Genomic DNA, 72,089 nt, shown 5'->3' on the forward strand with positions numbered 1-72,089 from the left:
AAAAAGAGAACTACAGGCCAATATCCCTGATGAATATGGATGCAAAAATTCTTAATAAGATACTAGCAAATCGAATCCAACAGCATATAAAAAGAATTATTCACCATGATCAAGTGGGATTCATTCCTGGGATGCAGGGCTGGTTCAACATTCGCAAATCGATCAACGTGATACATCACATTAACAAAAAAAAAGAGAAGAACCATATGATCCTGTCAATCGATGCAGAAAAGGCCTTTGACAAAATCCAGCACCCTTTCTTAATAAAAACCCTTGAGAAAGTCGGGATAGAAGGAACATACTTAAAGATCATAAAGGCCATTTATGAAAAGCCCACAGCTAACATCATCCTCAACGGGGAAAAACTGAGAGCTTTTTCCCTGAGATCAGGAACACGACAGGGATGCCCACTGTCACCGCTGTTGTTTAATATAGTGCTGGAAGTTCTAGCATCAGCAATCAGACAACAAAAGGAAATCAAAGGCATCAAAATTGGCAAAGATGAAGTCAAGCTTTCGCTTTTTGCAGATGACATGATATTATACATGGAAAATCCGATAGACTCCACCAAAAGTCTGCTAGAACTGATACATGAATTCAGCAAAGTTGCAGGATACAAAATCAATGTGCAGAAATCAGTTGCATTCTTATACACTAACAATGAAGCAACAGAAAGACAAATGAAGAAACTGATCCCATTCACAATTGCACCAGGAAGCATAAAATACCTAGGAATAAATCTAACCAAAGATGTAAAAGATCTGTATGCTGAAAACTATAGAAAGCTTATGCAGGTAATTGAAGAAGATATAAAGAGATGGAAAGACATTCCCTGCTCATGGATTGGAAGAATAAATATTGTCAAAATGTCAATACTACCCAAAGCTATCTACACATTCAATGCAATCCCAATCAAAATTGCACCAGCATTCTTCTCGAAACTAGAACAAGCAATCCTAAAATTCATATGGAACCACAAAAGGCCCCGAATAGCCAAAGTAATTTTGAAGAAGAAGACCAAAGCAGGAGGCATCACAATCCCAGACTTTAGCCTCTACTACAAAGCTGTCATCATCAAGACAGCATGGTATTGGCATAAAAACAGACACATAGACCAATGGAATAGAATAGAAACCCCAGAACTAGACCCACAAACGTATGGCCAACTCATCTTTGACAAAGCAGGAAAGAACATCCAATGGAAAAAAGACAGTCTCTTTAACAAATGGTGCTGGGAGAACTGGACAGCAACATGCAGAAGGTTGAAACTAGACCACTTTCTCACACCATTCACAAAAATAAACTCAAAATGGATAAAGGACCTGAATGTGAGACAGGAAACCATCAAAACCTTAGAGGAGAAAGCAGGAAAAGACCTCTCTGACCTCAGCCGTAGCAATCTCTTACTCGGCACATCCCCAAAGGCAAGGGAATTAAAAGCAAAAGTGAATTACTGGGACCTTATGAAGATAAAAAGCTTCTGCACAGCAAAGGAAACAACCAACAAAACTAAAAGGCAACCAACGGAATGGGAAAAGATATTTGCAAATGACACATCAGACAAAGGGCTAGTATCCAAAATCTATAAAGAGCTCATCAAACTCCACACCCGAAAAACAAATAACCCAGTGAAGAAATGGGCAGAAAACATGAATAGACACTTCTCTAAAGAAGACATCCGGATGGCCAACAGGCACATGAAAAGATGTTCAACGTCGCTCCTTATCAGGGAAATACAAATCAAAACCACACTCAGATATCACCTCACGCCAGTCAGAGTGGCCAAAATGAAGAAATCAGGAGACTATAGATGCTGGAGAGGATGTGGAGAAACAGGAACCCTCTTGCACTGTTGGTGGGAATGCAAATTGGTGCAGCCGCTCTGGAAAGCAGTGTGGAGGTTCCTCAGAAAATTAAAAATAGACCTACCCTATGACCCAGCAATAGCACTGCTAGGAATTTATCCAAGGGATACAGGAGTACTGATGCATAGGGGCACCTGTACCCCAATGTTTATAGCGGCACTCTCAACAATAGCCAAATTATGGAAAGAGCCTAAATGTCCATCAACGGATGAATGGATAAAGAAATTGTGGTTTATATACACAATGGAATACTACGTGGCAATGAGAAAAAATGAAATATGGCCTTTTGTAGCAACATGGATGGAACTGGAGAGTGTGATGCTAAGTGAAATAAGCCATACAGAGAAAGACAGATACCATATGGTTTCACTCTTATGTGGATCCTGAGAAACATAACAGAAACCCATGGGGGAGGGGAAGGAAAAAAAAAAAAAAAAGAGGTTAGAGTGGGAGAGAGCCAAAGCATAAGAGACTGTTAAAAACTGAGAACAAACTGAGGGTTGATGGGGGGTGGGAGGGAGGGCAGGGTGGGTGATGGGTATTGAGGAGGGCACCTTTTGGGATGAGCACTGGGTGTTGTATGGAAACCAATTTGACAGTAAATTTCATATATTAAAAAATAAAAAAAATTAAAAAAAAAAGAATTGTAAAATAAATAAATATTAAATAAATAAATAAAAGATAAAAAAAAAAAAAAAAAAAGAATGGGCAGAAGACATGAACAAATGTTTTTCCCAAGAAGACATACAGATGGGCAATAGACACATGAGAAGATGCTCAACATCACTGATCATCAGAGAGAAATACAAATCAAAACTACAGTGAGAGATCACCCCACACCTGTCAGAATGGCTAAAATTAACAACACAAGAAGAAACAGGTTTTGGCAAGGATGTGGAGAAAGAGGAACCCTCTTGCCTTGTTGGTGGGAATGCAAATTGGTACAGCCACTCTGGAAAACAATATGTAGGTTCCTCAAAAAGCTAAAAATAGAACTACTCTATGATCCATCAATTGAACCACTAGATGTTTACCAAAAGAATAAATACTAGTTCAAAGCGATAAATGCACCCTGATATTTATACCAGCATTATCAACAATAGCCAAATTATGGAACAGTCCAAGTGTTCATCAACTACTAGAATGGATAAAGAAGAAGTAATGTATATACATACACATACACACACATCTCTATATCTATATATCTATATCTATATCTATATCTATATCTATATCTATATCTATATATATAATGTCATTGCCAATGGCAAGATTTCATTCTTTATATCAAAAAGATATATAAAATTCTTTATATCAAAAAGAATGAAATCTTGCCACTGGCAATGACATGGATGGAGTTAGAGACTATCATGCTGAGTGAAATAAGTCAGTCAGAGAAAAACAAATACCATATAATTTCACTCGCGTGCATAATTTAAGAAATAAAACAAATGAACAAAGAAACAAAAAAGACAGAGAGAGGCAAACCGAGAAATAGACTCCTAACTATAGAGAACAAACTAACGGTTACCAGAAGGGGGGTGGCGAGGGTGGATTAACTAAGTGATGGGGATTAAAGAGTGCACTTGTTTTGATGAGCACTGGGTGATGTATGGAAGTGGTGAATCACTATAATGCGATTCTAATATTACACCTGAATCTAATATTACACTGTATGTTAACTATCCTGGAATTTAGATAAAAACTTAAAAAAAATTGTTACAAGGTCGATCTCATGTTGTGTTCTTACCACAGTGAGATAAAATTTTTAAAAAAGAAGAAAACAGAACTATAGATTAACATTACAGTTTTTTTTGCTGTTTGATGGCATTCAGGAAATAAATACCTAAAAGGCACTCAGATAAATGTTTTGGAAAAAAATCCTGAGATATCAGGATAGAAGTTAATTTTTTTAGTGAACTAAGTCAAATATAGAAATGTCTAACTTCCAAGATATTTAGTCCATATGGGGCCCTAAGACTATTTTTTCCCTTATCTAATCTCAGTGAACACTGGAGAATGCTGTAGAATTGGAATGGGCTGTCTGCAGCTATCATACATACTATTGTATCTTTTCCACAAAGAGCCTGATGCGTCTGTTGACTGATACAACTTTCATCTGCACGGAAAAACCTTGTCAGAATCCAGTAAATACCAGTACTTGGCACATCTCTTTTACACATGTTCTAAAACATAGGATCAGTGGGGCACCTGGGTGGCTCGGTTGATTAAGTCTTCGACTTCAGCTCAGACCATGATCTCGGGGTCTGTGAGTTTGAACCCCGTGTAAGGCTCTGTGCTGACCGCTCAGAGCCTGGAGCCTGTTTTGGATTCTGTGTCTCCCTCTCTCGACCCTTCCCCTGCTCTCTCTCTGTCTCTCTCTCTCTCAAAAATAACTAAACGTTAAAAAAAATTTCTTTTAACATAGGATCAGTATTTATATACAGCTGCAAGTAAATTAATTTCAAAGTGTAATGAATAAAATATGTCTTCCATTTTCATTTTAATTCTCGGTCTTGCGGAAATTCAAAATTGCAAACTCTAGGGGAGAAATAACTGGGACTGTGACTCAGGTACCAATCTCAGGAAAATAAAGTTCCTTCTCTTGAGTTAAAGAAGAGTTCTTAAAATATGCTTCAGCATTTCCAGCTCAAACGTAGCCAAGAAGAAAATGTCTCCCAGTAGGTGCGGAAGTGACAGGTGTGGTGGACAGATCTGGAACCGGAGTTTGGCTGCCTTCTTCCCTCATCATGGGAGACGGATTCTTTTCCATAGTGGAAATGTACTCGATGAGAGTCAGCCAGAACCTTAGAAATACTCAGTAAGTGCAGGCACATACTTTCAACGACTCTGTGGTTTATCGTAAGAATTAAGGGCATAAGAGTTTAGTTTCTCAACACGCAAACATAAATTTTAGTTGAGGAACTTTCTTAAACTTAGTTTTCAGAATGTGAACAGTGACGGGAAACATGCCTAAACCACCACCGCTCTTTTTTTTTTTTTTTTTTTTTTGGCATTCTCCTTATTAGAGAGGTTTTAATTGTAACCATGTGGTTCATATTGAATCTGACAAGTCATGTAGCGATTAAAAATTGGAATGCTTTGACAGCAGGGTGAACATGAGGATCAGTTGCCGTGTAACTCCCCGTGATGGGGAGAGCCTGGCAAATGACTAGGCTCTGGTCAGGGGGGAGTCTTCAGCATCAGTGCACAAGGCGGAGAGGACTGACAGATCTCACCAGGACAGCACCTGGGGGTGGCGGACGCACTGACCAGATCCACTGCTTGCTGGCTTTCCCTTGCGCTGCTTCTCTGTAACAACAAAACGGAAACAAATTTTTCACAACCTTGTGGTCTAGATTTTAGGATTGACTCTGTAAGTCAAATGGGAGCCTTAAATGCAGACTCACATGGAAAAAAAATATATATGTATATATACATATATGTATGTATATATACATATACAAACATGTATATACACATGCTTTCTTGCAAAAAGATAATACATTGTGAAAGCTATTATGTCTGTGAGCAACATTTAAGGGTGAGAGGATTCTAATTTCTGTTCATTTTTATTCGATGTCAAGCGATCATCAAGATTACTGTTTTATCAATTTTTTTCTCATTTGACTATAAGTTGAAATCTTTGCTTTCATCTAATGTATGCCCTTGTTAATGACATGATAATCTTTGGCTGGTGCTGATTGATTTTCAGAACCCATAGGAAGCATCTTGCTAAATAAACACTTTAGGTTTCAACTTAATGCCGTTTACAAAGAGAAGGAACTGAGCCACAAGCTGTATCCAGGTATGTGCGAAAAAATTTGTTTCCAGGTAGCACTCAAAGTTTCGTTGTTATTGTTGTTGTTATTGTTTTCAGTAGGAGTAGTATTTCCTAAGAGTGGTTGAACCATGGAGTACGAAGCAAAGAAACAAAAGCAGAAAGTTCAGAAAAAGAAAAAAAAAATAAACTTATGAAGGAAAAAAAGTAAAAGTTATTTTCAATCTTAGCAATGTAATTGTCAAATTTATAACCTACAGGTTTTTATATTTTAGATTTAGTATAAAATATCTTTAGGGGCGCCTGGGTGGCTCATCCGTTGAGCATCTGACTTTGGCTCAGGTCATGATCTCACAGTTCATGGGTTCGAGCCCCGCATCAGGCTCTGTGCTGACTGCTCACTCAGAGCCTGGAGCCTGCCTCGGATTCTGTGTCTCCTTCTCTCTCTGCCCCTCCCCTGCTCATGCTGTGTCTCACTCTGTTTCTCAAAAATTAATAAATGTAAAAAAAAATTTAGATATCTTTAAGTCGCATCTGATTGGAATAGTATTATAAATAAATATTGTTAAGCTAAATCGACAATTTGAAAAATGGTATTTTTATCTATTTGTTTCATCAATTTTTAGAATGGTAAGATAGTAACTACCAGGGCTAACTAATTGTGCATGTTTGTGTATGTATGTTAGGTACCATTATGAGCCCATAGTTATATTTTTAAAGTATACTTCATTCCTTTTTATTGCTGAATAATTTTCCATTGTGTGGGTATACCACATTTTGTTTACCCATTCATATGTTGATAGCCATTCAAATGCCTTTGGCTATTATGAATAATGCTGCTATGAATGTCCATATACTAGTTATTGTGTGAACTTATATCTATCTAGAGTACAGAACTAGTTGTGGAATCCCTATTTCATATAACTCTATGTTCAACATTTTGAACAACTGCCAAATGGTTTTCCAAAATGGCTGCCCATTTTACATTCCCACTAGCAACGAATTATGTTTCCAATTTCTCCACATTCTTGCCAATACTGGTAATTGTCTGCCTTTTTTATCAAAGCCACTTTCTTTGTAAGTGATATCTCTGTGGCTTTGATTTGTCTTTCCTCACTGATTAATGATGTTCAGAGGTGTGTGTGTGTGTGTGTGTGTGTGTGTGTGTGTGTGCTTATTACCAATTCATATATCTTCCCTGAAGAGATGTCTGTTCAAATCTTTGGCCCAGTTTTATAATTGGGTTGTTGGGTTGTCTTTATATTATTAAGGTTTGAGAGTTTGTTTACATTCTGGACTCCAGTTCCTTATCAGAGGTATGATTTTCAAATATTTTCTCCCAGGCTGAGGCTGTCTTTTTACTTTCTTGATGATGAAATCCAACTTACTGATCTTCCTCTTATTGCTTGTGTATTTTTGGTGTTGAATCTAAGAAATTATTACCTAACTCACGATCATAAAGATTCACTCCTATATTTTCTTCTAAGAATTTTATAATTTTGGCTTTTACATTTAGGTATAGAATCAGTGAATTCCCAGAGGAACCCTAGACCCTGGTTCCTTTCAGTGGCAAATGATGTTTACATACTGCAAGCTGGGTTCTAAGGGTGCACATTGCTACAGAATTCTCAGGACTTGTTTTCCAGTGGACATTAGTGAAATAAATGATGCGTGCGCACACACTGACACACACACACACACACACACACACACACACAGTGAGTTTGAGTCAATATTGATATTTTCAGTTTAATATTATATAGATTTCATATAGATTTACTTAGCTTTCATATCTTATGATTTTATCTTTTTTCTCTACCTCAAAAAATTATGGTTTCCAAAGATACTAATATAATTTTTTTTATTTTAAAGTACACCTAAAATAATTTCAAAATTATGTTGATATTACCATTGAAACTAAGATTATTGAATAAAGTTTAAGATTTTTTTTAATCATTTGAATATACTACACTCAGGATATCCAATCAAGTATTGTGTTTCAAGGTAATTCTCTTTTCTCTAAGTGTGGTCACTCCCCCAACTGATAGAAAGTTAGGTTCACTTGCTTCAGTTATAAGTACTTAGCTATTTGTGATGAGTGAAACAGAGAGACATTAAAGGTCTGGAACAGAGTGATGATAGAATCTGAGTTAAGTTTTAACAGGATCACCCTGAAATGTGTTAATAGAATGTGGGGGAGGGGAGGGGCAAAGACAGAAGTTAGGAGAACAATATTTAGGCACATTTAAATTTGTGTCTGCATACAAATCAATTGTGTTGACTGTTTTTAACTAGACTGTTTAGCAATTGTTTTCAATCCTGTTAAACAGTTACACAGTTCCCTAACAAGATGCACCACAAAAATCTTGCTTCCATCCCTGTCCCATTCATTCTGTTCTTTTGCTCCCCCTGAAACTAACCACTTTTATTAATTTTGAGGTAATTTTCCTTTTATATATTTTTGAAAATATAAGCAAGTAATACATGTTAATATTTGTATTTCCATCACTTTCTTAGACAAAAATTAGCATACTTGCTTTTTTCACTTAACAATAGAACTCAGATAAAACAATCAGTAGAAAGATATCACCCTCATTCAATTTGTAATTAAGGTTCTTCAATATATGAATGTACCAAGTAGTCTCCTACCGACTGATATGTGGATTAATTCCATTCTTTGGTATAATAAGTAGCACCCCTCTAAACAGCCTGTGGAGTCCTCACTGTATTTTTGCCAGTACATGTTTGGAATATCTTCTTAGAGATGGGGTTGCTGAATATAGCAGACACGGTCTTTGCTCCCTCGAGATCCCCGTTCTTCCCATTTCTGTGTGCTCCTCCCCCAGCTTCTGGGAGTCTTTGCTCTTCATGGCCCTCAGCTGCAACTAAAGGACTGCCCTCAAGATACTGGAGCAGGCACCACTGAACTTACCTCCTTCCTGGGAGGCTTTTAACAAAGGATGAATTGGTGTCAGAGTGTGAAAGCCCAGGTACTCCTGTGAAATCAGGCAGACGCTTCTTTCTGAAAACTGCCTCAAAGTGAAATCTTGCAAGACATCTTTGTCTTTCTTGCCCTCACTCCCTCCGCAGTTTCCTGGGAGCACTTCCCTAATTACCCATTTTGTACACGAATCTTCATTTCAGAGCCCGCTCTTGGAGAACTGGACTCAAGATTTTGAATCTATGTCATTTTGCCAGATGTTACCAAATTTCCCTCCACATGGGATGTATTGTTTTGCCTTCTTATCAGCAGTGCACAAGAGGGCCTTTTTCTGAAGATCCTCGCCAACAGAATGTGTTGCCAAATTTAATTTGAAACTTTCAAAATAGGTAAGCCATTTCACATTAGAAGTTGTGATCTTAAAAAAAACCCCGAGATTTATTTACATCTCCTATTAGATGCTACGTTATCTCAGTAAAATATAATGGTAAGGCCCAATGGTTCAAGGCACTGTCAATAACCAGACAGTCACATTTTTCCAGATGATCTCTCTCAACATATTAAATGAATTAATTAGTAGCAAAAGAGAAATGGACTTTAAAGTCAGTGAATTAATCCACAGCATTTATTAAGCACCTATAAAGTATTTAAATGTAAAGAATAGTAATTTATTAATTAAAATAAGGAGCACAATGGTTAAAGCATACTTTGGGAAGAAGATGTTACGATAAATTTTTTAAAATACTTCCGGTTTCTCATCGTATATCTTGAACAAATAGGCAGTTTGGATTTATACATAAGAGATTGTTGAATAGCTTACACTTCAGAACTATTTGCAAATGAGACAAATTGCAGCAGCTATCACTAAACAAACAAAGCAAAAGATTTAGAAACAGAGCTAACTGGGGACGCGTGGGTGGCTCAGTCAGTTAAGCAGCTCTTGACTTAGCTCAGGTCGGGATCTCGCAGTTTGTGAGTTCTAGCCCTGCATTGGGCTCTGCGCTGACAGCGAGCAGGCTGGTTGGGATTCTGTCGCCCTCTCTCTCTGCTCCTCCCTGTCTTGCTCTCTATCTCTCTCTCAAAATAAATAAAAATAAACTTTAAAAAATTAAAAAAAAAGAAACAGAGCTCACTGAGTTTGCAGCCACAAATCAAGAAATCAAGGCACCAACAGAAAAACTAGTGAGATAAATATATTAGCCCTTGGTTCATACATCATGGCCAATGTAGACATCTGTAGAATCAAATATCGATGCTTTAGAAGGAAATCCATTATTATATCTTTAGAAATAAAATGGGAAACTAAATACTAAGGTAATAATGCAACATAAGAACATAATACAAGGTGGCCACACTCTTAAAAAGAGAGATTTTATACTCAAATCACAATCTAGTAGAAGTGTTAACTCTTCTTTTAGTCAATAAATATTTATTGAATATTACTATATACCAGGCATTAACTTAACAATTCAGAGTATCATCAGCACACAAAACAGAGATTCTAGGGAGACAAATAAAACTAGCCATAATAAATAAGTCCAACTATGTAGAACGTCAGAAATTGGTAAGTGCCGAGAAAAAAAAAAAATATAGTGGGGCAAGGGAGATTTGGACTGCAGGTGAAAGTTTGTGATTTTAAATATGGTCGTCATGGCAGGCCTCATTGAGAATGAGACATTAGAGCAGCCTGGAAGGAGGTGGCAAGTGTTAACCGTGTGGCTGTCTGGACGAGGAGGCTCACAGGCAGGGGAAAACAGCTGGTGCCCAAGCTCTAAGGCAGCAGTGTGAGTGGGGTGCTTGAGGAACAGCTAGGAAGGCAATGTAACTGTAACAGAATGAGAGGAAAAGGAGGAGATGAGGTCATAGAAATAAGAGAGGGAAAGTTCTTTAAGGACCTCATAAGTCATTATAAGTACTTAGCTATTTGTGATGAGTGAAATAGAGAGACGTTAAAGGTTTGGAACAGAGAGATGATAGGATCTGAGTTAAGTTTTAACAGGATGAGCCTGAAATGTGTTAATACAATGTGGGCGAGGGGAGGGGCAAAGACAGAAGTTAGGAGAACAATCAGAAGTTATACAATATCTGAGAGAGGGATGGAAGCTCTGGAGGAGGTGAAACACTTTGATTCTGGATAAAGTTTAAGATAGAGGCAACAGTATTTCCTACCAAATTAAGTGTGGAGTGAGAAGGAATGAGAGGAATTAAAAACCAAAGGATTTTGGTTTGGTCAACGGGAGGAACAGAGTTACTGCAAGTCAGATGGGAAAATGCAGTGGTGGCACAGTTTTTAGGAAGGAGCTAAGGGTATCAGTTTTGCACAACGTGTAAACCCTACTTCCGTGTTAAAATAATGCATAGCCTCTGACATTAAAATACCAATTAAAATTTCCTTTAAGTTAGGAATGGCATCTGACAGCCTTTGAATTCCCACAAAATGTCTAGTACAGGCTATTACACATGGAAGGTGTAAGAGGAATATTTGCTGAATGAAGTAACGTTTGCACTCAGTCCTTCCAAATTTCGCACCACAGTGTGTGTGAAATACATGAACACAGCCTGTCTCAAACTTATTGCTAATGCTTTGTTTATGCTCTATTTTAAGTGATGCAACAAGTTTTGAGAAATTGGTAAACTAGCCAAACTGATAATACTCAAAAAGAATCTAAAATAGTACATAGGGGTGCCTAGCTGGCTCGGTCAGAAGATCATGCAATTCCTGATCTCAAGTTCTTGAGCTTGAACCCCACATTGGGTGTAGAGATTACTTAAATAGGTAACAAGTTAAAACATAAAATAGAACTATAGAATCTAAAAATAGTAGTATAGAGGGGCACCTGGGTGGCTCAGCCTGTTGACTATGAGACCCTTGATTTCGGCTCAGGTCATGATCCCAGGGTTATGAGATTGAGCCTCATGTCATCCCAGGGTCATGAGATTGAGCCTGCACTGAGCATGGAACCTGCTTAAGATTCTCTCTCTCTCTCTCTCTCTCTCTCTCTCTCTCTCTCTCTGTCTCCCTCCCTCTCTCTCTCTCCCCATCCCTTTCCCCCACTCATGCATGCTTTCTCCCTCTCTCTCTCAAATAAATGAATAATAAATAAATAAATAAACAAAATTATAGAAGTGTATATAAATGTATATAATGCTTTTTGATATTTCCATTAATAGCTTTTCTTTTAACATAAGCAGATGTAATTCATTTAAGAACACAATGTTTAATGTATTTATGTAAAACCTCAATAAGTTTGAAATATATCTTTAAGTTTTATAGCCATCCATTTTACACAAAATTTCCATCTTCTTTGTTTTCTGAATCAAAATGTACATGCCCACTCGGTAACTACCAATATACGTAAAATAACAATAAGGCAGCCATATACTTACAATATCTCATTTCCATATCTTTTAACAAAATCTTATATTCACACAATACTTCCTGGGTTTCTTTCTCTTACTATTCTACAACACCATGAGTAAATGCTCATACAATTCCAGTCATTTAAAAGGGAGGCTCAGGCCCAAACTAGTATTGAGCTTCTTTTCATTTTAATAGATGACAGTTAAATTTATGAAGGGTTTGGGTTCCCCAAATAGGGCTGTTATCAATGCACAATTGATAGATACGTTGCTGTGCGAAGAGTTGAAGTTCAGATATTTCTTCCTTTCTATTCTCCAAATTATAACACTTAAAGCAAAACATTCCTTGAAAAAAATTAAAGGATTTAGTCTCTAGAAAGTTTTCTGCAATATTAGCTGATAAAGAAAGAGTTAAATCGAACTTTGGATATATGTTAGTCATAACATAATCTCTTGATATATTAGTAGGTCAATAGTTCAGCCCAGAAAGGGACTCTAACTTGAGCAGACACTAATTAAAAGAATCAATTCTTATCCTACTACATACGTCCAATCATATTAACACATTTCTAGATTTCTTACTCAGTGGACTAGTCAAGATTAAAGGATTTGCTAATATGAAGGAACAGAGTATGCTTCCAAACTGACTGAGCAGATTTGTGAACAAATTAGTTCATTTAAAATTGACAGTGAAAGATTGATTTTGCAGAGAATGAGTTACCTAAGGTATTCATCATTTCCTCTGCCTCTGCACACAAGACAGAGATCCGTTTCCTTCACTTTCTGATTGTAATAGGGCTGCTTACTGAGCACCTTTATTTTACAGTCCTGATTGCAGCCTGTCATTCTTTTTAATTCAGACATATTTTAGCCTCTTAGACAGACCTTCAGAAATAACTTCCTTAAAAGCCTCAGTAAAATGACTCATTACATGTTGCTCGACTATGCTATAAATTATAATACAGCAGAAAGTTCTAATTGCACAAAAGATCCAATTACTCATAAGGCTATTGGACTCATTATTCAAATGCAGGAGTGAGCAGGAAAGCCAGATGCAGAAACATTTTTCCAGAGTTGAAGGCCACTACTCTACAACTCTGATAAAATCTAAGATGTTTGCTATTTGGTATATATTAGCAAATATTCACTAGTAAATAATTTATGACAAAGATTAGAAACTGTGCACCAAAAACATGGAGACAGAAATGCAGAAATTGTTGAGGGATTCATGTTTAAGTCTAAGAAAATAAAAGCAAATCCTTGTGGAAGAAGAGAAACAATAGAACACAGCAGTGACAGCAACAAACACAATTTAGGAAGCAAGAATTCAATTAAAACAAATCCGAAGAAAATGTTATAAATTTGTACTATTTTATTCACAAGGACCTAGACTTCAGATATCAGAGACAGAAATTATGGTAAGATGACATATGTAGGGCGTAGAATTTTTAGGACTTGTTAATTAATTGTTAATTACTTGTCAATTTTTAGGACTTAATTAATTAAGCTTGGGATGGTGGGAGAGTGGAGAAAAGTCTAGGTTAAATATTGGAGGGGAAAGAGTTTGGTAATCTGGTCCACGACAGTGCCCACTCATTCAAATATGGCGGAGAAATTAGAGGAGAAGGTTTTGATTTTTTATATCTGGATTATCTATGGGAAATCAAATGGAGATATCTACAAGGGATTTGGGTAGACAGATCTGTGTTCACAAGTTATATGTAAATATACTATTATCTCTCTTTTGCAAATGCTGAGACAGAAGATTTAATTTCCCACAAAGCATCGCAGTCAATCAACACTGGTATCAGATTATCTAATGTTTTAGATCATAATAAGAGGGGTATGAGTGGGGGGGTGTGTGTGAATCTGTGTGTTTAAAACAACACAGATGTCAGGTAGGGAAATCCAATGGCTTCCCCGAGATTTCTGTGGAATGCCTGGGATATTTCATGTTCAATTTTGGTTCAGTTTTGCTGCATTTTAACATCTATGTCCATTCCTGGCTGCACACAGATGTCAGCTGTCATCACTGTACCTATATCTCAACAAACCGTACCTATATCTGCACCCATATATTTTGTCTTTCCTTCTGTTATAAATATGTCATAGTAACAAAATCTTCATTTCCTAAGTCCAACTCCACCACATGTATCCTAGCTGCTAACCCTACTCCCCTATTCAAGAATCTCACTCCTGTAGTGGTCTCCTATTTTCCCAGTCATTTGTTTTTCTTCACTATCAGATTGTTTTTCCATAAAAAAAATTAATAACTATTCCTCTGTTAATTTCCATCAAAAATAATTCCTAACAATGACCATCCATAAAAAGGTCCCCAAAATACACACCCCCTCCAGCTTACCCATTGTTGCTTAAACCACTTCACTGAAGTTTTTGTCCCCCACTGCACCCAGCTGCTCTTGTCAAGGACTTTAATGACCTGTACATGTTAAAGGCAATAGTCAATGTTCAGTCCTCAACTTATTTGACCTATTTACATTATTTGACAAAACTGATAACATAGTCTTTCTTGAAACACTTTTCTTGTCTATTTGGGTACAACTCTAACTGGGCTCTCTTTCTCCCTATTTGGCTGCTCCTTCTCAGTTTCATTTGCTGATTCCTACTCATCTCCCCAATCCCTAAATATCCAGATTGCCTCTAGGGCTATATCCCCAGAACTCATTTCTTCTCTGTCTACACTAAGTCTCTTGGTGATCTCAAAGGTCTTGTGCCTTTGAATCCCATCTATAGGCTAATGCCACCCAAAAGTATCTCAGCAGCCCAGACCTCTTTCTTAAACTCCAGACTTTTTTTTCTCAACTGCCTACTCTCCTCTCTACTTGGTTGCCTGATAGGCATCTCAAATGTAATATGCCCAAAATCACACTCTTCATTTGCAAGTTGCCAAAACTGTCTTCATACAGACATTCCATCACCATCAGTGGTAACTCCCATTTTTCCACCACCCAAGCCAGAACTCTTAGAGCTTTCCTTCCCTTCTCCCTTTCTTACTACGTAGTCATGAGCAACTCCCATTTACTCTTTTTTTCTTAAGTTTAAATTCCCCCATCTCCAGCTCCCTACCCTTGTTCAAGCCATATTACTAAACCATCACTAGACGGTTGGTATAGCTTCTGAACTGGTCTCACTATTTCCTTTCTTGCCCTTACAGACATTCTCCACCCTACCGCCAGTATAACATTGTAAAATATAAATTAGATCATGTTACTCATTGCTCAAAAGCCCAGAGTGAAATCTGTTGTCGCTCAGAGTAAACTTTCAAGTCCTTATAACAGACCACAAGGCCCTAAGTAATTAGTTCTCCTGTAAATACTTGGACTTCAGACACTAACACTCTCCTTCTTGCTTACCCTGCTCCTTTCACACTGGCCTCCTTGCTGTAATTGGAACATTCCAAGTGAGTTCTACCACAGGGCCTTCACCTTTGCCATTCCTTTAATAAGAACACTTTTCGTCCATAAACCTTCCTGTTTCCTCACTATTTCAAGCACTACTCAAACGTTACCTCTATTAATTTAAATATGGATTTGGCTGTTGTAACAAAACAAAACATAGCAATGATTTTAAAAAGATGGAAGATAGAAGTTGATCTCTCCTTCTCATATGAATCTGGTATTAGTGGTCCTAGGCTATTATTACCACTTCATAGTATTAGACACTCAGACATCTTCAGTCATATTGCTTAACCATCCTCAAAATGCAGCTTCCATCTTGAAGCCTGTGACCACTACATCTGCCACCATGTTCCCCTTCCAGACATTGGGAGAGAAAAAAAGCAAGGTGGGGGGGGGGGGCGGGGCGGGGCAAAGCTCAGTTGCAAGCATCACTTCAAGTTATATCCCATCAATGACAGCTTAATCCCCAACCATAAGAAAGACTTGGGAATGCCATTTTAGCAGTGTGATTTTGTGGTCAGCAAACAATTAAGTGCCCTATAACCAAAGGAAAAAGAAAACATGGGCATCGGGAGACAATTAGCAGCCTTTGTCACATTATTTTATCAGAGAAGTTTTACCTGACCTACCTATATAAAATAACACTTATTTCTTCACTCCACAATCACCTTTAATATGCTTTATTTTCTTTATAGCACTTGTGTAAATATACCTTCCATATTATACCTTATAAAATATACCTTACTTTTATATGTTTGCTTGCTGGCTTAGTTTCTGTTTCCCATCACAAAAATGTAAGATCCTTCAGGGCAAGAATTTTATGTTTTAATCATGGCATCCCCATAGATACAGGCCCTCAACAAATATATTCTGGATGAAGAAGAACTCTGAAAATCCCTGAACTCACTACATCCTCTCTCACTCCCATGCAATTTCACATCCTGCTTTTCCGTTTGAAATATCCTATTGCCCTTTATTTGCCTAACATTAATGTCTTTGTAAGATTCAGATTCAGGCTCGGGTATTAGCACCACTGTGAAGACTTCATGCATCTTTTAGGCATCCATTTTGCATGCACATCTCTAACCCTGCATTATGGTCCTCTACGTCAGCATCTGTCTTTCTTATTATAAACTCCTTGAGGATAAGAAAGCATTTCATATCTTTGTAACCCAGGAACCCCATTAGTCAGGACTCTTAGCTGCAATTGGCAGAAACTCATTTGACACTGCTTAAGTTAAAAAGAGTTCTTAAAACCAGGTAGGGTAGGAGCGCCTGGGGGCCTCAGTCAGTTAAGTGTCTGACTTCAGCCTCAGTCATGATCTCACAGTTCATGAGTTTGAGCCCCATGTCAGGCTCTGTGTGGTTAGCACAGAGCCTGGAGTCTGCTCCCTCTCTCTTCGCCCCTCCCCGCTGGCACTCTCTCTCTCTCTCTCTCTCTCTTAAAAATAAATACTAAAAAAAAATTTTTTTAAATAAAACCAGGTGAGGCTGGGGTCAGTGTTTCCTTATGTGACTCCAAGGGTGACAAGGCTACATCCTCCTTCACCTTGATCATTTCCAGTGGAAAGAGAGTTCTCACGAAGGAAGCTGGTTTTTCTATTTTTTTTTTCTGAGAAACACTTGGTCATATTTTGTATAAGCCTGAAGTTACCTTTATACTCTCCATATATTTAATAATGTTTTTCTTCTCTCTAGATTAAAAGGTGAGGGGAAAATGTGACTCTCAAGACAGTCACCTCAAGATTTATGGAGACCTTCCTGGAAGAAAAATCACTTCATAAGTTTGTAGTAATTCAAACATGGAATTTCTACAGGAAATATTCATCTAGAAATAGTCACCACGTGTTGCTTACTATTGGTCAAAAGGCCAGAGAAGAACCTGACTTGTGAAAGCCATCTCAAATTAGGTAATGAAGTTGTGATTAGATGTCATCCCTGACAATCGTTTTTACCTTAAAGTCCTGATGGGAGAGGTTGAATACCCCTCCTCTGAAGTAGAAGCCCAGCCTGCCTGACAAAGAATGTGCATGTGCATTGTAGACCATTCCTGCTTGAAAATACTAAAAGATAGAAACCCTAACATACTCAAACTAGAGCATCACAACTTAGTGCTGAGTGATATTAGTCTGAACAAGCAATGTTGGGGAGCCATGTAACACTTTCACTGATCTGAACAGCGATGCCCTGAAATTTCTCACTGTTTATTTTTAAAGAAATAAAAACCGGGTCTCATGTGGAGAAAGTCCTCACCCTCTGACTTTGCAAAGCATCTATGACAGCTTCCTTCAATTCTCAGTCATGCCTCCCCTTTCTCGTTGGCTCAGATGGGTTCAAAGCACATCCAGAAGCCAGTCACTGTGGCCTTGAGGAGGGATAGACTGATTAACTAAACTAGTTCATTTTCCACCCAGGAAGCATGGGTGGATCAATCCTACGCAGAGTGGGGATGGAGAGGAGGGAGGAGTGAATTCTCCAACACACTGCTTTCAACCAACCAGAAGAGGAGAACATGTAAGCTCACAAATGTCCATTACAGATTTCACTGAGAATTTTAGAGATACATATGTACAGTATAATTTTGTGTAAAAAACTATCCTTAGGGAAATGTAAATATATAATATATATGTAAAACAGAAGAAGGACTTCAAATCAGGCAGCATAATATCAGCAGTGGTTACCCCTTGGGAAGGCAGTGAGGGTGTGAGAATCCAATGAGAGGGACAGGGTTCACATTTAACCTTGTGCACATATGTATTGTCTGAATTTCATAATAAGAATGTAGTCATAAATGACTTGTGTGATGAAAACAATTTTTAATTAGAAAACAACACATATCCCTTATGACAGAAAGTTTATAGCTTTACTTAATGAACAGTCTTTTTGAACAAGGCAGGCAATATTGACAGGATGTCATTACAGTTATACTTCATGAACCTTGATATAGATGAAAATAACTGGCTTCACATATAGTTCTAATTTTTTGAATTATGTTGATTTCCTGTGATAAGCCAAATCGCACCATTTTTAGTAGATTAGCATTTGTCTTGCAGAATTTAGCGTGTAGGAAATAAAACAAAAAGAAAGAAAAAGAAAAAGAAAATATGTATTTGCCTAATGATTTCTCTCACACATTACAATAATTGTCACTCTGTTCCCTGAAATTTTATTTATTTATTCACTTTCACGTGAGGGAACCATGGCAAAGCACTAAAAGTTGCCCGTACTGTTCTTATTATGGTGTTTCTGAAATAAATCCTTAATGGGCTACCCGAACCACCACAAATACCCCTGTAATCTCCCCTCCGCTTTTTGATTTGTTGACAAAAACGTAAGGTGTGTGTGTGTGTAATGACAATAATTATTAAACACATGCAAACATTTATTTATTCATGTGTCAAAACTGTATAGAATACCTACTATAGTTTAGCCACTGTGAAAGGAGAACAAGGCTGAATGACAGAGTCCCTGCTCCAGGAATTACAGGTACTACTAGAAACCACTAATAAGTAAGCAATGCCTTTGAGTGTGCTGCATTTATGAGGAAGGGGAAACTGAGAGTCACCGAGTCAGCCTTACATGGGGGTAAGGGTGGAGAGGAGATTGTCAGGCAAAGCTTCCCAGAGAAACAGCTGCTTGGCAGACTGATGGGGTTCAGGACATGCTACCCCAAAACGCGGCGCCTGAGTATACTGAATATTTTAAGCTGACAGAGTTTGAGAGCATGGAAGAAACAGGAGGTCCCCTTTGACCATCTTCCCATCCTTCTCCCCTGAAACAGGTCATTTTTTTCACATGAGAGACGCCCTCCCTACACCTGCAGGAGAAGAACATCCTCATCTCCTAAGACAAAGATCTGAGAAGAATCTAACAAACTGACTTTGCTAAGTTTCCCCCAGTTTACTGTACTTACCTCATGCCCCTTAACCTATCCTATTGCACCATGACTATCACTCTTCATCAAACCTAGCATAAAAACACCCAGTCCTTGCTGTCTCTCTGGGTTTTTATTTCCTTATGAAGTCTCATATGTCATCGCATAAAAGTTATGTTAAAAAAAGATGTGTGCTTTTCTCCTGTGAACCTATCTTTGTCCGTCTAATTTTCAGACACAGCCAGAGGCCCTAAAAGAACCGAAGGAACTTAATTTTCTTCCCCTACACAATGAGGTGAGAGTGCATTCTGGGCTTAGGGAACGGCAAGTATGCCAAATGGAGTTGGGTAGAATTGGGAAGCTGCAAATCATCCAGGACTAATGAAATGGAAGGTGAGGAGTGATCACCAAGGAGGCAAGCGACAACACTTGACTATATGTCACTGTAAAGACTTTGTCATAGGTAACGCAATAATACCAAATAGGAGAAAGGAATGACAAAATGTGCTTTAGGGAGAAAACTCTAGTCTAGATGCCAGGCGAAAGCAAATTAAAGGGGATAAGGACACAGGGAGGACCAGTTAAGAAGCCACCATATTAATCCAAGTGAGAAATGATGGCTTGAACTAAATGGTCCTGGTATACTTAGGAGATTTGAAGATCAAATACCTGTGGGACTGTGAGAGCAGGAGGAGTCTGTGAACCTTCCCCCCAGAAAAGGAAAGGCATATGGTTACGTGCATTTCTCTGGGGGAAAGAACGTATAGCTCTTATCAGATCCCAATGTGGCTTCGTAACTGAAACAAGACTCAAACTACTACACTGTGCTATGCTATTCTCATAGTCACACTTTATTTAAACACTCAAATCTCCTTATAATTGTTTCTCAAAGTTGCCAGATTTAGCTAATAGAAACACAAGATTAGATACAGGATTTAGCAAACAAAAATTTACTTTCAACTGGGCATCCTGTACTTTATTTGGCATCGCTACTGAAAGACTCTCACGCTGTGCAATAACATTTCTCTGGGATGACACATTATATTCCTCATTATCTGGGTACAAAGTTCCTTCAATTCAAATTCCATTAATTAATTTATTCGTTCAACAAATATTGATTGGCTGCCTACTCTGTATATACTGAGTACACATTAGTGAGTAAACAGATCATAGTCCCTTTCTCTGGGGACCTTACAATGTAATTGGGAAGATGAATTTTTTTTTTTGAAAAGTAAATTAAAGAATTAATAAATAATTATAACTAGTAAGTGCTAGGAGACAAGCAGGGAGCAGTGATAGAGAACAATGTAACATTTCACTCAGAGGGGAAGGAAGCCAGGCCAGGCAAAAGGTAGGGAGGAAGGGGTTCTAAGCAGTGCGAAGAGTCTGGTGGAAGAATTGGAGGTGAGGAAGAGCTATTGAGTTTGTAAAACACAAAGACTTTGTTTCGTGGTCAGAGGGGAGAGTGGAAGCAGAGTCAGCTACATAATGTGCAGGGCCCGTTGCAAAATGAAAATGTGGCCCCTTGTTCAAAAAGCAAGGAAACCATGCCAGTAAAGGTCCTAAAATATAACATCTTTTCTTTTGTTACGTTTTTTTAACTTGCTACTTAATATCATGCTAAGTTTAAAAATATCTTTTTATTTATTTTAAATATTTATTTTTGGGGGGTGGAGGGGCAGAGAGAGAGGGAGACAGAGGATCCAAAGTGCCTCGTGCTGACAGCAGAGAGCTCGATGCTCATGAGATCACTCCCTGAACTGAAGTCGGTCGCTTAAACTGAGCCACCCAGGTGCCTCCAAAAAAATATTTTTTAAGTTAAAATTTTAAACCATTTGCATAGATTTTCCATTTGTCTTTATATTTGGCAATGTCACTTTTAAATGCAAATACAAGAACATTTACCCCATAGGCAGAATCACCAAAATTACACAATTTGTATTTCGTAGCTCATATATACACATGTATTTAATTCTTATCAAAACAGGGGAAATGCTGCACAAAACGAACTCAACTGTTTTTATATCACTTCTTGATACAAACCATTCTAACGCTCTTTGTTTTTAGCTTACTGGTGGATAAAGAAGGACTCAGTAGAAAAGGAGCTATGGACTGCCCTATCTTTCCCTTCTCATTGTACGTTATTGGCTAATGCGGGGAAGTCAGAGTAAGAGAGCTATAGTAGAGTTTTTTGGTCCTTCGGGTTTCTTAGAATGCTATTGCCTTCTTTCTGCACTAGACACAAGGTCTCCTTCCGAGGGAAAAGATGGCTTCTGGGGGCTTCAGCACCCTCCACTTATTTAACTTATAGACACAGCACGCTCACCTTGTATGTAACTCCCACGCAGTCTTGAGTTCAACGGAATTTAGCGTTTCTAGAGCACAGCACGCTGGGCATCATGGAACGATGAGTCCACAGAGTTGCACACATTTCCTCGCTGACGGCATGCTCTGTTGTTCCATTGGACTCTACTTACAAAAAACAAACTCAAAGGTAAAATCAGGAACTTCAGAATGGCAACAAAAGAACATTACACCAAACACATGTATCATGGCCCATGAAGTCAGTCCTATGTGAGAGGAGATGAAGCATGGAGAAGCGGGCAGAAATCAGACCATGTAATTAATGATATTTGGTGTCTGTAATTTTCCAGTTGCTCTCCCCACTCCCAGCTCCTCTTTCTTCTGTATGGAAAACCTAGACATCATTTAAATGTAACAATCCCATAGGGCACCCAGGTGGCTCAGTAGGTTGAGCCTCCAATTCTTGATTTCCTCTCAGGTCATGATCCCACAGTCTTGGGATCGAGCTTCATTCACATCAGGCTCTGCGACAAGTGTGGGGCCTGCTTAAGATTCTCTCTCTCTCTTTCCCCCATCCCTCTCCCCTGCTTACACACACACCCTCTCTCTCTAAAAAAGAAAAAAAAAGTAACAATCCTTGTTCTAAATCTATTCCGTTTATTCCAATATAACTGATTTCTTTCTACTTAGGAGGCCTTTTCTTTCTTACTACTAATGATGCCTTGTACTTAAATGAAAAACAATCAAAACCCAAATTTTCCTTTATTCCAATATTTATCTCTAGATCTGTCACTAAAATAATAACAATAAAATAACAACAATAACACATTAGGCATCATGGAATCAGTAATGAAGGCCAAATATTTTGGGTAGTAGTTTGAAGTAAAAAATGCTTAGATGCAGACATCCTGAATCTCCGAGAACTCTCTCACAGTTGAATTTTGCCATTTCACAGGACTGTTGGCTCTGGGGTGATGCCCCCTTAATCTGTTTTCTGACACCCATTAATGCATTTCCTCACTTTCATGATTGAAGTACAGCATGCACTGATCATTGATTTGTAAAGTTGAGTGTGAGTGTCCGATGCATTTTAAAGAGAAACCTTTAACACTTCATTCTGTTCTAGCCTGACTTCACTTTACAGTGTAGTCCCCTGTGTCACTTGCTGTCTGGGTCCTGATGCATCAGAACTAAGGAAACAGAAGGAGGTGGGGGACAGAAGAAAGAAAGCATAATAAACTTGTTGACCCAGTGCATTCGCACTGGCAGCGTCCTCTCGTAGATTATAATTAAATGAAACCCCTGAAAATCTCCTTGATGGTATTTTTGCTTGGTTGGATTTTTTTTTGTTTGTGTGTGTGTGCGTGTGTGTGTGTGCATGTGTGTGTGTGTGTGTGTGTGCGTGTGTGTGTGCGTGCTTATTATTCTTATAGTACACAGCACCACTGAATCTCATTACAATTCTGCTCTGGTCTGTTTTCTTCCTGCACTTTGGGAAGCTGGCTGTCATTAAGGGCTCATGAGACACCTGTGCAATGCTCACCGGGTTTCATGGAATTCTCCCTGCTCACAGCTTTTTGTAATGATATGAATGCCCGAGCTTGAAAATTAGCATCATTTGAGAATAGTAACAAAATGTTGAACATGGGCTTTTTCTTCAAAGACTTCCTATCTTTGAAAAGAATCCTCTTTTTTCTCAAAAATAATTTTCAAAACTCCCAGTAGAATATTTAATTTTGAAGACTTGCATTTTCATCACATTTATTCTTCAGAGCTGATCTATAAACACTGTTTATACCATCAATGTTTTTGTTCTGAGGGTAAATATTACCAAGTCAACAAAACAAAAGGATACATTACATTTTTCTCTTTTGAGACTGATGAAAAGTACCAATGTTACATAAAAAAGAATTATATCACAGTTGTAAGATGACTAATTATTCCTAACTCATCAAACTGTTTTTTAGTATCTACCACATACTATAACCAAACTAAACTAGAATTTGTTCACCCGATATGCAACAAGCGTATAAAAATGGACACCATGCTTTTTCAGTGAAGAAAGATTAACTATTGGTGTGGTACTACCCAGGAGAATAGGGAGCTAATGCTCAACAGTCCTAAACTCCCCAGTGGCTTGAGGATTTTTAAGAGCAAAATTTGGGGCAGGGGTCCCCTGAGAAGGTGGATGCCATTAGTTGGAGGCCCATGAGGTCATACTAGCAGATGTTACTTAGTAACTTCCCGTGCTCCTTTACCTGGTCCTGCGAAAGTGTATTCTATCTCAAGAGACTTGGAGTCTTAAAATTATCTTTTATTCTTTATGCTAGAAGTTTCATTAGGTATATCTGGTGGTTATTTATATCTTTACGGTAAAGCTGATTAAACTACTTGTCCTACAGGTCCCTTTGAATGATAAGCATTGCATCCCTTGAGCTTAGGCCCATGTATTCCTAGCCAGGAAGCTACACCCAGGCATAGCCAGGGGTGATATGACCCCTAGTATTCATTTTTCCATCTGAACTCACAAGATGGATGTTGGCTTCAATACTAGGGACTGTACTAGGCACAGAAGTCTATATGCACGCCTCTATACATAACGTACAGTACAATACTGTTGCTATAAACAAACAAACAAACAAACAAAAATGGTGGCAATATTTTCTCTGTGTAAGGCTAAATAAGCTGAGATTTCTTCAAGACTGTCTTCCCAACACATTTCTGCCATTGAGTTTATCCTGCCTTATTTGCATGCTTTTCTCCTCTGGGCCAAAGTCCCAGATTCATGACTGCCTCTCTTTTCCTCCTTAGTCTCTTTTCTTCTCATTTTCCTCCAAGACAGACAAGTTCTTCTCATAAGTTGTCAGAACCACAACCTTCTTTTGCCCAGTTCCAGTGAACCTCCTGGCCTTGCTATAGCCTAAAGAGAACCTTTCTATACCAACAATTTCAGGAGCTCTATGCTGAGCTTTTGATATGATAAAGGAAAGAATAAGGAATTTGGAAAATCCTCTTTCAAGGCAATAGCCTGGTTTGTGAAGCTATTGTCTTGATGCATAAACTTACTTGGCATTTGTTCTTTCTGAGTACCTTCTTGAACCTATCTAATCATTACACATACTCCCAGGTAGATGGATGCATAACTAATAGGAGTGAAGCCTTATATTTAGAAAGAGCAGGGGCTCCTGGGTGGCTCAGTCGGTTGAGCGTCTGACTTCGGCTCAGGTCATGATCTCGCAGTCTGTGAGTTTGAGTCCGTATTGGGCTCTGTGCTGACAGCTCAGAGCCTGGAGCCGGCTTTGGATTCTGTGTCTCCCTCTTTCTCTGCTCCTCCCCTGCTCGCTCTCTCTCTCTCTCTCTCTCCCTCTCAAAAATAAATATTTTTAAAAAATTAAACAAAAAGAGATGATGGAATAACTGAAATTGAGTACACGCTCCTCAATTAATAAAACTCATTTTATTACTAGTAACAGCATTTTTTAAAATTTTTCTAAGGTTTACTTATTTTTTGAGAGAGAGATAGAGTGCGAGCAGGGGAGGAGCAGGCAGAGAGGGAGACACAGAATCCGAAGCAGACTCCAGACTCTGAGCTGTCAGCACAGAGCCTGATGTGGGGCTTGAACTCACGAACCATGAGATCATGACCTGGGCTGAAGTCGGATGCTTAACTGACTGAGCCACCCAGGCACCCCAGTAGTAATAGTATTAATATCTGCAATAAATGAAGTGTATGGAATAACCAAGACCATATAGGCTGTGTCCAAATTGACCCAGATTGATCACAAACATTTATCATGATTGACATAGAGACATCCTAAACGTACCATCTTCTGGACTGCTCTGAAAACACGGGTCTCAGTTTTGTAAGCTAGGGCATCAACGTACTGAAGAACAATACAGTCGCTGAAACAGTAGTTTTACTTTGAAATATTTCTGTTTCTAGTTTTACTTCAGTTTTTCCTTCATGATTGCATCATTATTTTATTGTCTGTGATTATTTTTCGGCATTTCTATTCCGTAATAGAGTAATAGTCTACAAACATATTATACATGGTTATTTGATTACATAAATAAATAGAATAGCATATTTCAGTAATTGATATTTTAAGTGAGACAGGTTTAGTCTGAAGTGGTTTATCAAAGTCTGTGATAATAACGAATTGATAGCAAGACATCTCAAAGAGAAAATCAAGACTACTTAATGACTAATTGGTCAGGGAAAGGAAATAGAATGTAAATCAGAAATTTTTGCTAATGCATTGAACCATGTTGGGTAAGAGAGTTGCAGGAAATGGGGACAAGTATTGATATTTTGTTTTAGTCTCCTGGCTAATTCTGGCTTAGGTGCTGGGAGTCCTGATTTGAAGACAGAAATAAACATACCTTCTGTCACTACCTAAAATTCAAGGTGACCTTTAAGTAATAAAATGTACTGGCAAATGCCATTAAGACCTACGGTAGTTTTCATTTCACTAATAAACAGAATTTGAGGTAAGTCTTGAAGTGAAAATGTAAAGAGACTATACCATTGGCCAAAAGTGAGGCTAAAAGACATAAATTTTTAAATTCAGATTTCAGTTAAGTTACACAGCAGGCATATGCCTTTATTGGCTATCTTTAGAGGGGAGGAAGGAGATTATCACTTCAGGAGATTCAAAACTCTTCCCCGACCAACCCTGGCCTCTACTAACCTTGTGACCTGGTTACTTAAGGCCAATTTAACATATCATGAGAAATGTAACCAACATGCCGCTTAAATAGGTTCATGTTTGACCAAAGGATGGCAGATTCTTTCTCCTACGTGTGCTTTCTAACAACTGCTAGGTTCCCACAATTCCTCTTAGGATGCTAATAATTATTGTCAAGTGTCTCCGCTTTGACTAATATAAGGATGTCATTGCCAGGTGTGATAGCCCTGTGATTTTGGAAATGCTGAGTGCAATGTAAGCAAGATATGTGAATAGAACCATCTCATGGACAACTTAAGGAAGGGGCTGGTGCTGTAATGGCCAGGAGAGGGCTAGGGAAGAACTAATGAGGGGGATTAACGATGCCTAGTGCTGGAAAGCAAATTCTTGGAAGAGAATGGCAGCATCTACTTTCTGTCCTTTCTCTTTTTACAGGCCTAACCAAGAACTATACAAGTAGTCCCCAAATTACAGAGGTTCCAACATCTTGTTACGCTGCTTGGTAAAGGGTTCATCCATACAAAGGACGACCTTGTTGAAGCTCTCCCTTATTCCTGATTATCTCATTGCTAGTATTCCTTTCTCCGTAACACTGGGGTGAGGACACAGGCAGGCATCTATATTATGGCTAAGACTACTTATTACATTGAATTGTTTTGAGTGTGTAGTTAGGATTTAGAAAGTATGTATTTGCACTGCTTAATTTCCAAAATCTTTAAAAATAAACTCGATCTCATGCTGGGTTTCTACTCTGTGTATATTTACAACCAAGTTGCACTTTCCTGATACTATTAATTATTGCTATTTTATTTTTCCTTTTTAAAAAAAACGTTTTAATCTTTTTTTTTGAGAGAAAGAGAGAGAGAGAGAGAGAGAGAAAGTGTGTGTGTGTGTGTGTGTGTGTGTGTGCAAGTGGGGGAGAAAAAGAGAGGGAGACAGAGAATCTGAAACAGGCTCCAGGCTCTGAGCTGTCAGCACGAAGCCTGATATGGGGCTCAAACTCATGAACCGTGAGATCATGACCTGAGCCAAAGATGGACGCCTAACTGACTGAGCCACGCAGGCACCCCTAATTATTGCTATTTTAATATTCCAGTAAACATTCTTCAGAACCCATCCATACCTTGTATATGCATCACTTAAAAAAATAGAATGTATTGGTTCTTTTATACTAAAAAGGTAATATGTAGTTATTGCAGAAAAATGTAAATAGAGAAAAGCACAAAATTGAAGAGCATTGGAACTTCCAAAATATTTGTATGGCAGTGATCTAATTGTATCCCTACAATATCCTCATGAATAAGGTAACATACAGATTATTGTCCACCTAGCTGTTGCATAAAATGAGAATGAAGTGAGTTGCTTTTAGTTCATAGCACATCCAAAGCTACCCCTGAGTCCTGGCTGATTCCTAGGCCCAAACTCTTTCCGTGCCATACTGTGGGACAAAGGGAGTTGGAAGGGAGTAAGTATTCCCTGGGAATTGGAGCCAGACACAGAAAGTGCAAGCACACTTCCGTGACTTGTCCCGAGCCCGGCAAGGCCAACTAGGCCAGTGAGTGGATTCTTTCCAGCTGCATCTTCATGACAGATTTCTCAGCAGTATTGAAAGCTGCTTGGGAAACTCTTCCGTCAGTGACCATGGAGGCTGACAGCTCTGGCTGAGTGATTCTTGGCCCCCATTAGCCATACACCTTTGAGTTCAAGAAGGTTGTGTAAGAAGAGTATATAGTTCTTCCTGATCCCCTCCTTACATCGTAAGAGGGTGTGTTATGTTGGAGACCAGATAACGAATCAGGAGAGCATGTGGACTAGCATGATCATTCATTTATAAGATAAAAGGTGTGTTCCAGCTTGTACTCCGGTCAAGGGCTAGTGTAAATATGTTTGTGTATAAACACATCCACCCTCCATTTGCCTTCTGTCCAGAGACACTCTAGGCAAATCTGCTTTAATAAATGGATTTGCAAAGTGCTTTGTAATTCTTACATGGTTGATTATCCATGTAAAAGGTTTTCCAAATGACAAACAGCTAATACCAAATGAAAATGTGTGATGCTACTTGATGTCTATATGAGTAACAGATTTGAAATAGACAGTTTTCTCTGCCCATTGAATATCTGTCTTTAAAGCCTATATTTAAAGTTAAACATTTATACCATATGGTTTAGGGAGGATTAGCCCTCTGTGGTCCAGAACTATATTAAAAGCATCATTATTTATATGTAAAGTAAATTTATGAATGGAAAATCTTTATATTAAATATTCTCAGTGGCAAATAGCATGAAAGAGAATGGCTATATTCAGAACAGTAGGAAATAGAGACAAATAAAATAGATAAAGGAAACTATTTCACAAAATGGGGTAGGGACATGTGGAATACATTAACAAAAACAAGATAGGTAACATATACCACATGTTCATGAGCCAATACGTTCAACAGACTCCTAACTGAGCTTTATGACAAAGAGACTGTCAGGGACCTGGCAGCACTGGAGAGGCAGAGGACCGATTTGACATATTTGTTAAGCAGAACTAGATGATGAAGCCATAGAATCTGTTGAAAATTATATTTCCAAAGAACGGGAAAATGTCATGGATGAGTTTTCGCTTATTTTTTTCTAACACTGCAAAGTAATAACATACTTGTTTTAAGGGAAACACTTCATATTGAATCTTTCATTTACACAATCATTTGTTCACTTTCATTCCCTATTTCCTCACTTCCACTCCCAGCAAAACTACACATATACTTACACATATGCATTCATGCATTTTGGCCCTGAATGTCATTATTGCCAGTAGACTACCTCTGAGATATTTGTTGTGTTTGTGGACAATCATTAATGAAAATATTAGCTGGCCACAGTCTTTATGCTCAGTTGTACTCATAACCAACTTTTAAATTGACTGCCCATGGAACACCATCTAGAAAAGTACAGACAACAAAAAATCCAGGCCTCTGATGACTCCACTGTCTGAGGAAAGGACATAAGAGTAAACGGAATTCTTATAATCAACTGGTTAACTTTAAGGTCCGACTGTGACCGTAGACTATAAAGTTTTAACAACTAGAGAACCAGTACATTGAAATTATCATTTTGAGATTATCACATAAAGAAATAGGGAATCCTGCTGAACTATCCCAGTATAAAGAGATAATCAAGAGAATAAAATGTAAAATTATTCATTAGAAATATTGTTGCCCCTCTTGTAACTCATCATGGGTTGTTCTGGTCCATTTTCTGAGAGTTTTGATGAGCCTTGATGAGTACTTTTCCTGATACTAAGCTTATATCTATCAAATTACCAAAAAGATTCTTAAATGATAATATGTACTACATGTGAAGGGATGGAGAAATAGGGACTCATCTACTGCTGGAAGGAGAGCAAGTTTGTAGAATATTTGCAAAGGATATATATATATATATATATATATATATATATATATATATATATATATATTATTAGAAGCTTTTGTTTAAATACATATATAATTGTTGAATATATATATATATATATATATATATATATATATACTCTAAAATTTATCCTAAGCAGCACTGTGGTACTGCTTCTACTAGAGAGAAAAGAAAGAGAGACAGAAAGAGAAAGAGAAAGAGAAAGAGAAAGAATGAGAAAAAGCTAGGAAGGAAGGAAGGAGGGAAGGTGGGAAAACAGGAAGGCAGGAAAGATAAGGAAGAAAAATTTTTAAAAACCTAAACACAAATTAGGAAATTAACTTCTTTTGAATTAAGTAAAAGAAAAAAATGGAAGTAATTATTTTATAAAATAATTCCACTTTTTACTGAGCAAGTCCCACTATTAAATTAAGCATTTGCCAACTGGTCACTTCTCTGATTTTTGGAGGCTTTAAACAGGGCCTGCTGGCCAGGGTGGCTGCAAGACTTTACCAAATCTCGCCACCCGTTACCCTTTTGTATTATGGCTAAGATCGATCTTAGCCTAACATCCACTGCCAAAACCAGAGTGACCAACTTTACTTTTACTCCTCTGATGATCAGGCCTGGAGCACATACGTACTAACTCTTCAAGGTTCTGCCTGCTTTTTTCCCACCGTCCCATTGTACACATGTTATCTCTTATGAGGGATTTTCTAGGTCTGGCTTAGGAAAAAGAACATCCCAAAGGTATTTGCTCCTTTAGAATTCAAGAACGATGACAGGACAATGGTCTTGAAGCTTTGCAGAGGGATAACCTGGAGAGACACAGAGACATGATGAATGGTTTAGACATAAAGATGGACATTACATATGAAAAGCTTAGTTCAGTGCCGACTAAGGGACTCTATCCGACAATCCAGCCAAATCTTCAGGGTGAGAGCAAGCATTTCAGTCTGCCTTCTGGGTTGTTGTGACACTTTCTCCCTCAGTGACTGATCTGCTAAGACCTTGGGAGGGGGCACGTGTCATCTATCAAACTCTTTACAACAATCCAGAATTAATTCAGGAATACAACTTCTCAAAATGGAAACACATATCAGTGCATGCTATTTCCTCATAACAAAAAGAGTTTGGCATCATGAATTCTACCATTGTATTATTAGCTTACTACCTTTGAAAACCTGGTTGGATGGGACGCCATCATTTGGGTATCATTTAAGAGATCTAATTTCTGCAATTCAGAAACCAATCCCTGGGCAGAACACATACAGTGAATTCTTAGGTGCAGTGAGTGTGTTTATTCTTATCCTGCCTGTGTTTATTCCAGACACGGACACATACAATATGTATTAGCCATACATATTCAATTACAGGAAGTGTTTTATAAATCACTTTTTGTGGAACAAACAACTCTTTCAAACATGGGTGTATTTTATTGTTATCTAACATTAGCAATATTAGCTGTGAAGACAGCTTCGCAAAACCTCAGAGTAGGCAGCTACTTGCATGGGATATTTAACATCTTAAATAACACTGAATGAAAATATGGTTCACCACCAGCCTGCTACCACACCTGGCTTATGTACCATCATCATCATACAAAAGAGCTATGAAGAAATAGGCATTTTCCTCTCTGTACCTGGTAATCTATCAACTGGCTAGCACTTCACGAATTACTTAAACTCGCCCTCAGCCAATGGGATTTAGCAGAGAAAACGCCAAGGGAGTAGTAGTATAAGGCAGAAAAGTATTGATTGATGGGGCACCTGGGTGGCTCCGTCGGTTAAGCGACCAACTTTGGCTCAGGTCATGATGTCACGGTTCCTGAGTTCGAGCCCTGCATCGGACTCTGTGCTGACAGCTCAGGGCCTGGAGCCTGCTTCAGATTCTGTATCTCTGTCTCTCTCTGCCCCTCCCCTGCTCACACTCTGTCTCTGTCTCTCTCAAAAATAAATAAAACGTTAAAAAAAAAAAAGAAAGAAAAGTATTGATTGGGAGACAAGTGGATAGTAAAAGGAGATAAGAAGGGTCTGACAGTGACATTCAGCACTGTTACTGCAAGGACCCCTAGCAACCAGTGTTAGAGTGTAGGGCACGAGGACCCTAAAAATTCTATGAAAGGTTAATGTTGTCAGGTTGATAAAATCAGGAGAGATAGCGTACCTACTTTCTCAAAGAGGAACTATTTTACCTAAGTCTGCACTAGTTCTAATGTGGCACATATGTAGGGTTTTACATGGGTCACTCTAATTCAAATTATTTCCTCTTATATTCCAATGTTAAAGGAAAGTTAAAATTAAATTAAAATGTGGTGTGTGTGCGTGTGTGTGTGTTGTACCTTGAATACCATAATTCAGAGTCATGAGCGGTGAACCTGTTATCATAAATCTGATTTATGTTAGATATTACAAAGGGATTTATTTTTCCGGCCACTTCTTTATGCCTTTACCTTTTCCTTCACTTTATTTTCATAAATTCATCACATTGTCAGTATGGAAATCTTCTCAACAATTGGTGTGAGGATTTGGCACTTTGTCTTTTGTCTTTGAGCAGAAAAACCCCTGACACATTCTTCCTAAATAATCCCTAAGTGTTCCATGCAAGGTCCTGGCAGATGAACATCCCAGCCTTACTCATCCCTCCCTCTGCTCTTAAGCCCAAGTAATTTTTCTGTTGAATGTACAATTCTTCAGAACCGTTTGTGTGAATTTGAAAGACTAAATGGTCATGGAGCAAAGAGGTGTGTGATTATTAAAACAAAGTATTTTCTAATTCTTTTGTCTCCACCTCCCGCTTCCAGTGGCTGCCACTAATTTAAATAATAAATAAGCTCCGTGGTTACCTTTTGCTCTATTCCATGCTAAACATCAGCACCTGATCTGGTTTCCAGCATTATTGCAACGACATTTAAGTGTACAGTATAAGATTGTACTTGATTTATTAAAGTAATGAATTAGTTTTATTGTAGGTGATTAAATGTATTTTACTTTTTAAAGCACAAGAACTAGAAAAGAAGAGCATCGTTACAATCTGAAAATAACTAGAAAGATAAGTTCATTAACTTGCCTACACTTGTGCATCATAAAAACCTTGTTAAAAATTACTCCCTAGCCTGCTGTATTAGCTTCTTTATGAGGTAATTTCTCCATACAGTAATAAGATTTTTCTTTTACTCTCCAGTGCATATTAAACCCACTAATCTTCTTTTATAAACTATAGTTTCAGCCACTTTCTCAATTTACTCACTTTAAAGATACACTCCTATTAATATTAAAGGTAGCAAATGCAGATATGAACTTTGCAAAACATGCTTTCGGATTTATGGCACAATTTTTTAACAGTGTACTGGAATAGCACAAAAGGGAAAAAGCTGTAAATGTCGAGTATGTCTCATGACAAACCAAACAATCTCATTCCCCATGGAATTAGTTTCCCACCCCATCCATTATGTGAATGAACTGTAGACATATTTTCTGCTGTCAGCAAATAAAAACAGAACGGAAAGACTCCGTTCATTGAAAGAAGTAAAATAAAATCTTGCACAGGAACCATACGGTCGTCAATGATCTGATTGGTATGGACTATTGGTGTCCTGGGGAAAGGACAACTGGTAGCCATTTCTACCTGTGGTTTGATCTCTAAAGGTCAAGATTTTCATTCTGTACCCCAAACCAAATAAGTCATAGGATGGAGTTGAAAATTAAGTCTTTCAAAGATCAAATTCCAGTTATTTTTGTTATATCCCCTGTTTCCATAATTCTTCTAAAATATCCAATATTTCAAGCAATTTATTATTTAACAATGGCAATAAGTAATTAAGTTAATACTGGACTTCAAACACCCTCAAATGGGTAATGCACCCTGGAAATAAATTAACTCAAATTGTTACAGAAATCTATTTGAAAAGACAATGTGGGAACAGCTGCTCTGATGTTTTTCCTTCCATTTGAATTTAAAGTGAAAAATAAGAACTCCCCTATTGCCCAGTGGTTGGACTTATTTCGTTCACTGAATAACAGAGGTTTAAGTGTTTTTTTGTTTGTATACTGAACTAGAGAATGGCCTTTGAAATCTATGAGAAGGACAAGGTTGCTCATATATAAAGTTCCTTGTAGATCAACAAAAACTAGAGAAACACCTCAGTGGAAAAAACCAAAACAACAAAAAAACAAAACCTTGAGTCAAAGAGGCTATACAAAAGTCGGAATATAATGGGCCAATAAATACATGAAAAAAAGTTTAACTTTTCCACTTGTTAAAATACAGATTAGGAATTTTAATTTTAACGCCATTGTTTTCTGGCATCAGATTGACAAAGCTTAAAAATAACAAACATAGGAGTGCCTGGGTGGGTCAGTTGGTTAAGTGTCCAACTCTTGATGTCAGGTCAGGTAATGATCTTGAAGTTCATGACACTGACAGCATGGAGCCTGCTTGGGATTCTCTGTCTCTCTCTATCCCTCCCCTGCTTGCTCTCGAGCTCTCTCAAAAGTAAATATATTAATTACATAAATAAATAAACAAACAAACTTCAAAAAAAATAATGGAAATAGCCTATTGTTCAGAGTTCAGGAAAACAAAACTCTCTTATGCTGCTTGTGAGTGCATAAATTAGTATAATCTTTTGAGAAACTTTTAACAGTATGTAAAAAAAAATTAAACATGCATAATATTAACCTAGCATGCCTAATGATGCATATAGATGTATATAGAAGATGATGGCGAGAGAGAAGAAAACTGGTAACAGCATAATATTCATCAATAGTTCAGTAATTATGATACATTTAAAATGTGGAACATATTCAGCCATTGTTTTATTTGCTGGCATTGAAAGACTTCTATTATGCACTAAATAGAAAATAAATGATCAAACAGTACACATTGTATAGTGTGGGTTTTTTTTAAGTACAAATATATAACTATGTCTGTTCATTAAAAAGGAATATACACTGAAATGCAAGCAATTGCTATTGCTGTGAAAACAGAATAAAAAGTTGTAAATATCCTATGCTGATTTTGGTTAACCTTCTATCATCTTTTCTTTCCACTTATTAATGATACTGAATAAATAAATGCTTGGAAATGAACTTCAGTCTTTTATAGAATATAAGATTACTGCCATAAGAAATTAGAGCCCAGATAAATCTTTAACATTTGTATGTAACACAAATCATTCAGCTATATGTAAACAGACATATGCTAGAACAATGACATTGTAGATTATTACTAGAAATCATATGGGTTAACGTTAATATTTATGCCATTTTTATTAAATTAGCAGATTAAGGGGGTGTTTGAGTGTTCAATCGGTTGGGCATCTGACTCTTGGTTTCAGTTCAGGTCATGAGCTCGTTGTTTGTGGGTCAAGCCCTGCATCAGACTCTGTGCTGACAGCATGGAGCCTGCTTGGCATTCTCTCTCTCCCCCTCTCTCTGCCTTTCCCCTGCTCACTCTCTCTTTCTCTCAAAAATAAAGTTAAAAAATTTTTTTTTAATTAGCAGATTAAGATCATAAGTAATTATTTCTTCTTTTTTAAAAATTTTGAATATGCTATTATAAGTTAGAGTTTGTAACATTTTAAAGTTTTTCTGGGGGCGCCTGGGTGTCTCAATGGGTTAAGCATCCGACTTCAGGTCAGGTCATTATCCCACGGTTCATGGGTTCGAGCCCTGCATCAGGTTTTATCCTGATGGAGCCTGCTTCGGATTCTGTGTCTCCCTCTCTCTCTGCCCCTCCCCCACTCACACTCTGTCTCTCAAAAATGAATAAACATTAAAACAAATAATAAAATAAAAATTAAAAAAATAAAGATTTTCCTAAAATTTTTATATACATTAAATGACATTTCAGAAGTTGGCAAACTACTATTTTTTCATTTAAAATAAAAACATGGGACACCTGGGTGGCTCAGTGGGTTAAGCAGCCGACTTCCGCTCAGATCATGATCTTGCTGTTCATGAGTTCAAGCCCCACATCGGGCTCTGTGCTGACAGCTGGGAGCCTGGAGCCTGCTTTGGATTCTGTGTCTCCCTCTCTCTCTGCCCCTCCCCCACTCAAATTCTGTCTCTCTCTTTCTCAAAAACAAATAAATATTTAAAAAACATTTCATTTATTTATTTTTTTAATTTTTATATTTATTTTTTTTATTTTTAACATAATTTATTGTCAAATTGGTTTCCATACAACACCCAGTGCTCATCCCAAGTGTAAAAAACATTAAAAAAAAACATAAAATAAAATAAAAATATGAAATAAATTTTAAATAGAATTTCTCCAAATTTGTTTCTTCTGTATGTGTGTGCATGTGTGTGTTTGCTCTAAAAAGAAATTATAAGGACTTTTTTATTTTTTTTTGACTCTTACAAAGCTTTTTTTTTTTAATGTTTATTTATTTATTTATTTTGAGAGAGAGAAAGAGAGAGGATGCAAGCAGGGGAAAGACAGAGAGGGAAAGAGAGAATCCCAAGCAGGTTCCACACTGTTAGTGCAGAGCCTGACACAGGGCTCGATCTTAGGAACTGTGAGATCTTGAGCAGAAGTCAAGAGTCTGGTCACTTAACCAACTGAGCCACCCAAGCACCCCAGGTCTTTTTTTAGATAGGCTATATAATTGTCTTATTTGCTACACTGTATGGACAGGTACTTTATAGGTGAAAGTTTTAATAAAAAAAAAAAGGAATTTGTATCTTTATCTTTACATTTGCCTAACAGAGTTTTACATTCTCATATTCTTCTCTCTTGCTCTCTACTTTTGTTTCTTCTTTAGGCTAATTTGTTGTTCACTCCTACAATCAATCACATAAGCCTCCCTTCCTCAAATATTTTCCTGAGAGAGAGGAAGAGAGGTCTGTGTGTGTGTGACTTCCCTCAGAGTTGCTGTCATCTTCTCTTGGACCAGATATCAAATTTCCCTTCATCACTTCTATGAATCTGCATTCTAATTTAAAACTCCTTCCCGCGGGGCGCCTGGGTGGCTCGGTGGGTTAAGCGTCCGACTTCGGCTCAGGTCATGGTCTCACGGTCCATGAGTTCGAGCCCCGCGTTGGGCTGTGTGCTGACAGCTCAGAGCCTGGAGCCTGTTTCAGATTCTGTGTCTCCCTCTTTCTGACCCTCCCCCGTTCATGCTCTCTCTCTGTCTCAAAAATAAATAACTGTTAAAAATTTTTTTTAAAAAAAATAATAAAATTCCTTCTCTCAGGGGCATCTGGGTGGCTCAGCTGGTTGAGGATCCACCTCTTGATTTTGGCTCAGGTCATGATCTCAGGGTTCGTGGGATCCAGACCCATGTCCAGCTCTGCTCTTGCTTGGGATTCTCTCTCCCTCTCTATCTGCCCCTTCCCTGCTCTCGTGCATGTGCTTTCTCTCTCTCAAAATAAATAAATTTACATTAAAAAAAAGGATTCCTTCTTTCATTTACATTCCATATTCAAAATGATCAAATTGGCTGTGGCTCCATTTCTCCTGATTCCCTTGTGCACACATTTAAGTCATCACATTAACCTTCTGCCTGGCAAGACCTCCCTTTATCTCAACATGAACATCCCAACACAATTTCTTCGGATTCTTCCTTTTAGCCAAGGGTTACTGTTATGGTTGAGGTCCTACCTGATTCTTTCTGCAAAGCCATCAGAAAAGTAACTTCCGAGGGGCCTGGATGGCACAGTAGGTTAAGCGTCTGACTTAGGCTCTGGTCATGATATCCCGGTTTCGGTGTTTGGCCCCACGTCAGGCTCTATGCTGACAGCTCGAATCCTAGAGCCTGCTTTGGATTCTGTGTCTCCCTCTCTCTCTGCCCCTCCCCTCCTCATGCTCTCTCTCTCTCTCTTTCAAAAATAAACAAACACTAAAAAATTATATAAAAAAGAGTAGCTTTCTCTGAGATGGTACGATCAAGAATCTTTTGTAGGCCTCTCTTCCACAAAAGCAGGTAGTTTGGTCAAAAATAAACTAAAATAGGAGAGCCTGGGCAGCTCAGTTGGTTAAGCATCCAACTTTGGCTCAGGTCACGATCTCACAGTTTGTGGGTTTGAGCCCTGCATAGGGTTCTGTGCTGACAGCTCAGATCCTGGAGCCTACCTCAGATTCTGTGTCTCCCCTCTGTCTGCCCCTCCCTGACTTGCACTCTGTCTGTGTGTGTGTGTGTCTCAAAAATAAATAAACATTAAAAATTTTTATTAAAATAAATGAATAATAAACCAAACTAGAAGCCAGTGCTAGAGTTAAAGATGAAAAAACACACATAAAGAAAATTCAGCAGTTATGCTGAATGACATTAAGAATGTCAGAGATCTTGACCTCTAACAGTCAGAATATAGAGCATAAGTCAATGTGGAGACTTTTAGACCTTTGTTTTCTTTCTAGCAACTTGTACCTCTCACACAGTAGGTCATCAGTGAGTATGTGTGGAATGAGTAACTAAGGGATGGAGAGTGGACTGGCCAGTCTGATTCAGCAATTTGAACACTGAAGGAAGGAATCAATCCTCCTTACATCATTTTTTTTTTCAAGAGAAATCTAATATTGTTTCATTATAGTCACTGCTCTTGTATTTGGTCTTAAAATATATATATATATATATATATATATATATATATATATATATTTGAATATAAATGCATATAAAATATATACAAATATAATATATATAAATATATAAAATACAGAAATATAAAATATACATAAAATTTATTTATATAAATATATATTTTTTAATAGTCTTAGAACCCATTACATTTGGCTGTCACAAGCTATTTCCACCTGCAGGCTTTACACAGGCTTGAAATAAGCCTTTTCTGATTAAAGAAGGACAGGCCAGGTTGGCATTATTAATATGAACTGTTCCTCCCTTCTGAGTACATATGTTGCTCCTAATGACAGATGGGAGCATTGGCTGGTTACACAGACTGCAAAGACTGAGGATTATAGGGCAAAAGGGATGCTAAAATAATAAAAGATCAGCTCTGGTATTGTAAGCAAGTATGGGAGGAATTTCTTCATCCTTGCTTGCCACTGGTCCCAGCAAGGGGATAGGGGGTGCGGGGGGGGGGGGGGGGGGGATGGGGGAGGTGCTCTGTGACAACTTTGTTGACCAGCACACATTCTAAGCAGCCTGTAATGGTGGGCCTAGCCTTATTTGTCTAAGACATTAAAGTTACCCTTTTTAGTTAAGTGTTTTATTCTGGCATTTTGGAAAGATACATGATGCCAAACAGAATATTTATAACAAACCTTTTAAGATTTATTCTCATCTATTTTTGCCCTCAAAGGTCATTTCATAAAAGAGATCAAAAGGCAGCTTCTTCCAGGCCAGCTCAGTGGGTGGCCAGAAACAGATTAAGTACTAACAGAGCCCGGAAGAAGTACAAATCTGTAGAACTTGTTTTACACAGTTCCATAATATATTGTCTCGATTTCCATGCCACATAATTACATATATGAAGCAGTTTAATTATAACTGATATAATGAAAAAGCATTAAAAATGATCTTGAAACAAGTTACCAAATGGGCTTCCTGTGAATATCTAAATCCTTTACTGGTGGTAATTTGTTTATGTGGTAATTTAAAAACCTTCAAGAATCCTCACATCATTTGGGGGTTAAACTCCATTTAAAAGAATAGTTTCTATCTTTCCAACTGCTAAAGTTCTACTGTTGAGAAAATCTGAACGTTTGGTTTATTTATTTTCCGGAACAGTGCTGATTAAGTAGCTAAAAGTTTGGATTTGAAGTAGGTATTCTCCCCATTTTTTTTATATCTTGTTACTTTTATAGGTCCGTTCAGTCAGCATCATTGTGTATTATCTGTGTGCAAGGCACTATGCTAGACTTTGTGGTATGCAAAGATGAAAGGGACATGGTAAGTAACTTCAAGGAGGTAAAATTCAAAAGGAGAATCACACATGTAAGAAAAGAGAAAGAAAGAAACGTAAAATATCTCTTGCAGTATGAAAACAATGCTAAAAAGAGGTACCTACAAAGTACAACCATAGCTCAAATCATGAGCCGCTCCACCAAGAGGTGCAGAGAAGGTTTAAATTAAGTTAAATTAAGTCTTAACAAGTGGATTGCAGTTTATCAAGAGAATGACAAGGTTTCAGAAGGAGGAAAAAGAAAAAATACTTGGAAGGAAAGGAAACCCTCTGTGCACAGGTTAAACGAGGAACTGCAGGAAGAGCATATAAGTAGATTGAGGGCATGAGAAGAGGAGCAAGGAAGATGAGGACAAACAGATAGGACTCAGGTCATAGACAACTCTCACTCTTTATAAAGAGCCACCAAGCAAGTGAGAAGAGAGGTGCTAAGAGTTGTAACACAGACACATGGCTGGGAATGTATTGGAGAACAATGGAAAAGAAACAGGAGGAGGAGAGAATGATTATGTATGTTTCAGAGGTGATCGCCTCTTCAGGGCAGACGGGATAAGGCTCTCCACGGAGAGAGCATAAAGAGGAAAGAACAGATTTGACAGGGATGTGGGGGGGAAGAAGCAAAAGGACTTGGCAAGTTTGGTGAGTGCGATCTCCAGTTTGGGTGAGTAGGTGGGTTTTAGTGTGAAGAACCACTGTTGGAAAATCAGAAGGAGGGGCAGATAAAAGAAGCATAACCCTGCTAGAATCAGCTTCCTGGGGCAAAATGATGCATTATGTCAGCAATAGACTGCCAGGATTGGGTATAATGCGATTCATGCACATGTACGGCTGCAAGAGAAAAATCCATATACGACCCAAGGGTATGGGAAGGTAGAAGTTCAATGACAAATGTGGTAGAATAATGGCCACCCGAAGATGTCCTGGCCCAAATCCCAGAGCCTGTGAATATGTTGCTTTACATGGGAAAAAACAAGTTTTGCTGATGTTATCAAGGTTAAGGACTTTGAGATGGGGAGATACCAGGTGGACCCAGCCTAATCACACAAGTCTTTAAAAGTGGAAGAGGAAGGCAGGAGAGTGGGCTATAGAGATGGAACATACGAAAGACCCCACTTGCCATTGCTGACTTTGAAGATGGATGGAAGGGGGCCACGAACCAAGGAATACAGTTGGCCTCTGGGAGATGGGAACACTCATCAGCTAACAGTTGAAAGGAAACTGGGTTCCCAGGCCGATATAATCAATGAACTGAATTTGCCAACAACCTAAATAAACTGGTAACAGATTCTTCCCTAGAGCCTCCAGAAAGGAACGCAGCTTGCCAACACTTTGGTTTCAGTCTAGCGGGATCCATAACAGACTTCTGACTCACAGAACTTTAAAATAATAAGTTGTGTGACTTTAATGCACTGAACTTGCTCTAATAATGTTACAGCAGCAATGGAAAACCAATACTCCAAGTTAGAACATAGAATGAAAGAAGATTATGAGAGGAAGGGTTCAGGTGGTGGCAGCAAAATTTTGAGTATTAAATTGAATACTCAAAATTTTGAGTATTCTCCAAAGCAGAACTGCAAGAGCATTTTCCTCTTCATTGTAAACAGCAAAATACAGAATTTTTCCATGTATTTAATTGGGAAGTGCCTAGGTTTGTCTTCCCAAGGCACTTCTCCTAATATCGCTTGGAAAACTTTGTTAATATAAAATATTAGAATAATATAGCACTGATTATAAATATTTTATTTATTTACATCTACCTCATTACCAGGAGACAGAATTAGCTAACAAAAAATATGTATAACGGAACAAAATTTAATGTGTTGTCAGGGATCTTTTGCTTGCAAGTAAAAGAAAGCAACTGGAAGTAATAACGTACAAGAGAATTCGTTATAAGGATTTGAGAATGGCCCAGAGAATTCAAGAATAGGAATGCAGCTTTGTCTCAGGACCAAATGGACACAAAACCAAAAGTGCCAGGCATATTCCCTAAGTGTTTAACAGTGGTCTTGCCCAGCGTCAGTTCTGCCCTGCTCTCTCACTACTGACTGCCTTCCTTTGTTCTTGATCTACAAGGTAGCACAAGGTCATCAAGTACACCAAGTTTTAATTGTACTAGAAGTTCCTGAAGGGAGATTGACTTGCCTCTCTCTGCCCCAAGTCCACACTAGAGAAAAGAGACTCATTTGGTCCAGGTTAAGCCACGGCCCAATCACCTGTGGCCAAGAGTGAGGTTATGTCAGGTTAAGGAGATCCATGAGGCTACAGGAAAAGGAAATTTCCACCTAAGGGATGCTAGCCAGGTCACTTTCCTACATAACCACTATACATAGATAAAAAGTATAAAACAGAAAATAAAGACAGAGAGTAGAAGAAAGCCAGTGTTAGAGTTGATACACAAAAATGCAGACCAGAAGGTCTTAGGCAGTTTTTAAAGGAGGTTGTATATTTGTCCCTAAGCTTTATAAAGGGAAACTAAAGGTGAACACATATCCAGCTCAAAATTCACACTTCTATAAGATAAAACCACACAATACCTAAGGAAAAGTGAATTCTATTAGGCATTTAGGTTGAGAAAAATTTCTCAGAACATGTTCTTTGTGTGATATAATGGGCAATACCCTAGAAATCATTATAAAGTACAACTGGAAACTCACACACAGTTGTTTCTAACAGACTCTTCACTGCGGCCAATGTCACGGACATCAGTAATATTTGCCGACTGACCACCTGTTAATGGACTATAAGCATCAAGTTTATCTAATTCTAATTATTGTTTCCAATATTAAAAATAAAACAATTGTTGATCACGGACTCCAGCTAATCTTCTGTTCCTGTCTGTTGTGAACATTGAAAATATCAATTTGAAACTAAGGTAAAATCTCATTAAAGCAATTCAATTTGTATGAAAGCCAGTGGTGTGCTGGGCAGTGTTTAATAACAAGTTCTAGGTGGTGTTGAAGTGAGAGGGTTGGATGATAGCTTGCTTTGTAGAGGTCATGGTTTTCTACATTTTAAATACTCTTACATTAACCAGTTTCAAGTGAGCAATGGGATAGCACTGAACATGGGGTTCGGAAAGAAATGTGCAATAGCACACTATTATATAGTATTTCTACCATATAGATACAATAAACGTAAACAAACTCAAGACACAGGTAATATTAAAATGTAGCAAATAATTAGGAAGTGGTAAATTTTTAGCATTCGTTACCTAATTTATTTGTAAGTTTATATCATTTAAATTTAATAATGGCTGGATTTAACAACTAATTCTTAAAGTTCCTGAAAATGTAGCAGTCAGTTCTTACAAACTCACAGGCCAGCTCTATGACAATACCGGAAAATCAACACCAATCAATTGTTTTCTAAAATGTTCAATCAATTAAGAGAAATGCAGTATGGACTACAATTGGCTATAACGTAGTGGCAATCTGCAAATAGTACTGAGAACTTTTTTTTTCTTTTTAAGCTGTTTTGCTCCAGCACAGAAATAAACATCAGCTAAAGTGTAGTAGGTGCCTTTTTAGCACTGCTTTGTTTGGTCAGCTGTTGACAGTTATGAGCTGTGAGGTGGTTTGTTCTTGTTTTGGTGGTCTATAAACTAACTGAACTTGGTCTGCTCCGAACGTACTTCAACATTCACTCAAAGTTTCTAGATATTTATTCATTCATTCATTCATTCATTCATTCATTTATTTAGAGAGGAACAAGAGAGTGCAAGCAGGAGAGGGGGCAGAGAGAGGGAGAGAGAGAATCTTAAGCAGGTTCCATGTTCAGCGTGGAGCCTGATGCAGGGGCTCTATCCCAAGACCCTGGGATCATGATGTGATGTGAAATCAAGAGTCTATCACTCAACTGACTGAGCAACCCCGGAGCCTCTAAATTTTATTCTCTGATTCATTATTTTAGTTTTTAATCATACAAACTCTTTTACTAATTGAAGCCATACAGGAAATATAACCTTCAGAAACCTCATTTGCCTAACCCCTTTCTCTCACCTCAGTGCATTTTTATGATAGGATATTTGGAAAATACAGGATTTCTTAGGAATGTAGCTATTTTCTAATAGCTTAAAAAACGTTTAAAACATTAAAAATGCTTTCTTAGATGTTAGGGCCTTAAATTTATCAAATATAATACACTAAAACAATGGAATAAGATGTGAAAATGATACATTTTTAAGAAAGGCATACATAAAATGGGCTGATGAAACAATTCTATAAAATATTTAAAAATACTAACAGATTAAAGCTTGTTACATGTATGTAGTACACTACTCAGCAGTATATGGAGTTGCGGAGATTTAGCATCTCATCCAGAGACCTAAAACCAGGAGGAAAAATGCTATGCCAAAACCAAGAATGAAATAAATCTCAAGCATATGGGAAATTTTCTCAAAGTTAAGTATGTGGCTGATGAGAAATTTGAGTTTTGGGTGTCCTGAAGGGAGTAATATATTTGCACAGGTATAAATAGCTAATGTGCAAAGAATTATGTTTGCTTGCAATTTCGATATAGTTTGATGAGATAGAAATAAGATAAAAAAAAAAAAAAAGAGTGAGGGGGATAAAATGAATGGTACAGAAATGAAAACATGATTGTCACCAGGGTCTGAGCAGCATTTCCCAGCTACTAAGAGACATCATGAAACTTGTGATGAATTTCCTCTCTCCATTTTATTATTTATGATCAACAGAAAAAGAATCAGTGCAAAATGGGCTATGTGTGGAAAGGAGAGATTATGGAAGAAAGGGTTTTTTTTTTTAAATATTTCTTGATTTATTTTTTAAAATATTATTTTTTTTAAGTAAGCTCTACGCCCAACATGGGACTTGAACTCATGACCCCAAGATCAAGAGTCACATGTTCTACCAACTGAGCCAGTCAGGCACCCTGACAAATAAGGGTTTGTATAAAATCTTCAGTTGCTAGAGACCTCATCATTGCAACTATTTTGCAGTGACCTCGTCTCTCCTATGTTTCATCCAAGCTATAAAATAGGAAGTTGTTCATACTAATTAGAATACATATATCATAGCAATTAAAAGTGAACACTGGAGTAGGACCAACTACATGCAAATCCCAGATCTATCATTTACCAGTTGTATAAAGTTAATATTTAAACTCTTTATGCATCAGTTTCCCCATTTATATGAGGGGGATAATAGCTACTTCACAGGGTTGTGGTGACATTTGAATAAATTAATATATGGTTAACAGAATAATATATACAAATATATTGGAAAGGGTTCGATAAATGTCAGCAATTGTCATGATCATAATCATTATCACCAACATTATTGTTATATCGTTATTATGAAATGAAAACCATAAGTTCACATACATACACCACCTAAAATGTTGAGAGATGTCAGCTAAAAATATTCTAAAATTGAAACCTATGATGATAGTTTAGATAGTCCCCAGAGGAAAATTGTTAGGACGTATCTATCAGAATAAAGGGTTGGTGGGGTGACCCTACAAGACAGATGCATAAGATAAAATCATACAGCTGGACCTAATAGCCCAAGCTCCTGGCACTGCTCCCACATCTTAACCTTGTCTGACCTCGTGGAAAAAGGATCTGGGCAAACTGCCCCCATAGCTTTGGGGAAACTACCCCTAGATGGAACAGTTTAATTGAAAATTCCAAAACTTCCTAAAGGTCCATGATGGGATCATGTCGTCCTCACCAAAGAGCCTAGAGCTGTTTTTTGCCACCCAAGGAATATGTATTCCATCACTGTGCTCCAAGAAACTAGGTTTAAACTACTCTTTTTTTTTTCTTCCTTTCCTCAAAGGAGAAGCTATGTAGCTATTTAAAGAAATATATAAGCCTTAAAATCTGTATGGGACAAGATTAGAATATGGGGGGGGGGGGAGTTTGATAGCTTTGATTAAAGAATTGAAATTCTATTCACATCCAAAATGGTGTGGGGTTTGTGTATATGTGTGTGTGGATGTATGTGTATGTGCGAGATGTATGGGATGTGTTTCTATGTATGTGCGTGAGTAATGTGTGTATACACCCATACATGTGAGTGAGAAAATGTCAGTGGGCAGATGCCTGGACCGGGGTCTACAGAGAATAACAGGCAGCAAACACCCATGCTGCATTTCAATCTGCTAGCAAATTCCTAGAGGTTTGGAGAAAACAGCAGGGAAATAGGACCTTTTCAAAGCTCTCGGACAAATTTTGCTCAAGGAATGGACCGGAACCAAAATAAAGGCTTAAAGAGAACGATCACCTTCCAACTTAAGAATAATCCTGGAATGTGATTTGAAGCATTTTGCAAAAAAAGCTATTAGATAAGTTAAATAGAAGAAAATTGTCCTTAAAAAATGCCAAATCCAGGGAAGCATACCTAGATATGAAAAGATGGACCGAGAGTTATACTGTACTGGTAAATTGCAAACAGAGAGGGAGGGAGACAAACCATAAGAGACTCTTAAAGACAGAGAACAAACTGAGGATTGATGGGGAGTGGGAGAGAAGGGAAAGTGGGTGATGGGCACTGAGGAGGGCACTTGTTGGGATGAGCACTGGGTGTTATATGTAAGTCAATTTGACAATAAATTATATTTAAAAACATGGAAAAGGAGAGGTTGATAAGGGAATAACCTAGAACTGCAACAATAAAGTAATTTTTTCCTTGAAGAATTTCAATTAAAAAAAATAAATAAAACGCTTATGAGATCATAGTAAAGATAGTCCAACAAGCTATTTACACAAACTCGGAGTCATGGTCAATGGGATAACCATGAGCTCATATTCTCTTAGCCAAACTTTCACAGGGAAAAAAACTATCAAAAAGAAAATTAATCAATTAACCAGTGCCATTGAAAATTGACCAATGCTGTTGGCTTCTGAGTATGGCTAAATATAACTGCCCAAAAGGGACATGATTTTCCTTATAATGATATTGTTGCATTATACTTTTACAAAATGCATTAAATATCCTTGTCCCTGAATAAAAACTCTGCCTTTGGTCTTTTATCTAAAGAAATATCTATAACCTGCTGGATTTAAAATTAGGTTTTCAACCCAGTCCCCAGTTTTACTTTTACGGTTTGATAAGTTCTATCCTGTGAACAGGTTAGCATCTGTCTGCTTTACTCATAGGAGCAGATCAAACACAGTTCCTTATTTACCAAAGAAATAACAATGTAGACCACTCCTATCACTGGACTCAAAAACCATCCTAACAGCCCAGCAAAAAATGAACACATTAAGATCTGGCAAGCAGTACCACTTCTATGGGTCAGAATTGGCCTTCTACCAGGACAAACAAGAAGGAAGTACATTAAGCCCATTTTAGTCAAAAGTGGTTCCTGAATATCATACTACTAAAACTGCCACCTGCTTTGAAACTTGAGTTTTATGACCTTGCTTGTCGATCTATTCCTTTACAATGGGGGATCTGAAGTCTTAGAGACCTGGTACTTAGCACTGCTGGTGATAGTAATTAAAGAAACCAGAATACATTGCTCATATCAGATCATAAGAAACATATATGTAAATTATGGTTTTTTTTTCCCTATTCTCTCCAAAATTGCTCCTACAATTTGCTTTATATACATTTTTTACTTTAAAATAGAGAGATATAGGGGCACCTGGGTAGCTCAGTTGGTTAAGTGTCCGGCTTCGGCTCAGGTCATGTGTCATTCGTGGTTCATGAGTTTGAGCCCCGTGTTGGGCTCTGTGCTGACAGCTCAGAGCCTGGAGCTTGCTTCAGATTCTGTATCTCCCTCTCTCTCTGCCCCTCCCCCACTTATGCTCTCTCTGTCTGTCAAAAGTAAATAAACATTAAAAAAAATAAAATAAAATAAAAAATAAAATAGAAGGAAAGGAAAGCCTCTAGATTGAAAATGAACCTGAGGCAATGTTTACACATGATCTATACAGTTTATTAGTATTTAATGAATACCAGCAATCTATTCTGCTGTTTAAAATCAATTTCAGCAAAATCCTAGCCAGTTGCAATTTAAGAACGATGGAATATTTTTATTTGTGCCTTTATTCCACTTAAGGAGAGTGAAAATTATCATGCCACCCAATCAATAAAGATACTCAGTTTGAAATACAAATAAAATTGTGGTTTGCAAACTCCTTGAAGTCTCCTTTTGTACATTTGTGCTTGACCATACAGTGGATTCTCAGAGCACTTCAGAAATTTACTTGAAATTAAATAAACAGCCCATTTATTTAATGAATTAAATAAATTCATTTCTTCTTTCGTTCACTCATCAGGTGCTGCACCAGGTTCTATGCTAAGTTCTGCATAACTACACTAAACAGTCTAATACATAATCTAAAAAAACTATATCAAGGGAATGACTATAGACATTTTATTGCTTGATGGTTGAAATTCAAACTATAAACTTAAAACTAAATAATTTTAAGGGTCCCTGGATGGCTCGGCTGGTTAAGCATCTGACTCTTGATTTCAGCTCGGGTCATGATCTAACGGTTTGTGAGTTTGAGCCCTGCATCGGGCTCTGTGCCGATGGTGCAGAGCCTGCTTGGGATTCTCTCTCTCTCTCTCCCTCTCTCTTTAGTCACACTCTCTCAAAATAAGTAAATAAACTATTAAAAAGCTAAATAATTTTACAAGATATTGATACGGTTGCCTGCAAAAGTGTGGTCTGTCTTCCCTCTGCTCATTTGTTGCCCTATAATCTGCTTATACTTGCCTACTGTGTGCACATCTGCAGTGACTTCCCTTTGGCACAGGTAGACTAAACCGATTCTTCCATGCCCCCTTGTCTAGTTTCTATTTCAACCAAAGGCATATAATTCAAGGTGTCTGTCAGGAATTAAGGTGGCCTTTGGTTCCAGAAGTAGACAGGGTCACTAGCCTATGCCCTTTCCGAAAACTCAAGTGCTATATTGTGGCACTAATTGGAAATTACACAGATCGATAGATGATAGATAGGTAGATAGATAGTTAGACAGACAGACAGACTTAAACTTCCGTGGTTAGAGGCTTAGCTTCCAAAAAAGACGGTCTGCTTTTTGAGGAACCAGACCCACAGTGTTCTTCAGTGCCATAACACCAGGAGCCCAGAAAGAGAAAAAGAACAGTGGGAGTAAAGCACATTGGACATGCCAATAAATGAATGATAAATTATTAAAGCATGATTGGAAATATTGCCATTTTTCATAGCTGTCACTTTAAGTATAAAAGCATCAGCACATTAAACTAGTTACTGCTTTTTCATAATTGAGACTTTAGCTTCTAGCTGTGCCCTGCAGCTTTTCATTAATCACTAGGACTGAAGTTCAAGCTCAGTGACAGCTTAGAAGGCATTAAACGGGCAAACTATTTTCCAGGTACAGTTAGGAAAGGGCTTTTGGTCCTATAATCCATAGCTAATTGTTTTTCAAAGTCTCTAAACGCAATCTACTCCTGGTGTTTCCTAGTGACAGAATTAGCTGCAAACGGGTTTTCTTTTTATCTTCCCAGGCTTTCTCTCACTAAAATCTATGGAGAGGCCTATTGTTAGCTGCATAAAACAGGTGCAGAATGGCTGTGATATGTAAAACTGTAACTGATACTTAACCAAGGAAACATTTATTAGATTGCCTCTGAAACAATACTTCCTGAATACTTATTCTAATCATACCATTTAATTTGTCATAAAAGAAACAAGATGGCATGAAACTTTGCACACAGGCAGTGTTCACTTTTCTAATGGAAAAAAAAAAAAAAAACAAAAACCAAAAAACGACCCCACTGGATCTTTTAACAAATGCAACCGAATCTTCACCCAACATGAAGTGAGAATGCGGCTTTCCACATTTACACTTGAACTCCAAGATTCCCAGCATAAGCCCCTCTGTTGCTTTGGTTTGCCAATTTTTTTTCCTTTTCTGCAAAGTGTTGTACATCAGGTTTTAATGGATGTGCCAAAACATTCTTTCTTTTGTATAACAAATTATCAAGAGCATTGAGGTTCATTAATTATGTCATCTAATTGGATTGAGGCAGGTGCAAAATACCTCAGATGAAGTGGTCACTGGCAGGAAGGCCTAAGTGCAAGTTTTTCTATTAGAAACCAGCATGTCTCCAGACTCTTGGAATTACTTTGTACTTATTGATTAATGGCCATAATTTATTACAGTGCAGAAGATCTTGCATTGAGTTAAATGTGTGATTAATCAATTTTCCATCAAATTATGAACAGCAGACCAGTTGCCAGAAAGAAAATACCAAGTGCATTTTCCCATGGTGTAAATATATCAGGACTTCAGCTAATAACTGTCTATCACTTGCTTAATATTCCCTGTCATGCTGATAAATGTCATCTCCACAAATGGGCCACAGGTAGTAATGATGGAAAGACCACCAAACATGTTTTATAGCTGCCCTTCTTATATAATGAAATACTCTTTGAATCCATCTCAAAACAATTTATTAATGCAAAATTCATTTCTGCCTTCAGCTTGAAATACATCATTGTTAAGTCAACAATATTATATTAAACTGATAACTGATATTGAAGCAAGAAAACCTTAGGCGAAAGAGAGATGAATTTTGGACTTCCTGTGCACAGGAACTCATTTTTATTTCCGTCAAAGATTCGGACATGTGACTAATTGTTGTCAATTCTAATCTGCTTTTAAAGCATAGCGCACGTGTGCAGTGCGGCCGCCAAAGAGACCTGCTGATTGAAGAAAACGCATCTTGTTCCAAAGGTTAATTTCTGGCAAATAACAGGTAATGTGAGGGTTCACTACAGTGATTGTCTCTTTTGAGCAGGGGTGCTTTATCTTACAACTAAATTAGGTGGAGGCTACCTCCGAAAAAGTACACCGTGCATATCAAAGTAATGAGATAAAATAGCAGTACCCGAGTCAATCAAATTTGGGGAAAATGAACTTGGAATAAAACCTATAGAAATAAAAACTGATAGGATATGTAGAGATTTAACTGAGAAAAATAAATGACAGTGATAAGCCACTGAGCCTTCCCAAGCCAGAAATAGTAGGGCAATACATATAACAACTGTAAAGGAAGCTGCACCGATATTTGTCCACCAGAGAAGGGTCTTGAAAATGCTAGAGCAGGAGAATCCATATCATCATTCTTCCTCTTCCTGGAGCAGGGAGATAAATGAGTGGGGGCCGCGAGGTTTGCTGTGTGGATCCTGGTTGGTGAGACACCAGCTCTCTCTTGGTGACTTTAATTGTGGGGCTTTTATATTAGGGCATGCACTCTTTCTGTACTAGGACATGAAAACTTGGCCAGACTCCCCGGTAGAAGTTCACTCAGTGGCATACTTAGAAGTTTCATCCTGACATTTTAGGCACTCTCTCTCGAAGTTGGATTCTACTATACGTTATCCGAGATTAGAAAGTCTTTGTCTTAAGCCCTTCCCTAAATACAGTGCAACTTGCCCTATTTCCAGAAGCCTGGTTCTATTCTAGTAGTCGTCAGACACCTGATGTCAAGCTTTGCAAACCACTTTCCCCATTGTCACAGACTCTCGAGCTGAGTAGACTATGATGTCCCCAAACCCATTCTTCTCCAGAAGTAGTCACATCCTCTTATTAAATTTAGTTTCCCTAGCTTCTAGACTACATGTGCAAATAGAATAAGAACTAGAGGGTATATGGAAAAGCTCTTTCCAGCCCCGTTCCCATTTACTGTGTGATTTGGCACACATCGTCTTGGAAATAGTTCTCCAGCCCTTCTTTTAATGCCATGCAAGGGATTTATTTTTGCTGGCTCTTTATTCCCCATTCCCCCCTCCTGTGTTGTATAGAATCTTTAAGTATGTCTGTGTTAGATGTTTCATGCTATGTGTTAAAATTCTGTAATTCCTCAAGCTCAAATCTCAATCATTTTAACACCTATTAAATCTCTCCAGCTAGAAGGGATCAAGCTTCTCCTTGGAATAAAGGGGGATTAGGGCTTTCCACGTGCCTAGCAAAAGTGTGTATTACACAGATCTTTTCTTAGTCCCATGGAATGTTCAAGTTGAATCTTATTCTGACACCTATCTTAATATTTTTCTTTGGTCACACTATACTTAAGGTAGACCTCAAATGTGCCACAGAAGAGGAAGTTTTTGATTTAAGGGAGGTGAAATGGCATAAAGGAACACATGACCTTAGTAAAGGAATTGGAGCCTCTGTGCATTGCTGATGGGAATGTCAAATGGTGCAGCTACTATGGAAAAATTGTATGGGGTTCCCCCCAAAATTGAACACAGAATTAACATATGATCCAGAAATTCCACTTCTGGGTATAGGCCCAAAAGAATTGGAAGTAGAGACTCGGATATTTGAACACCCATGTTTATGGTAGCATGCTTCACAATCGCCAAAAAGTGAAAACAATCCACGTGTCCATTGACAGATGAACAGGTAAACAAAATGTGCTTCACATATATAGTGGACTATTATTCAACCTTAAAAGGGAAGGAAATTCTGATGCATGATTGGACCTTAAAACCATGTGACATAAGTGAAATAAACTAGTCACAAAAGGATAAAAATGGTACGATTCTACTTATATGAGGTTCCTAGAGAAATCAAATTCAAGAGATGGAAAGTGAAATGGTGATTGCCAGGGGCTAGGGGAGGGGAAAATGGGGAGTTATTATTTAATGGGTACAGAGTTTCAGTTTCCCAAGATGAAAAGAGTTCTGGTGATGACAGCGGCACAGCAACATGAATGTACTAAATGCTCCTGGAAGGTACACTTGAAATGGCTAAAATAGTAAATTTCATGTTGTGTAAATTTTAGCATAATTTTATTTTTATTTATTTACTTTTATTTTTTTAAACGTTTATTCATTTTTGAGACAGAGAGAGACAGAGCATGAACGGGGGAAGGTCAGAGAGAGAAAGACACAGAATCGGAAGCAGGCTCCAGGCTCCGAGCCGTCAGCCCAGAGCCCGACACGGGGCTCGAATTCACGGACCGCGAGATCGTGACCTGAGTCGAAGTCGGACGCTTAACCAACTGAGCCACCCAGGCGCCCCTAGCATAATTTAAAAAAAAAGAAAAAGAACACATGACTATAAAAAGACAGGAGCAAGTAAGAAAAGGGAGAACAGGTCAGAGGTGGCCTTGCTACTTTGGGCTTGAACCCTCCCACAAATATGGTACAGACACTAGAAAGGTATGGTCGGTCCCTTTCGTAACAGTGCAAAATACAAGTGATCTATATGAAGAGAGAGTTGGCAGGTTCAATTCTGTTATGTATCATTTTTGAGTACAATTTTGCTGCTCAACATAGCCAAGAGGTAAAAGAGTAACTGCGATTGGCAGGCCCCAAGCGGCAAGCATTGTGTAAACCTGGAACCTTTCATTCCTGTGTCCCGTGATTCTTTAGAGGCTTCAGGTTTGGAATGCAGTTCACAGGTTTGAATATATGGCTACTGCTGTCATAGCAATGGGAAGACTGCATACCCCAGAGGGGCAACCGTTACTTATGTTATGGACTGAATGTCTATGTCCCTCCCCCCAACTAATATTTTGAAAACCTACCCCACAATGTGATTGTATTAGGAGATGGGCATTTGGGAGATAATTAGAATTACATGAGGTCATAAAGGTAGAGCCATCATGAATAGGATTAGTGAAGCCCTCATGACTGAGACTCCTTAAGGGAGTCACAAGAAAGCTTGCTCTCCACCCCCCCCCCCCACCCCGGCCTTTCTGCCATAGGAGGACATAATAAGAAGGTGGCAGCCTAGGGGCACCTGGGTGGCTCAGTCAGTTAAGCATCCTACTCTTGATGTCGGGTCAGGTCATGATCTCAAAGTCCATGAGTTTGAGCCCTGCATTGTGCTCTGCACTGACAGTGTGGAGCCTGCTTGGGATTCTCTCTCCTTCCCTCTCTCTAACCTATCCCTACTCCCCTGCTCGCTCTCAAAATAAAGAAATAAACTTTAAAAAAGAAGGTGGCAGCCTATGAAGCAAGAAGCGGCTCCCACCACACACTAAATGTGTTGGCACTTTGATCTAGAACTTTCCATTCTCCAGGACTGAGAAATAATTTTTGTTCATAAGCAACCCAGTCTATAATATTTTGTTATACCAGCCTGAATAGACAACTTGCCTACAGATGATTGTGGTAGTGTTGGAACAAAAGTTAAGGGTTGTCACCAGATCTTCCAATTTTTCAATGAAAACAAAAAATACAGACATTTAGAAGAAAACTTCCAATGTTTAAATACTGAGAAATAATATCAAAAGAATCCTCAGAAATATTCATGTTTTAGACCTTTGAATCATCAGTTTATCCCTTCTGCTTTAATGGATCAGGACAAATCCTACGAATGTATTGTTGTTGGTTTTTTTCTTCAATGTTTATTTATTTTTGAGAGAGAGAGAGAGAGAGAGCACATCCACAAGTGGGGGAGGGGGAGAGAGAGGGGGGACAGAGGATCTGAAGTTGGCCTCTCATGTTGACAGTATAGAGCCTGGTGTGCGGCTCAATCTCATGAACCACAAGATCATGACCTGAGCTGAAGTCAGTCATTTAACCGACTGAGCCACCCCAGTGCCCCTGTATTGTTTTTCTAAACTACACTGGTTAGAAGCTATCTCTCCCATCCCTCAACTCACAGATACATTGTTTGTATCTATCCAAACACTTAAGAGATATCCTCTTTAATGTTCCTCTGTGTGTGTGTATGTGTGTGTGTACTTTTGACTAATCCAAGCTCCCTGAGTTACTCCTTGATTGTTCATCCTCAAATATATCCATGAGGCTTAGTATAGTATCTTATACCCATTATCTGCTAAATAAACATTTGCTACAGGTATGAATGTATGAATCAATGAATACAACCTGAGGGGAGGAGTGATGACCTCAAATAACAGCCTGCATTATACTAGAATACATTTCCAAAGTCCAAATTAATTTGCAATATTTTCTTTTTCAATTTGTAAATGTATTTATACACAAAATTCACATCATGTTTTATCTTAGCTCCCTCTTCCATGTACTAAGTGTTAAGGTACACTAATTACTTATTTCAATCCTAGTTAACTGTTCATTAAGTGCCCCAAATTCTACAGACTAACTTAATCCTCGTACAAATCCTATGATGCACGTACTATAATGGCCCCTGATTTCCAAATGAAGATACTAAGAGGAAAGCAACTTGCCTGAGCTCACACAGTGGGTGACAGGGCCAGGGTGACAGGGCCAGCCCTGGATCCTGGGCAGCAGTGTCCTCACCACACCATGCTGTCTCCATTAAGAAATGCCTGGAAGGAAACTGGACTGGCACTGCCGCTGGGCCTGGAATGAAGGCAGGGGAAGGAGGATAAAGACTTCAGTGGCTATTATTCTTTACCGCTGCTTCCACACCTGAAAATGTTGTTTTTGCTTTCAGCTTTTGTTTTCATGTTTTATTTCTTCCATTCTTTTGTAATAAAAGATATGCAATTGCCTTTGTCAAAGCATGCTTGAATTGAAGCCATACGTTGGTTGCCAATACAAGACTTTGGCAAAAAATCAAGGGAAACTTTCTGTGAGAATCAATTGGCTATACAAGGCATTTGCGATAGAGTGTTATGTATTTTATTATTATTTATAAATTGTATATAAATCCTTTATATCAGTAAAACCTACAGGAAACCTACAGTAAAACCTACAGGAAACCTACAGGAAACCTACCTATATATATAGATATATGTATATATCTATATATATAGGTATATATATTATATCTCATACCTTTGGTCCCAGAGAACTAGTTGTTAAACACTTACTGAACACCACTATATTGGGGAAACTGCAGGCATATTTGAGATCTAGCTAAGGAGAAGTTGAGCTGGAGATACATTTACTTTGGCTTAGTGGGATATATTTATGAGGTCTGCAGTCACTCCATGTATAGCGAAGTTATTGTTAGCCATACACATTTAGGAAAGGCTTCTATAAATATTTCAACTCCTCACTGTGCCGACTTGCTCAGTACAATGACATAAAAGTGCAGGGGCCGGAGATTGTATTGTGATCCGAACATACCCTGTGGTGCCCAGTACAGGAAGTACGTGGGTTGTGGTCAAGAAACAAGAGCCAGAAGTTAGTTTGTGGAAAATTCCCCCAATTATCGGCCATGAAAATTATTAGCAGAGAATTAGGATAGCCTTGACACCTAGTAAAATCTAAAATTCTCCCCTGTCAGGAACATACATAAAATTTAAAGGTTTATAATGATAAAAATACCATACTTAAAAAAAAAAAAAAGTTACTTTATTTAGACAGGCAACGGTTTAAAGCGGGGGGGGGGACTGTAAAGGAAGATCTCTGCAGCATACTTTTTTTTTTCTTTTTAGATGGAAATGGCATATTTTATAAAGCTAGAATTTAACATTTTAACTGCAATTTGGAAATGATTGAGAATGTTTCAATAAAACAACTGAAAATTTATAATTGTCTGATCTGGGTGAATATGAAGGTTATGTTCTTTTGCCTTCTTTAAATTTATTTAATAGAACACTGAGGAAAGTGAGATCAAAATAAATGAAAATCATGCAAGGTAATAAAGTCGAGCAATGAAATCAATATTAATTGGTGGCTAATTTTAAGCTTTCATCAGATCATAGCACAAGCAGTAGTTCCTTCAGAAGAGATACAAGTGAGATATGTTTCTACTGTAATGAAAATGATTATCACTGAAAGAAACTGTTAGACTGATAGTGATTAGGAGAGTAATAATGTGGGTGGAAAAGACACTGGACACTTGGAAAAGACACTGACCTCGGGCTCAGTAGACCTGAGTTCTAGCCCCAGCTCACCCTTAACCAGTGGTGACCCTGGGCTATTTGTGGTTCCTGACTGCTAAAAAAAGCCTTGCAGTTGGGCCAAGAGTCAATTCACTGACTGAATCTCAAGGTCTCTCTCATTCTATCAATTCTGATATTTGCTATGAAGAATAAATTACCATCTTACATCTAGATGGCAATTTCTCAATGTTGAGTAGCTCTTCAAATATGAAGAGCATGGATTATTCTGAATTCATCTTATATGGAACAGAGATCTTGCCCTTCAGAAATTTTTCCTCCCCAGTCCTATACCCACACCACCTCACCTCTGAAAACACTTTCTAATGTCTCATTACAGCATTGCCAAGGGCATCCATGTGTGCTCTGTCTACTGAACTCTGCCTCGGTAATGTAAAGTGTTCAAGCTGGGCTAACAAGTTGGAAATTCAGTATTCATTTCCCAGACTGTGGTGACCGTGGTTAAGCATTAGAGAAATATTATTTCTTATTTATGCATTCTGAGACACCAATTAAGAAGGACCTCTTGGATGTGTTCCACCCTAGAAGGTACTGAGGCCAAAGCCTTTTACACATTTTATCCATGACTTAGATGATGAAATAAGAATCCTGTTTATTCATATTAAGGGTGAAATCTTGGAAGGAGGTGCTGCTTATCCTTTGGAATAATTGCATAAAAGTCAAGAAAACCTAAGTAATTTGGAAAAGTATCAAGAAAAGTTTGAGTAATCTCAAGAGACATATATTGGATGGTACAATTTTAAAGTAAATTAAATTTTTTGGATGTCATATAAAAGGTTATTGTGTATGATGTGAAACGTTGGGATCCAGGAGCGAACAGTCGAGAAAGAATTCTTGAGACATCTTCAGTGCAAAAAAGGGTGGTTTATTAAAGCGTGGGGCAGGACCCATGGGCAGAAAAGGCTGCACTTGAGTTGTGAGGAGTGAGTGATTATATACTTTCAAGTTGGGAGTTAGGGATAGTGTAAGTCTCTAAGGAATTTGGAAGCAAGGTTTCCAGGAGGGACTAGCTGCTGTTAGGCAAAGATCATTTACTATGGTCTGGTAAAACCTTAGTCCTAAGATCCTTCAGATGTAGATCAGTGGGCCGTATGCTTGGAGAATGATTGCTAACATATATCCTGGGGGTAGGTAGAGATAAAGGAAGTTTCCATAGGGATTTTTATAGGTTCAAGGAGGCTTACAGCATCCTGGAGGTCAAAGCTATTGTCAAGCTAAGGTGGCCTTTTGCCTCTAGCAGAGTATTAACATCAGGCAGTTGAGTTCCTGGAACAAGATTATTCTGCTGGTCCCAAGTACTTGTCAATGGGCTGTAAGTTATGAAGGAGTTTATAATTTTTTAAATATTTCTTTTGCCTTTGTTCTCCACATCAGTGTAGAGTTGTGAATAAATTTTAAGGGTCTAGTTGTCAGACTGGTAGGGCAAATTGAAAAAAAGACAACAATATTTCACCCTAGCTTTTTTGTCCCCCCAAAGTCATTGTGATTCTGGCTGAATGTGTACATATACAAAGGAAAAGTTTTAAATTCAGCCACAATTTTATCCTTGAAATTAATAAAATGAATATAAAACAGTAAAAAGCAATAGTATTGCCTGTAGGAATTATTCTTTCAAACTTCTCTACATGTTGGATATCACTGTCTCCATGGTATGTATTTGGTTATTGGATGCACAATGAAGAGAAAAAATATAACTTGGAGATGGTGCGGAGGAAAGCAGTGACACTGGTCAAATAATTAGAATTAGGTGACAATAGAAAGAAATCCTAATAGGAATTAAAAGTGTTCCAAGCGCAAAACACAATACTTGAAGAATAACATAGTAAGGATTTTGATGTATGTACAATATATCTGAGATTCTTTTTGTTGAAAATGGATAGGAAAAAAAAATCATCTTAAAAATGGAGTTTGGACCTAAGGAAGCTATTTGTAACCGCTCACTTATACTCGACTAGTGCAGGGGTCAGTCATACAAAGTAGAGAGTCTACCTGCCCTGGTCTAAAAATAGCAGCCCCTGCTTCTCCAGGGCACCAAAGCTGCCTTAGGCTCTTCTACCTCCCAGTGTCTCCTTTTAAATGCAAATGATTTGGGAGGGGTTGCCCTTAATTCACTAATTTTATCTAGCCATTAACACCTTAGCAACTGGAGACCCAACTAAAAGAGAAAGAGGAATTGGCTGAGGGTTTTGGTGGATGTGCAACCTTCCTGAAGAGAGAGAGGTGAAAGAAAGGAAAGGCTGTTCCTCATAAAGGAGGGATGTAACCAAACTGTGCCTCCTATCAGTCCATTTTTGGTGTGCATGTCAATGGTCACACCCTCTGACCTGGCATAACTCTTGAATTTGGTATGAAATGATGACAGATTTAAAGAACTCTCTTTAAATTTGTCACAGACAGATTCCAAACTCCATGAGGCAAGGTGCTTTTATCTGTGGTGCTCCAGGGTTGGTAGGAAGGGAGAAAAGTAAATGGCTTGAAAATAGTGAGACCTCTTTAACTAAAATTAGTTTCTGGCAAGGGCTCTCAGCCACGTTGGCCTACATTTTCCAGAACTATTGTTCTTATGCTTTTGCCCAAGTGTGTTTGAGTAGTTTCCAAAGTCAGGAGCTGGCCATAAAGGGGAATCAGAAACACTTTGAGTAAACGAAGAAGAAAATGAAATCCACATGACTAAAATTCTACTGCAGAAACGTCATTAATTGCTACTTCTGAAATGTGGGACTCCTCTGTAAGCCTGTGTGGAAAACTTAATTTTGTGTCCTTGACATACACTATTAAAAGCTGCCTTCTAGCCAAGAAGAGAGAGCTGGCTTACATTCATGTAAATGGTGCTATCATTACTCAGGGGAGATGTGGAACACTTTGCTCTAGATGTATGATGCTTTTCTTGTTTGACAACCATTACTATTCTATTTCCATTCTCCAAAGTGGTTATGTACTGTAAACTCTTTAGTGTTAAGCAACTAAACTATGTCCAATCGAAAAAATAGAAAATGGACAGGCATGGCTCTTATGGCCATATGATACACATATTCATCAAAATCTTTTGAAAGATTCATCAAAAAATGTAGAATACAAGTTACTACTGTCCTGGGACGGCTGGCTGAATATTACATGCTGTCCATTCAAGTGAAAAATTACTGAAGCACACACTCGAGCCGTATAAGTATCAGATCGTCATCACTCTGAAGAGCTACATTTACACAAACCACATACTCACTCTGACTGAGAAGACAAGGATATGATAATGTAGCAAAACATATTTTTAAAAAACTTGCTTTGACCAAAACAAAGGTTAGTAGCTGTATCTTTATTGCTTGGCATTCCAGTTGGCCTTTACAAAATGGCAGTCTTTTCTCACTCTTTCTACAAAGTATTTATGAAAATTCCATTGCCAATATTTGTCATGACTTCTAAGCTAACCCTTCCAAGAACATTTTAGTTTTTGTATTTGCCTTTACTTTTAAACCTGTAAAACCTTCTCTTTTTTTTAAATGTTTATTTTTTTTGAGGGAGCGCAAGCCGAGGAGGGGCGGAAAGAGGGGGCCAGAAGATCCAAAGCGGGCTTTCTGCTGATGTGCTGACAGGCTGACAGCAGCAAGCCCGACGTGGGGTTCGAACCCAAGAACCGCAAGATCATGACATGAGCCAAAGTCGGATGCTCAACCTACTGAGCCACCCAGGTGCCTCAAGCCTGTAAAAACTTCTGAAGTGAGAAAGTAAGGAGGGGGAAAGACGGTTTTAGGGGAAGAAAGCATGATTTAAGATCTGTGGAAAAACAAGGTGTTTTCTCTCTGTTAATAAAATATACTTTCTTTCTTTCTGTTTCTTTCTTTCTTTCTTTCTTTCTTTCTTTCTTTCTTTCTTCTTTATTTCTTTCTTTCTATTTACTTTTTATTTTTATGAAGGTAGAGATTTGGATCTGCCTTGCTCACTGCTGTATTCCCAATGCTCAGAACAGTGTCCAACAGGCCGTAGGTGTTTAGAGAATATGTATTGAATGAATAAGTGGTGTTCTCTGTAAATAACATTCAATGAATATTTTTCTAAGTATTGCTTCTTGATGATAGAAAATCCATTGACAATATTGACTGAAAAAGAGTGTTCTTTCCACCACCACCCCCCCCCCCCCACACACACACCTAGGAAGGAATCCTTCTAAAAGAGCACATAAATTCCAGAAGAACACATGTGAAGAGGTGAGAGACAAAAGTAATATCTTCTCTGCACCACATCCCCCCACTGCCCAGATAAACTCAAACCAACCCAGAAATCGATTGTGTAATAATGTTGTGGTCTTCATTGAATTGCTCTCCATAAACATGATTAAGCATCTATCATGTGTATGAAACTGTGCTGTGAGCTATATACAAAGATGAATAAGGCATGGACTTTATAGTCAAGTTAGAGTCTATAAAGGAGAAGGATACAGGGGCGCCTGGGTGGCTCAGTCTGTTAAGCGGCCGACTTCAGCTCAGGTCACGAAATCGCGGTCCGTGAGTTCAAGCCCCGCGTCGGGCTGTGGGCTGATGGCTCAGAGCCTGGAACCTGCTTCCAATTCTGTGTCTCCCTCTCTCTCTGCCCCTCCCCTGTTCATGCTCTGTCTCTCTCTGTCTCAAAAATAAATAAAACGTTAAAAAAAATTAAAAAAAAAAAGGAGAAGGATACATAAACAAATAATTTCAATACAGTGTACAAAGTGCAATAGTAGACGTAGTTTACCCTGTTTGGAGGAGCTGACAGGTCAGGCAGATTTCTTACAGAATATTGTGGCAGATATTACAGAAGATATTTTGACTGAATGTTACACAGAAGCTTGCTAAACAGACAAGAGCAGAAAGGTCATTCCAGAGAGGGCAGCCTGAGCAGTTATGTGAAGTCAGGAAGCTGCTTAACCCATTTGGGAAACCACAAGTCAACTCTTTGAGGGGAGGCACAATGGGAGTTGAGTTTGGAGAGATGAACAGATACAAATTCTAAAGGTGATGGAAAGCAATTAGAAGGGTTTAAAAAATAAAGGTGTGATATGATCGGATTTCCATTTAAGAAAGAGCACCCTAACTCCTATGAAGAATGGGTTTAAATGGAGTGTGACTAAGCAAAGGAACATAGAACTAGGAGCAAATTTAAGGGCTCAGGAGCAGGGAGACCATAACTCAGCTATCTGTGAATACCTTGGTGTACATTACTCTACATTTCAGGAGAAATTTCTGAGCTAAAAATACAAATTGAGGAATATTTGCATAAGCAATCATTAAAGTCCATGGTAATTGACAAAGTTATGATGAAAAAAAAAAAATAAAAAGCCAGAGAGCCAAGAGAAAAAGAAAGAATAAAAAGAGAGGAAAAGAACTCTGGGGAGGAAATAGAGAAGCAATGGGCATAGAAACGGATATGAGAAAAATCAGACATAAATTACATGATATTGTAAATATACCCACCTCTCTTGTTTCTTTCTACAGTTGGAAATCTTCAGAAAGCAACTATGTTTCCAATAGGTATTTTATTGTTCAGAATAGAAGTGTAAAAAGAAAATAAATTTTAGAGGTGCCCGGGTAGCTCAATCAGAAAATAAATTTTCTTAGAGGGCATGAAATATTCTTACCACCAAATCTGGCTGCACATTGACTCTTGATTTTACATATAAACAAAGCATCTTTAAATATACCACTTGAGGGGTGCCTGGGTGGCTCAGTTGGTTAAGCAGCCGACTTCGGCTCGGGTCATGATCTCACAGTCCGTGAGTTCGAGCCCCACGTCAGGCTCTGTGCTGACAGCTCGAAGACTGGAGCCTGCTTCGGATTCTGTGTCTCCCTCTCTCTCTGACCCTCCCTCATTCATGCTCTGTCTCTCTCTGTCTCAAAAGTAAATAAACATTAAAAAAAAAAATTAAAAAAAAAAATACCACTTGATATTTGTATAGTGTTTTATTGTATATAAAATTTTTTCATATGTACCCAGCTTATTATCAATTCTTACAATAAGCCTATTTTCAAAAGGAGGAAAATGAAGACTCAAAAGGAAAGTTCCCAGGTCTACTGCATCCCATGTTGCTTCCACTAATATTATATTCAGAGTCCTTGGGGTAAAGCTCTTTCAGTCATACAAAACAACTTGACCCTCTCTGAAGAAATAAGCTGATGTGCATTGTTGGCAATTCCACAAGTTGCCTAAATTGCCTCTCTAGGGTTTAGTCCTATGGCACAGACAAGGGCTTTTCAGTTGCAAAGACACTTTAACAATAACACAATGTGTCACAAGGCTTAAGGGAATGTGTTGAAGACTCACCATGGTATTACAATGACCCTTTAAAACGTCACCTCACAACTGTCAGAATGGCTAAAATTAAGACAGGAAACAACAGGTGCTGGTGAGGATGAAAAGAAAGGGGAACACTTCTGCACTGTTGGTGGGAATGCAAACTGGTGCAGCCACTCTGGAAAACTGTATGCAGTTTCCTCAAAAACCTAAAAACAGAACTATCCTATGATGCAGCAATTGAACTACCAGGTATTTACTCAAAGGATACAAAAGTGCTGATTTGAAGGGATACATGCACCCCAATATTTATAGCAGCATTATCAACAATAGCCAAACTACAGAAAGAGCCTAAATGTCCACCAACTTATTAATGGATAAAGAAGTTGTGGTACATATATACAATGGAATATTACTCAGCCGTCAAAAAGAATGAAATCTTGCCACTCGCAATGACATGGATGGAGCTAGAGAGTATTATGCTAGCAAAATAAATCAATCAGAGAAAGACAAAAGCATAAGATTTCACTCATGTGGAATTTAAGAAACCTAACAGATGAAATTGGGGGAAAAAAGAGAGAAGAGACAAGCCAAGAAATAAACTCTTAACTACAAAGAACAAACTGATGGTTACTAGAGGGGAGGTGGGCAGAAAGATGAGCTAAATGGGTGATGGCTAATATGGAGGGCACTTGTTGTGATGAGCACTGGGTGTTATATGTGATGAATCACTAAATTCTACACCTGAAACGAATATTACACTGTATGTTAACTAACAGGAATTTAAATAAAAACTTGAAACTACAAAAAAATCAATAAATAAAATAAAATTTCAAAGAACTCAACAGAAGCATCAGCTTAACCCAGATGGCTTAATAAACTAAAGCAAAATGGCCATACTCAACTGGGTATGGTCTTGAAAACTCATGAGAATTTGTAGCCAATCAGCTTGCAGGGTATGAGAAATAAGTAAAGAGAAAATTTTTGTTTCTCCTGAAGAGCAAAATCTCATTATTTCTGGTGCTATTTTTCATGTCCAAACTTCAAAGTACTATTTTTCAGACTGGCCAAAGCCATAATCTTCTTAGTCCTCAGGCTAGTCTTGGGTCTTTAAATAACTGATCCCATGACAGACTCCACAGATTCTGAACTCATTCATCCCTTTGGACAGTCTGCCTGTTGGACTCCAGTAAGCCCTGCTGTGAGACTCAATCCCTTTCTGACCATGGGTAGCCTCTGGTTTCACCTTCACTACTATCGTCTTGGAACTGACAGCTCTTCACTAAGGAACCCAAGATTGGCTCTGCCAGCTGAAGACCCTGGACTGAGCCCTGCATTCTGGGGAGGATGATGAGGAAAGGCAGCCAAACCAGGCCACTGCTGAGAGAGCACTTTTTAAACACTTTTTGCAGGGCGCTTGGGTGCCTCAGTTGGTTAAATGTCCAACTTTGGCTCAGGCCATGATCTCGTGGTTCCTGGATTCCAGCCCCACATCAGGCTCTGTGTTGACAGCTCAGAGTCTGGAGCCTGCTTTGGATGCTGTGTCTCTCTCTCTCTCTCTCTGCTCCTCCCCCACTCACACTCTGTCTCTCTCTCTCTCTCTCTCTCTCTCAAAAATAAATAAACGTTAAAAAAATCTTTAAAAAAACCCTTTTTGCCACTATATAGTGGTTTTAAAACAACTTCAATTTCTAGTTTTAATGTAACCTAGACTTTGATCTTATAGACTACCTTATCAAATATAAAAATCTCATTGACATAATGGCAAAATGAGTTTGTGTATATAGTTATCTAGAGATGAAATCTGAGATTTGAAAGAAAACACTTTTTACACTAATTGCCAGCATTTTCTTTTAAAATTAACATTTAAGTCAGCAAATTCCAGGATGCATGTAAACTTTTTGTGGTTTTTTTTTTCTTTTTGGTATAAAATAACAGAGCAGATTCATTTAATAAAATCAATTCAGAGACTGTGTGTGTCTTACCAATATCTTCAAAGACATCTTTTTACAAAAGGGTTAGAAGAAACCCCATTGTTTCAAGGAGAAATAGTTTCTTAAACCCTGGTAAGTATAAATTATTATTCACAGTACTGTCTAAACAGAAAGAAATTCCTTGAGTCAGTGGTATGGTTTCTTGAAAAGTTTCAGTTAGAAAGTATTATGCACTATTACACAGGGAACATATGAGCCAAATCTTCAAATACACAGTCATTTAATAGATTTTATTGGAAGAATCTTTCACTATTATTTTAAGACCTTTCTATAATTATACACCGAGAATTTGTATTCAGCTGGAAAATTTTTACATTCTTCCTAATCCACCACTTTAATCGAAATATTTCTTCTAGTGATTATTTCTTCCCATTGTTTCTATCTGTATTACATTTTTCCAAAGCTTAAAATTACAGTATAGGACTGCACCCCTGAAAAAAATGTAACACTGTATGTTAACTATACTGGAGTTCAAATTTTAAAAAATTATACTAGAGGATGAAATAAAAGTCACTGTCATATCTAACAATCAAAAAATGACCTTATACTTATAGACTAATTTTTCTAGGCTCTGTATTAATTATAGAATACATTTACATTAATAGTTATAAACAAAATGAGTCCACAGTAGGACAAGACAATTAGCAAATCCATGAATCTTTCTCCTGTTTATACTTTAATTTTAAAGATTGAATGTTAGTTTGTTTAAGATGCTTTATGTGTTGGTCTGAGATGTTTCTATACAATAGCACTGAATGAGTTTCTTCTTGGTATGAAATATAAGTGTACAAAAGTCAAACAAGCATAAGGAAACCAAACTTGGTTTCGCTAATTGTATGGCCATAAACATTACAAAGCCTGTGGAATAAATAAATAATTCAATCTATTCCATGTAAAATACATTTATGGACTGTCCACATTGAGCAAGGTATTGCGATATCTTTGTAAAGTTTGAATCAAGTAAGTAAACTACACACACACACACACACACACACACACACGTGCGTGCACGCACATGCACACACATACTTACACAAATGGTTATTGTAAGGATGCATGTCAAAAGCACAGACTCAGACTATTGGAGGGTGTGTTAAAGGGTCTGCTGTGCCTCAAATACAAACAGGGCTGATCCTCAATGGGCAGGCACCAAAACAGTAGTCTTATCTGTTTAAAAGTTGAAGCCCTTCTGTACTGGGGTGCTTTCCCTCATCTTGGCTGCTGAAGTCCCTCCTCTAATCTCCCCAGAACTTTGAGGCAAAAAGGCGGAAGTTGGTCCAGCAGGAGACAGTGTGGATTGCACTATTGGTTGGTGCTTGTGGCTGGAAGTCAGTATAAACCACTAGTCTGACTTTTTGAGCATCCATCCTGAGGATAAGGTGGAGGTGGTGGGAGAGAAAGCAGGTGAATTAGACACAGATCAAAAATTAACTTGCCAAAAAAATAATTAATTTGCTTAAAATGTCATCTGAAAACTATTCCTTAAACCCAGGATCACAACCTCAAATGCCTGCAAGAGTAAAGCAAATAACATAAGTCAGCCGGAGGACTGTGGTAAACTGGAGAGCCTGTGCCTCACAGAAGCTGGAACTTTCTACGTCCACACCCAGTATTACATGAAGGTCAAGTCTTTCAAGTGATACGAGAAATCTCTATTTGTATGTGAAAACTATTGATTTGTGAACATTGGCAATTAATTCAAGTAAAAATCAAAATCAAACCAAAACACTCGGAGAGCTAAATGGTATATATCTGTTAGTGGGATCCAGCTTGCGGTCCATTAGTCTGCAACTTCTGACCTAGAATCTCCATTCTTTTCTGGTGAGGCATGAACCTGGTGCTTTCTCTTTTCACTTAAGTAGTGCAAATAAAAAAATCAGTGTTTTATGACCCTTGTAATTTCATCAGTTCACGATTACACAAAATATTGTAGAGTTTTATGCCTTGAATATAATTAGATTGAACTGATTTCATAAATTAAAATAGTAGGCATTCATGTGGTCAAGCAGAAAGGCATAATGTTTTAAAGTTACGGGTCATAATTCGCCACTCATTTTTAAATGTTCAACCCGTTGGGCATCTATGTGGCTCAGTCAGTTGAGCATCCAGCTCAGCTCAGGTCATGATCTCACAGTTCTCAAGTTCGAGCCCACATTGCCACCTCTGCTGTCAGCGTGAAGCCTGCTTCAGGTCCTCTCTCCCCTCTCTCTCTGCCCCTCCCCACTTGTGCTCTCTCTCTTCCAAAAATAAATCAACATTTTTTAAAAAGTTTAAATGTTAAACAAGGATATACTATTCTACGGGAACATAAATGGTGTTCATTTTGCTTCTAGTTTAATAAAACTCCAATATAAACTTGGCCTAGGATTTATACCTTAAAAAAAAATCAGGCAGATTCTAGAAAAATTGTACTAAAAGCACAGTTAGGACTTAGGAGTTAAGATGAAGGCTCTCCACAGTGCAAGGGACACATGGCAGGTGTCAGGTGTGTAGAAGTGAATTGAGTGAATTAAGGGAGAGAAAAATGGCAGTGCTATGGAAGGGAGGGAACTCTTTCTGTGGAGAGACAAAAGGTAAAGAAAGAGAGAGGGGTTGAGAAAGTGCAGCGTTGAGTTCACACAAAAGGAAGTCCTCTCTGGACCAAAGACTGGGGGGCAAGAAGTACTGAGTGTCTCAGTTTTTTGTTTTTTGTTTTTGTTTTGCTTTGCTTTGTTTTCAAACAGAGTTAGGAGCTCAAACTCTCAGGTTGTGGAAGTGCATGACTTTTCCTGGATCAGAGTTGTGGTGCATGTCCCTGGGGAAGAAGGAGCTGGCCCTGGAGTGCTTAGTGTGGTCTGAGGATCTCTGGGGTGCACTGAGAGAGGACGTTCCCCTGGCTGGAGTAATTTGAGAAAATGGCATATCGCCTGCCCAAAAACAAAAGACCCTGAAGGCAGGAGCCAAAGGCCTTTCATCAGCAGGGGACAGAGACACACCCAGAGGGAATATAACCTTTGCTGCTGTTAGCAGCATTACACCATAGATTCTGTGTGCTGTACAGGCATGGGACTGTTTTTCAGGGACAAAGGATTTCACACAGATTGGACAGGCTCCATTCTGGAAGAAGGGAGTGGATCCGTGCAATGCAGGGTCCTTTAAGAGTTCAGGTTTTGAATCCCAGCTGTGTGCGAAATTAAAAATGCAGGGGAGCTGTGGTGCAGGGCAAGCTGACTGCCCTTGTTATTCTGTGAGGGCTGACTAGCGTGTGACTAGTGTGAGATCCCCTGTCTGGGGAGGAGAGATTGAGGTGGTGCCATTTTAGCCCCAAAAGCAACACGGTGAGACTTCAGAGAGCAACAGAGTGGCCTCCAGTGGATGCGTGACCTGCTACACCACATTCTGCCCCCACCCCCCCGCCCTGTGTCTGACAACTGCTTATTTACTGAAGCAAGACTGAGTCTAAAACATCTCAATGGGCATCTCCTCCAGAACACCAGCACAGGTAGCACCCTTGCATGCACCAAGTGTACTGAAAATCGAGTACTTTAAAGTAATACCTGCAGTTCGGGTGGAAAGAGGACCAGGCTTAATTTTTTTCCTATTTATTTTTTTCTTCTTTTTTTTTTTCTTTTGGAATCAGATGCATAGTTTCTTTCTTTCTTTCTTCTTCTTCTTCCTCTTCTTCTTCTTCCTTCATTTACTTTTCTCTTTTTTTGGATCAGCCTTTTTGACTCTTTTTTTTTCGTTTTTCTTTTCTTCTTTTATTTTCTTTTTCTTTTTCTTTGGAATCCCCCTTATAGTTTTTTTGATTCTCTGGTTGATTTTTTTTTGTTCCCTTTCCTTTTTCTCTTTTTTTTTTGGACAAGCCTCCCCCACCTTTTTTTCCAGGCTTACTTCAACAAACAAATCAAAGCACATCTACTTAAAGGTCCAAGCAGTCCCCATTGCAAGCAAGGAGGAGCTTTGGGGAAGACTGACCAGTAGGAAAGAGAAGCTAAAATGTAATAACAAAGTGCACATGGCAAACACCAGAAATACTTTCCTGAAATGCCAGACCCTTTTTTAATATAGCAGTACCCTCAGGTGCAGGAAACATAACAAGCTTTTAAAACACTCAAAAGACAAATTTAACCAAAATCACAAGATGGAGGAATTCTCCCCCAAAGAAATGTCAAGAAGAAATCACAGCCAGAAACTTGTTCAAAACAGATATAAGTAATATATATGAACAATAATTTAGAACAACAGTCACAAAACTACTAGCTGAGCTTGAAAAAAGCATAGAAGTCACCAGAGAAACCCTTGCTGCCAGGCTGAACTAAATGCTATAAGCAAGATGCAACACCAACTGGGTACAGTCACAGTGAGGACTGAAGAAGCAGAAGAGAGCATAGGCAACCTAGAAGATAAAATTATGGGAAATAATGAAGCTGAAAAGAGGAGGGAGAGGGAATTATTAGGTCACTTGGGGAGACTTAGTGAACTTAGTGATTCCATAAAATAAAACAATATCCATATCATGGGAATCCCAGAAAAAGAGTGGGAAAAGGGACAGAAGGTTTATTTGAACAAATTATAGCTGAGAACTTCCCTAATCTGGGAAAGGAAACAGGCATTCAAGTTCAAGAAACACAGAGAGCTCCCCTCAAAAAAAACCCAACCAACCAAACAAAGAAACAAAAACAGATCAACACCATGACACATCATAGTGAAATTTGTAAAATACAAAGATAAATAGATACTTCTCAAAGAAGCTAGAGAAAAAGGTCCTTAACCTACAAAGGTAGACACATAAGGTTAGCAGCAGACCTGTCCACTGACACTTGGCAGACCAGAAGAGAGTGGCAGGAAATATTCCGTGTGCTGAATAGGAAAAATATGCAGCCAAGAATCGTTTATCCAGCAAGGCTGTCATTCAGAATAGGAGAGATAAAGAGTTTCCCAGACAAACAAAACTAAAACAGCTAGTGACCACTAAACCAGCCTTGCAAGAAATTTTAAGGGGGACTCTCTGAGTGGAGGAAAAAAAACCAAAGAGAACAAAGGACCAGAAAACATCACCAGAAAAACCAACTCTACAAGTACCATGATGGCACTAAATTCATATCTTTCAATAATCACTCTGAATGTAAATGGGCTAAATGCTCCAATCAAAAGACAAAGGTTTCAGAATGGATAAAAGACATAAGATTCATCTATATGCTGCCTACAAGAGACTTAATTTTAGACCTAAAGACACATGCAGATTGAAAATCAGTGGATGGAGAACCATCTATCATGCTAATGGATGTCAAAAGAAAGCCAGAGTAGTCATTATATCAGACAAACTAGATGTTAACGCAAAGACTGTAACAAGAGATGAAGAAGGGCATTACATCATAATTAAGGGGTCTATCCATCAAGAAGACCTAACAATTATAAATATTTATGCCCCCAACTTGGAACACTCAAATACATAAATCAGTTAATAACAAAAATAAAGAAACCTATTGATAATATCAAAATAGTAAGTGACTTTAATACCCCACTTACAACAATGGACAGATCATCTAAGCAGAAAATCTACAAGGATACAATGGCTTTGAATAATACACTGGACTAGATAGACTTAACAGATATATTCAGATCATTTCATCCTAAAGCAGCAGAACACACAGTCTTCTCAAGTGCACATGGAACATTCTCCAGAATAGATCACATACCAGGTCACAAGTCAGTCCTTAACAGCTACAAAAAGATCAAGATCATACCATGCATATTTTCAGATAACAATGTCATGAAACTTGAAATCAACCACAAGGGAAAATTTGGAAAGCCCTCCTATACATGGAGGTTAAAAAGCATTCAACTAAAGAATGAATGGGTTAACCAGGAAGTTAAAGAAAAAAATAAAGAAAATACATAGAAGCAAATGAAAATGAAAACACTACAGTTCAAATCCTTTGGGGTGCAGCAAAGGCAGTCTTAAGAGGTAAGGACATTGCAATTTAGGCCTATCTCAATAGGCAAGAAATGTCCCAAATACTCAACTTAACCTTACACGTAACGGAGCTAGAAAAAGAGCAGCAAATAAAGTCTAAAGCCAGCAGAAGAAGGAAATAATAATTAGAGCAGAAATAAATGATATAGAAACAAACAAACAAACAAACAAACAAACAAAAAACAGTAGAACAGATCAAGGAAACTTAATGCTAGTTTTTGAAAGAATAAACAAAATTGCTAGAGCCAGACATATCAAGAAGAAAAGAGACAGGACCCAAAAAGATAAAATTACAAACAAAAGAGGAGAGATCACAACCAAAACCAAAGAAATACAAACAATTATAAGAGAAGACTATAAAAAATTATATGCCAGCAAACTGGACAATCTGGGAGAAATGGACAACTCCTAGATACTCACGCACTACCAAAATTCAAACAGGAAGAAATAGAAAACTTGAACAGACCCATAAACAGCAAAGAAATTGAATCAGTTATCAAAAATCTCCCAACAAACAAGAGCTCTGGCCCAAATGGCTTCCCAGGGGAATTCTACCAGACTCACAAAGAAGAGTTAATACCTATTCTTCTCAAACTGTTCCAAAAAACTTAAATGGGAGGAAAGCTTTCAAGCCAGCATTACCTTGATTCCAAAACCAGACAAAGACCCCATTAAAAAGGACAATTACAGGCAACATTTCTGATTAATCTAGATGCAAAATCTCTTAACAAGACACTAGCAAATAGAAGTCAACAGTACATTAAAGGAATTATTCATGACTGATGAATGGATAAAGAAGATGTGATACACACACACACACACACACACACGCACACACACACACACACAATGGAATACTACTTGATCAAAAAGAATGAAATACTGCTATTTGCAACAGCATGGAGAGAACTAGAGTGTATTATGCTAAACGAGATAAGTCAAAGACAAATATCAAATGATTTCACTGATAGGAGGAATTTAGAAACACAACAGATGAACACAGGAGAAAGGAAAGAAAAATAAGATAAAAACACAGATGGTGGCAAGCCATAAGAGACTCTTAAAGACAGAGACCAAATTGAGAATTGCTGGAGGGGAAGTGGATGGGGGGATGGCCTAAATGGATGACAAGCATTAAGGAGGGTACTTGTTGGGATGAGCACTGGGTGTTATATCTAAGTGATGAGTCGCTGGGTTCTGCTCCAGAAAGTAATATTATATTGTATGTTAATTAACTTGAATTTAAATAAATAAATTAAAAAAAATTACTCACCATAATCAAGTGGTATTTATTCCTAGGATGCAGGGATGTTTCAATATTCACAAATCAATCAACGTAATGCACCACATTAATAAAAGAAAGGATAAGAACCATATGACCCCCTCAGTAGATACAGAAAAAGCATTTGATAATATGCAGCATCCTTTCTTCATAAAAACCCTCAAGAAAGTAGGGATAGAAGAAATATACCTCAACATCATAAAGGCTATATATGAAAGACCCACACAGTTAATATCATCCTCATTGAGGAAAACATGAGAGCTTTCCCCCTAAGGTCAGGAACATGACAAGGATGTCCACTCTCACCACGGTT

At 38.1% G+C, this 72,089-nt stretch overlaps 1 long non-coding RNA gene across 1 annotated transcript; it reads right to left on the reverse strand.

Annotated features, from left to right (window-relative positions):
• Positions 1–3,224: 3,224 nt before the first annotated feature.
• On the reverse strand, positions 3,225–21,705 carry LOC132682716 (uncharacterized). Its single transcript, XR_009611825.3, has 3 exons — positions 21,567–21,705; positions 14,310–14,387; positions 3,225–5,177 (listed from the first exon to the last, which is right to left on the reverse strand). It is a non-coding gene; the product is annotated as an uncharacterized LOC132682716 (long non-coding RNA).
• Between the last annotated feature and the right edge of the window lie 50,384 nt (positions 21,706–72,089).

Source organism: Panthera onca, chromosome C2 (assembly GCF_046562875.1).
Source record: "Panthera onca isolate mPanOnc1 chromosome C2, mPanOnc1 haplotype 2, whole genome shotgun sequence".
Lineage (NCBI taxonomy): Eukaryota > Metazoa > Chordata > Mammalia > Carnivora > Felidae > Panthera > Panthera onca.